The sequence below is a fragment of the Populus nigra genome, chromosome 1 (genome assembly GCF_951802175.1).
Source record: "Populus nigra chromosome 1, ddPopNigr1.1, whole genome shotgun sequence".
NCBI lineage: Eukaryota > Viridiplantae > Streptophyta > Magnoliopsida > Malpighiales > Salicaceae > Populus > Populus nigra.
The window spans coordinates 8,424,247-8,496,335 of NC_084852.1; the positions used below are offsets into that span (position 1 = coordinate 8,424,247).

Consider the following 72,089-nt stretch of genomic DNA (forward strand, 5'->3'; position numbering starts at 1 on the left):
ATGGGGTATAAATACCCCTCTTCCTTGCTCATCAAAACCGGCAGCAACTATCAAGAGAAAGGGAGTGAGTTTTTGATTTTTTTTCTTGCCTTGAGAGAGAAACACCAAAAATCTCAAGAACCCATCCAAGATTAAGGGTTCATAGGTAAAATGAACACTTGTAGGTAAGAGATTAACAAGAAATTTTAAAGGTAGAAAGGGAAAGGAAGGCTGGTTGTCATTAAGAAAGGGGGAGTTAAAATTTTTTAACTGGTTAAGGATTGAGACCTTGATTCTTACCAGGTAAGGAGTTCTAAACATAATTATATAAGTCATTTCAAATTCGATTACGAATTCATGCCTTAGTGTTGAAATTTAATTAGGGTTGTTAGACTTGAATTGAGAGAAATGTGTTAATTGTTAAAAGTAAGTAAATTCATGTATTGTATGTGATTGGGAGCAAGAAATCATGATGATTCATCAAAGAAAATGTATGGGTAATTGAGTTAGGGGTGGCCGACCATATGAAGAGCAAAGAGGAAAAGAGGGAAAATTTAAATAAATAGAGTAAACACTCTTATATGGTATGTAATATGACTAGGGGGAGAGATAAAAGAGGGAAAGCTGAATTATGGATGTTGTGTAGAAATGGAAAATTTGACGAATCTGGACAGATTCGTCTCCTAACTTTTGAAGAAAATTCGAGTAAGAGGAGAAGGAATTAGGATCAGGTTCCTCATAGCAATTGTAGTTTTGGATGTTGATTAACTAAGTAAATTGGTCTTACTTAATTTGGAGTTATAGAACTCCACTTAAAGGTCACCAACCGAGACTAGGTCATGACAGACCATATAGGGCAGTAGGTCTGATTCGTTGACGAGTAAATTCGAGTGTTTTGGAGGTAGAATTGGGCTCTCCTCCCTTCAAGGGACTTGTATCCCCATGTCTTAGCTTTCTAACGAGACCAACCTTGTTTGAAATGGAGTCATATAACTCCTGATATAATAAAAAATATGAGGAGAGGTTGGAAAGCGACCTCTGCTGACATATTTGGAAAGTCACTAAAATGACTATCTAGACGCGTTTAGGGTGAAAATTGGGTCCTTTCACTTTCAGGAACATGTGATAGTACATTTTAATTTTCAAAAGAAATGAGCCATATTCAAAATGGAAATTTGTAATGATAACTATGGTCGGACGAAGAATGAAGATATTAATGAATGAAGTGAGAAAAGTATAAAATATAAAAAAGGAATAATTGATGTGAAATGTGAATTAGCGAATGTTGGATATTATATGAAAGGATGAAAGTTTGTGTAATGATGTTGATATTTTGGATAGTATTCTGAATGTATATGTATTCAAGGTGAATGGTTCTTGTGTGAATTGCCAAATGATGAAGTTATCGTTGACAAATGAAATATGAGAAATGTAATATGTGGCGTGGACTAGCATACATTTAGTGTATGTTAGGATCCTGGAGAAGGGGATCACCATATTATGACTAACATGCATTTAGTGTATGTTAGGATCCCGGGTAAGAGGATCACCTTACATCAACTAACATATATTTAGTGTATGTTAGGGTCCTAGGTAAGGAGATTGCTATGCGTTGATTCCTATGGGGTGATGATGATACCGATGAAATTGGTATCGGTAATGTGTTAGGCGGAAATAATCGTGGTTGATCTTATTAAATCTTGAATGGAGGTTGATAATGGAAGAGGAAATAATTCTTAGTAGTTGAATGAGAAAGAGTTCCAATGGAAACTAGAAAAAAGAAATGAATAGAATATGAATGCATGTTTGCCCTTTTAAATTGTTGGATATTTGTGCTGCTATATTTATTGTGATATTTATATTTTAATAATATGTATTTTGTTTTAGGACCATCGCATGCACATCATGAGTAGATCCTAATTTATGTTCACGTTTTGTAATCTAGATTCTAGTGAGAATATCCTTGTATTTTGTAATATTACAACTTTTATATAATTTAATTTATATAATTGATGTTTAAACTTGAATAGATAATCTTAACTCTGAAATTCATATGTTTGTGTCCATGTATACATGTTTATCTCATTTATTCCTCCATAATGATATTTGTTGATCAATGTATGTTATAAATATTATGGTTGTAATGACGATGATGTTTGTGGGATTGAGACCCAAGACAATTGGGTCATGATTGAGTTATGAGATGTGAAATATTAGAAGTGTAAACAAGTTATATATCAATAACTTGGGACTTCTCGGTATAGGGGAGACTCTGTTGAAATTTTAGTAGGAATTTTGGTAGATTTTCATATGAAGACCACACACACACACACACACACATAGACACTTTGTTTTCTATTTGCTATAAGATTGTTGTTTTATCTAGGATATGAGGATGTTACACTCACCTTGCCTCTTCCACTGAAACTATGGACCGTGATGTTTAACCACCTTATAAAGCCCAACACATTGCTAGAACGTGATGTCTTCCTTCACAAGCTGGCACGTAGGATGCACACACCAACCAATGTTTCCTTACCTATTCACTTCATCCCCTCATATTGTTTTTTTTTTTTAAATATTGATCCCTTAACAATTAATTGTTTTACATCAATATAATTTTATTTTATTTTGCAAAAACAAGCATTAACCGAGCACCAAATATTTCCCTCAATATTGTGAGATCCCCTTATCTAGGTAATCAAAACAAACTACTAAGTACAATCCCAAATAAAAACAATATAAAAGACCAAATTAAAAAAAAAAGGTTGAGTGAGAACATGGACTTTTTCCTTAACTGTGCAAATTAGTCCTTGATGTTAGCGAGAAAAAGGAAATGAATATTTGTTTATGCTTCAAATTCGGTCTCCAAAGCTCTAAATCTTTTGAAAAAAATGTAATTGAGTTTTATTTTGCCAAATTAAACATTAACTGAGCGACAAAACATTTCCTCGATACCATGAGATCCCCACACGTAGGCATAAAAATAAATCACCAAGACCACTCCTAAATCAATGCTATACCAAAGGATCAAATAAAAAATATTCAAGAAACAAAATAAAATAAAATAAACAATAAAACAATGTATGAATCTATAGTGTTATACCTCACAAGCCACACATTACTGATGGCTTTTAGTTTTTAATAACAACAACAATAACATCAACAATAATAAGAAATAGCCTTTTCTTATTATATTATATTACAACAAAATAAATTGAATATACTATTTTTTTTAATTATTTTTAAATTACCATACCATGCTCTCATGATAAGTACTTAAAAGTGCATTCTCATTGATGCTTTATATCATCATATTGCACTTAAAGTATCATTAAATTCCCTAACTTAAGCATGTTTTATAATAACAAGTATAATAATATAAGATAGCTTTAATTTATGGTAAATGTTCATTTTAAATGCAGACCTATCACATAAATCAAATGATTGATTGATGAGTTCAACTACTGAAATTGAGAAGACAAAGAAAGGGCTAAGCTTAGAAAAGAAATGCTGGTTCAGTCCAAACTGAAACACTGTTAAGTCATTGGGTCATATCTGGAGCTTTAGATCTTGGATTTCAGTTTGGTTTATATGGCTAGAAAGCTAAGATATAGGCCTAAAACATTCATAGGAGTTTAAGACTCAATTTTGTCATTTGGAAGTCCAAATCTTAGCATCAAAAGACAAGCCCGAATCTGTCCTGCAGCCCAGACATTGTTCAGTGTTCAGCCCATATCTGGAGTTCTAGAAGTCCAAATGCACCAATTCATTTTTTGTTGGAAAGCTGAGACAATTTTCTAGAACTTTCATGGGGACAAGCTGCTCAAATTCTGATGTTAGCAATAACGTTTTGTTTAGACAAGAAGATAAGGATTGTCATCAAGTCAAGATGTGGTCACCCGCTCAACAATTAGTCAACAAATCAATAGTTCTAAATTTTGGTCTATAAAAGGAGACATTTGTCATGTAGTTAGGCATCTTGGTTTTTAGATCAAGATCATGTTCTTGCTCTCTCTCTTTTTGTAATGCTTGAGTTTTGTTTTCATTAATCTCTTGTTTATGCTTTTCATTTCATTTCCTTTACTTAGTTAACTTATATCTTATTTACATTCTTATCTTGTTTATTTATGTTTCTCTCTTTCATTATGTTTAGCTAAGCTTATTATGTCAAGGTGAAAATGTTACAATAATGGTATAAGAATAAGTATAGTATAAACTCAACATGGACTTTAATGTTTTGATACTAATATGTTTTGTATTTGTTATCTTTTTCACTTTCAATACTTTGCTTGTTAAATGATTAATCTAGATTTATGTTGTATAACCCTTGGTATAACAAATACTTGACACTTTCATAGCCTAATCGTATGGTATAACCGACACCTGTGCTATGAAAGAAACTTGATTTATTATTAACATAAGTTATAATCATGAATACCCGACAACATTTACAAGCATTATCATTATTCAAATAAGATAACTAATGTAATCATGTTAACAATTTATAATCCAATTGGAATCTCCTTTGTGTGTGGTTTCTAGTTGAGTAATAAAAAGAGTTTATACTATATTTGTTTGAAATACCATTAGTGGATCCTCTAACCTTAACAATTATTTTATCATTGTTTAATCCTTATATCAATATCGCATCTCAAAGCTCTCTTCAACTCCTTTTCTATTATTATTTATTTCTTTATTTGTAGTTTATACATTTAACCTCCTTGTGGTTCGACCCTAGTTTTGCCGGGTTATTTATTACTTCGACACTCCTACACTTAGGAGAAGACATCAACTCTTTGGTCGTGGCATCTCACAAAGATACAATAATGTTGGAAAAGATTGGACATGCTATAAGATTCTAATTTAAACTATAGACAACAATAATAGAAGAACTATGAAAAAAAACACCTAACATCAACCAAAATAAATGAGCCACTGGTATTATACCTGAAAGCAAAAGAAAAAAAAAAGATCGTTGGAAACCCACCGCCACTACATTGTGGACATCGCCCATAAAAAAAAAACATGTTGAGACAATTCAAACTGGACTGCAAAATTTTGGATGAAAAATATAAGAAGAAGTCGCATGGGTCGTTAAGGTAACGTCCTGAAAAAAAAAATCGAACAAAACAAATGAAGTGAGAATCCGTCTATATTCAATAAATTAATTCTATTTAATTCAAAAATAAAATCTATTTAAAAAAAAATAAATTTAACAAAGAATAAAAAATAAATAGACCTGAGGAAACCTAATTAAATAAAAAATGTTAAAACCAAGGTCATATAAAGTATGAAAGAAAACAGAGCTCAATCTTTTATTAAACAAATATTGAAGAATGAAATCAGAAAAATATCAACTTAAGAAAATGATAAAAAAAACCAAAGCAGGCCTAGGCAAACCTCATGAAGCTGGGCTAATTTTGAAAGCTCATAACATGTGAAATCACCTCATGAAGCTGGGCTAATTTTGAAAGCTCATAACATGTGAAATCGTAGATATGAGCTTAATCAAGAAGCTCAAATCTAAACAAATTAAATGTTAAAGAATTAAATAGGGTAAAAAAAAACATACCATTTTTGAAAATTTTGCAAAGCAAAAAAAAAAAAACAATTAAACGAATGAAGAAGAAATATATTAGGAAAAAAAATTTATAGAGGGTGGAATCACAAAAAAATACAACTTTGAAAGTTGTCTTAGATTACAAAAAAATAACAATTAAAATAATGAGGACCAGATTTGACAAAACAAAAAAAAATCGAATAAGGATGAAATTGAAAAAAAATATAAATCAATGATTAAAAAAAACTATAACCAAAAGAACATGAACTAAATAAAAAACAAATAGAAGTTTAGGGGATGACTTGAAAAATCAAGTGGTAGGGCACAAACACCGAGTAAGAGAGAGTAAAGAAAGAAGAAGACAAGAAATGGCTGCTAGGAACAAACTAGAGTTCTTATCGCCGCACACGTCACATATCCATGGAGAAGATGCCGAGATGTAGCTAAAACAACCCTAGAATGACCTTTTTGGCCGTTGGAATCAACCATACGTGCTGTTTGAGACGATGCTGGAGAACATGTCGATGGTTTTTTTTTAATTTTTTTTAAGACCAGAATGCCCCTTACCCACCCCAAAAACAACAAAATAACTAGTTAAAAAATAACTAAAATACCTTTCGACCTTAAGCTTAAGAAAATAAGCTCAAATAGTAAGTTGGTCTTTTAATTATACTTACAAAAATAAAAAGACAAAAAAAACCCTTATTGTTAGTTAAATTCTTTTATAACTCCAAGGGTAATATGATAATTTAATTGTACATAATAAAAAAAGACAGAAACACCCCTTCATAGCAAACAAATAAATTCTCTTTCTCAAAGGCATCAATGCAATTTACCTGTACAAAAAGAAAGAAATTTTTTTTTCTTGTCCTTAACCAATTTCAAGATACCAAAATGGTCCCATTACAAAGACGATTCTTTCCTAGTCATTAGCCTACACTTCTTTTTTTTTTTTTTTGTAAAGGTAAGATGATAAATTCATTGTTCCTATCCACAATACACTATGTCGAGGTAAAAAATGAATTCACCACCCCTTTTATATTTTTTTTTATTGTGCTCACTCCACACAATTATATAATGAGATTTTATTATAACCCTACGAAAAAATTACAATTTATTAGAATAGTGATTTGATGGCAATGTCCCTAACCCTAAAAAACTAATGGCAAGATGATCTTTTCACCATATATAATTGTCTTTAACAATTTAAGCATGGTTAGGTTAGTAATTTCATTTTTTATGCACAACAAAATTAATGATTTTTATCTTTTCACATTTATTGAACAATAAATTATTGAAATTACCTTTGGAAACTTAAAAAAAGAAACTAGCATAGAGTATTTTTGCTTTGTATTTTTGGAAATAATTAATTTGATAGAGGGGCAAGTATGTCTTTTAATATATATAATATTATTTAAATAATTAATTGGGAGGCATGTGGGAGCTCCAGAGAAATTATAGCAACATGTGCAATAGATTGGCATGGCATGGGTTCTAAGGCTGCAATAGAATCCCTTTGATGACCCTTACCTCCTCAAACAATGCATGTGCTTCATCGCCTCAAATTTGTCGTCAACAACTATTTTTTTTTCTCTTTTATTCTAAAAAACTGAGCTGACCCTTAAAAAATTCAACATAACCCTTCAATTGGTTTTTTCTTCAAGTTAGGCCTTATTCTTTAGATTAATATTTATTTTATTTGTAATAATTTATAAATTTAATTTTTTTTTCAATTTTATGCCCCATGGATTTTTTCATATGTGAGACTTGATCCTTATTTTTTAAAATTTCTATTTGTTTTAATTAAGATGGTTCTCTGAATTTATTTTTTTTACAATTTCATCCTCATTAACCTTTTCTTTTCCCTTTCAAATTTGATCCTTTTTTTTGCTATATTTTACCTTGGATTTTTTTATATATAGTGATTTTCTTTTACAATTTTATCTTTCAACATGAAAACATAGGCGACGCTAAAGGAGGAAGAGGAGGAGGAGGTTGGTCGTTGTTAGAATTATGGGGCCAATAAGGAGGAGCACATGGACCACCCATGTGTGATCTCAGCTCTATTACTACTCGACGAAGTTATTCGTAATCCATAGGAATTCATTTATATATATATATATATATATATATTTATTTATTAAGATGGGTTGTTTGATCCTGTATTCGTTGATCTAACATCGCCATGAACTAGGGAGTTTAAGAGCTTGGAACCGATTGTGAGCATCCAACGATCGAAACACTATTAGTCATTTGCAAGTTCTCGATCGTAGTGTTAGAGAGTTCGTACACCTGATTTCTATAAGGCCCACCAGATGATCCTGCCTCCAACTACAAATCTAGATCGAGATTCGGATGGGTCGAAGGATCGTTCCCGTATCTCTCCTTCAAGCACCTGTTATATGTATCCTGGAAAAAAGAATCAAATTCATCAAATTGAAGGAAATTATAACTTAATAAAAAAATAGTTGAAAAACAACATACCACAAAGTGCTGAGCTCGGTTATCCATGAATTGCTGCATCTTTTTTTGACGGTCATCGCTCTACATATGCGTTTCAACAAATAGCTTTATCGGGCTTGACTAACGTACAAGAATCGTAGTCTGCAAGATAAAAATGTTGTTAGTTAAATATATTTATAAAAAATAAAAAAAATACATGTAATAAAAAAAATCTTATCATCCGTTTCGCATGCGAAACGAATGGAACAGAGCCACCGATATGTGTGGTAACAAAATCATGAACACGCCAATGATGGTTTTTCATACATGAGTGTGATCGTTGAGTGAAACACTCATACATCATGTGCTAAATGTAGTCCACCCATACAACCTTCAAAATATATAGCGTTCTGAAATCCTTTTAAACCGTCACGTCATTCTAGGCTGGAAACTCGCTTTCTCTCGTATATTTTTTTGCTTTCTTTTGTGCTTCATACCAAAAATGACGCAACCTATATGTTACCAATAAATTATCTATTAGTAAATTAAAAATAAAATTTAAAGTTTTAGAATAAAAAAATTATCTCGATTTTGATCTTACCTAGTTGCAGTATGATTCTCCCAAACCCTCTTCACAACATTATCATCAACTCTCTCCAATTCAAATTTTCCTTTGCAGTAAAAATTTATAAAAGGAAAATTTCAATAATTTCAATAAACTAACCATATTAACATAGTAAAAAAATATTTAAGTTAATACTAATCTTAAACTTTGAAAATCATACATCGACCAGCGGTTTCCATTTAGGATATTCAGAAACATGGTTTCATTGAAACAATTGAATTTCCATCAACGATTTAAAGGTCAATGTTATTGTTTTTGTAACCTTAATGTTTGTAAACCTAAAATTATATTCGTTAAAAAAATTATATTTTTAAAAATTAATAAACATGTCATTGTTAAAGCAAATCATACTTACATTGAATTGTCGTCCTTCCATTAGGTCTCATACTTACGGGTAAATAGATCTTGCTATGATGGGACCCCCCTTCGACATTGCGACATCGCACTCGATGACCCTCCATCATGAGTCAATGCCCGTGGCTCAAGTGCCTGTTCTTGGTCGACACCTAATGTTCTTGGTAGTCTCTCCTATAAAATTTTATGTTGACGCCTAGGGAAAAGTCTATTGCACGTCGCTAGGACAAGATCACTGTTTGTTCTTCTAGCAATGATGCTGAAGACCATGAGTCATTAGGTGCCAACCAAGAATAGACACTTGAGACACAAACATCAACTTACGATGTGAGCTCGTCAAGTGCGATGCCGCAACGTTGAGGGGAGTCCCTTCACAACAGGATCTATTTACCCTCAAGTAGGAGACCTAGTGGAAGGATGTTCTTTCAATGTAAGTTTGTTTTGCTTTCAGAACAACATGTTTAATAATTTTTGAAAAAATAATTTCTTTTAACAAATGCAATTTCATGTTTACAAACATTCAGGTTGTGAGAACAATAACATTGATCTTTAAATCACCAATGAAAATTCCATTGTTTCAATGAACTAGGTTTCCAAACATCCTAAATGGAAGCCGTGGGTTGATGCATGGTTTTCAAGGTTCAAGGTTAATATTAATTTAAATATTTTTTTATGTAAATTTGGAATGTTTATTGAAATTACTAAATTTTTACTTTAGGAGAAAATTTGAATGAGAGAGAGATGATAATAATGTTATAATGGGGGGTTTTGGAGAATCACACTGCAATTAGGAAAGATCGAATTCAAGATATTTTTTTATTCCAAATATTGAAATTTTATTTTTTATTTACTAATAGATAATTAATTTGTATCATATTGATTGTATGATGTTTTGCACGAGTTGTAAAAGAAAGCTGAAAAATATGCTAAAGAAAGAGAGATTTCTAGCTGGAATGACATGGTAGTTTGAAAGGAATTAAGATTGCCTTATATCTCAGAGGTTGTATTGGCAGAATACATTTAGCATGTGATGTTCATGCATTTCACGCGACGGTCAAAGTTCGGTGTGAAAAATCAAAACCAGTGTGTTCACGGTTCCTTTACCATACACATCGGCAGCTTTGTTCCATTCATTTTGCTTGCAAAATGGATGGTAAGATTTTTTTTAATTACATCCAATTTTTTTATATAAATATATTTAATTGATAACATTTTTTTCTCACTGGCTATGATTTTTGAACGTGAGCGAAGCCAGATAGAGCTTTTTGTTGAAACTCATGCGCGAAATGATGATTATCAGAAAGGGTTGCAACATTTTATAGATAGTCAAGCTCAGCACTTTGTGGTATGTTGATTTTCAATAATTTTTTCTTAAGTTATTATTTCCTTGAATTTGATGAATTTATTTTTTCTTTCTAATATACATATAATAACCGGTTGAAGGAGAGATATGAGGATGATCTTTTGATCCATTCGGATTTTGATATGGATTTGTGGTTGGAGGCAGATTGCTTGGTGGATCGAATAAAAATCGGGTGTATGAACTCTTTAACACTACGACCGAGAACTTATGAACGACTCATAGTACTTCGACCATTGGATGCTCACAATCGATTCTGAGCACTCAAACTTTGGAGTTCATGGCGATGTTAGACCAACGAGTATAGGCTTAGACGACTCATCTTAATGATAAATATGAATGACTCACTGCTGATGATAAAGAACTTTGTCGGTTGGTAAAGGAAATGAGATCACATAAGGGTGGTCCATATGCACCCTCTAATTGGCCTCATGGTCTCGACGACGACCAGCCTCCTCCAGCACCACTTTTATTTTAGATTTTTTGTATTTGAACGTACAAATATTTAAATTTGTAATAAATATTTTGTTTTTATATTAATTTATTGTATTTTAATTATTTTATACTTTTTTTTAATGTATTTTTTTTAAATATATTTTAAAAATATTACTGATGGGGTTACCGACGGAACAACTCCGCTGTTATATTCTAGAGAATTGAAAAACATTACTGCAAATGCCACTGCTATTATTAACTCACCAATGAAATTACAGATGATATTTTATCGATGATGTGTTATATTTACCGATAGATATACTGACAGACAAATAAAAACACCGATGACATTATATATGGTTTTTCTATCAGTGATATGATAAAGTTACCGATGGAGATACCGATAGAATAAAACGAGTAATTTATTTTTTAGCCCACTTTGTCCGTCTATAAATCTATCAGTATATTTATTACCGATAGACTCATCAACAGTCCATAAATTACCGATGAAAGTTTTTTCAACGGACTATTTTTGTCTGTGAGTCCATTGATAACATATGTACCGATGGACTGCTCGTGTAAACACTGATAGAAATTTCTATAGGTAAAACTATTAAATCTAGTAATCATGTGTAATAAATAATGAATTAGTAAGTAGATTAGTACCTTAAGACTCATAAAAAATTAGTGCACCTTACTAGTGTTTCTTCGTCCTTATCCCCTCTCTTTTAATAATTTTGTATGATACCTTGTCTTTTATATCAGGAATCTAAATATCTTATACCTCTTCAAAAAACTGCATTTAATTTAAAATTTGGTGATCATAAGTAATATTATATAAAAAATTAAAGACTCTAATTAGTATCACTCAACTCTATTTGTTTTGAGTTATTCTATTATGAAAAAGATTTATATATTTTCGCCTAGGAAACTTTTCTCCTAATAATGAACTTTCGAAAAAGAATGTTACTTGAGATAACTACTATTCAAGCTTGTTATATTTTGAATGCATATAAATTTATAGTGTTTTCACTCAACTCTATTGTTATGTTTCGTGAATAATTTTATATATTCTCTTATGATAAAAGAGCTTATATTATTTCAATTTTTTAAAAAGAATTATAGTTGTATATAGAAGTATGAAATACTTAAAAATATTCGACCCATCCGTACTTAAGAAAAAGGGAAAAAATTAATTCCTAAAATATAGGTAATATTTTTAGAATGAATCCCTAAAATATATGAAATATATGGTTATCCTGCTTTTTTAATTTTTTTTATGTTTTTACACCACTTAAAATTGGATAGGACACCTTTGTGCCTGGTTATGTATATGGGTTTTTATAATGATATGACAGGCTCAGGGGAAGTAATTAACAAGCTCCTACACTATATGGTATTATAGTGTATAAGTGGTTTGTGCTACACTACAAACTTATTATTTTTTTATCATAAAAAAATATCAACATAATCCATAATTTTTTAAAAAAAGAAAAAAAATCAAGATTATGATTATAAACTCGAGATCTAAAAATATTAAAAAGCAATAAAAAAAAGTCGAGCCAAATCCGGTGAACTTGCTGACTCCATGACTCGAGATATGATATCGCGATAACTTAATAAAGAAAGGTAAATAAAAAAAGAATACCGATTAAAAAATAAAATTCCTTTAAGTATTGCCTCAAATTAAATGTCAGACATGCAATCAATAAATTTAATTTAATAAAAAACTAAACTAGGGTTAACCATTTTTTTAATCGGAGAAAAGATATCAAGACGATGAAAACCTTATAAACTTGGGTTAAACTCTCAAACCTGCTATCCATTAAATTCTTAACCTGAGCTCAACTTAGGAGCTCAACACCTAAAAAATTAAATGTTGGAGGATGAAATCAATTAATTTAATTCAATTTGAAAACAAATTTCCTTTAGAAAATCTAAATTTAACAATAAAAATTAAAACTAAAAGCAAGACGACCTGTTTTGTTTTAAAATTGACTAAAAAAAATCTTATAAAAAGCGAATAAAAGAACAATAGAATAGTAAAGGATGTAAAAAAAAAAAGCTTTTAAAAAAGCAAAAAAAAAAAAACAATTGCAAAAACCATCTAAACAAAAAGTAGAAATAAAAAAAAAGGAACTAAATCTGATATGTGAAAATATCTATTAGGGGTGAAAATATCTAATAAATTATTCTTAATCAAAAAATTGCAATAAAGAGAAAATGAGAAATTGAAAAAAAAACCTCTTAATTCCATAAATTATACAAAATTTTAAAAATTATGATGAAGAGAATAAAGATGAAATCTTAAATATAACAAACCTTAGGAGTTGATTTGATTTTTTTAAGCGTAACACGAAAATCAAGTAAGAGAGAAAAAAAATGAAAAACAAAAGGCTACACGCATCACTCCGGCCACCATCGAGCTAGACATACCACTTATTCGTGGATGAGATGCTAAGATGTTTGACCATCCTACACCCGTGATAACCCGAAGGTGAAAAAACATAACAATGCTTAAGGGTCAATAATTTAATGGCAAATGATGAAACTGAATAAAAAATCAATTTTTTTAAAAAAAATCAAGTCAATCCATATTAATTCAACTAACTTGCAACTCGAGATATGAGATGAGGATAACCACAAAAAGAAAAGCTGAAAAAATTACAAAGATCATGACCTAATAAATCAATATCAAATGAAAAAAAATTCTAAAAAGGATTTTTAAAAAAATATCGAACTCAAACAAAGTAAATCATTGAAACTGGTTAACCGGTTCATGAGAATGAGACAACTTTGTAAAAGGCAGAAATAATTACAAAGGAAAATTTTCAATTATAAAAAATAAAAAATAAACAATGAGGACTAAATCTTTCACTAAAAATAATTAAAAAAACTCTAATCAAGGATTAGTTTGAAAACTAAATAAATGAAGAAAATGATAGAAAAAGAGTAATCAAAAGAATGATGACCAGATTTGATAAAAAAATAAATAAATTAAACATAGAGATGGATGAAATTGAAAAAAATAAAATTCAAGAAGCATTAAAATTGAAGTAAATATAAATAAAAAAAATAAGAATCAAACCCAAAAAAAATACAAAATAGAGGACACTACTAAATTTTTAAAGGTCTGGCACGGATATCAAGGCCAGGAGAGAGAAATGAAGGGCAAGAGAAAAAACTCATCGTTGCTGAGTCACCGCTGCCTTGACAAGCACGCCACCCCAACAAATGTGTCACATCCTTACGCATCAAATGAGACAATGATCATATTTTTTTCGCCATTGTAATTATCCTCATGCGTCTCAAAAATAATGCGAAGGACTCCGACATATAAGTGGCATGCGTCAATATATTTTACTGATTTATTAATATTTAATAAGACAAATTATGAAAAAGGGCCTAAGGGCATACCATTATCACAAAACAACCATGGCACAAAAATAAAAATGCCCTCCAAAGTCATTCTTTAAATCTAAAAAGTCAAAGGTTAACTATGTAATTTTACTGGACAAAAAGAATACAAAGACAGATAAACCCCTCTCTGCAAAGTCATTTTTCTAAGTAGCAAGGCTATAAATGTTATTTTATTGTGTAAATAAAAAGAAAAGGATGAAGAAAAACCCTTAACGAAAGATCAGTTTTTCATATTCCAATGGCAAAAAAAATATTTTTACTTTGCATTTTCAAAGTTGAATGATAAAATTTTCCTTGATCAATCCACAAATGACATTTGAATCCTTTTAAAAAAATAATTTTACCCTTAATGTGAAGGTAATTGTTAAGAGCAATGAACAACAAAATAGTTATTACATTGTTTAAATTCATAGTGATTCTCCTCCTATGCAACAGGAAAAAGGTTACTCCCTTTAGTTTTTTTATTTTATATAATTGTAACTTTATTTAAAAAAAACTTAGAAACAAGCCAATAAAGAGCCTAAAATTAAAATTCAAAAATAATGAAATTACATCAAAATTCATCAAATTATTATGGAATCCTAGGTTAAGTTTTATAGGTTATTTTGGTTATTGTCTTTCTTTATTTTTTCTCTCTTGAAAAAATAGTTATAATATTAAAAAGGACAATATTTATTAAAAAAAATGTTTTATAAATTTTTCATGTATGTATGTGCTTTTAATTTATATTCATGCCACATATAATAATCTTAAAAACTATTAAAATAAGAAAGGTTAACATAATATACTTTTAAGTGAGAATTTGTAGTGATTGCTATTTTTAAGAGTTGTGTATATTTATCCTAAGTGCTATTAATTATTAATTATTTTGAAAGGTAATTCAATTATCCCTAATTTTTATTTAAAAATATTTTATATGAAACATGTTTATTCATTTTGAAAATTAATTAAATTATAATTATCAAAATTTATATAAAATTCTTTAAAAGCCAAACATGTTTATTTAATAAATATTTAAATCTATTTATTTATAAATAATTCTAAGCAGCCCTTTAGAAATTAAAAAAGGCATATATTATAAATTAGTTAAATAATACAAGTGTATATCACCTTTCAAGAAACTAGTTTATATACAATAAAAAAAATATTTCTTCAAATATATTTTGAACCTCTTATCCCCATTAGATAAATTGATGTTAAAACTTGGACTTGCACAAATGCCTGGGAATTTGATAAATTGTTATCTCTAGTCAATGTCAATCACCCTGTCAATTTAAAAAAGAAAAGCCAGAATACTTTATTCAAACATCAATCTTTATTTGTTAATTATGTGTGAGAGTAATATTTGCCTTTTTATCATTTCTAGCAATAAAATAAAATAAAGTTAACTAGTAAAAGAAAATAATGTTCAAAGAAAACAAAAACAGAACTAGGTTAAAAAAGAAAAAAGAAGAAGAAAACCTTGTCATTGTCGAAGTTGAAATACAACTTTTGATGCATTTGTCGCTTGTAAGGGAACAAAAAAAATCCTAACCTTTATTACATTTGCCGCAGAATGAATGTCGTCCATTACTTTTTGGTGGAAGAATGACATTTTGTCCAATAGTTAACTGACATTTTGTCCTTGTTTAGGGACGATCTTGTCTTATAATGGAATGCTCATACTCTTTAGTATTAATTCTCTTAGGGTTTGGATTCAAATTTAAATACTTTCTTTTCTTCAGATTTTATGAAAAAGTAATATATATATTTGTTAATTATCTATTAGGTGGTCACTAGTAATAGCTTAAGTTCAAAAAATTTATTTTTATTATGGTTTTAGTTTTGAGTTCTATAACTGCTAATATGATAATCATTAGAAACTTATATGATCGTTCACCCGGACAATATATATATATATATATATATATATATATATATATAGTAATTTTAAATCAATAGTATCTGAATAAATAATCTATCTTAAATGACAAAGAGTTAAATAGAAAATTTAAATCTAACTCAAATAAAAACAAAGTAAAGAAAATAAAAAAGGGATAAATTAGAAAGGTGTATTTCAAAAACATGGGCAATTTAGCTTGGTTCACGGATCGAATCATAAAAAGAGTCTATAAATTAAAAAACATAAAATTTAAGGTAGCAAACTTAGGAAAAAATAACACAATTCAAAATTTATTTGGAAAAATAACAAAGTTTCATTATCACTAACTATAATCTAAAAGATGTGACCAAAACACTGCACGCACAATAATATTCATCCTCTCATATTTTACAGTGGATATATTATTCAAAATTTTAATTTTTTTTAATTTAGTCCTCAAATATTTTTATACAATTGCATCTTTTTTTAGCCAAATTTAAGGACAATTAAATCAATTTTTTTTAACTATGGACAAAATTGAAAAATAAGGAATCAAAGTAGAAAATACACCATAAATGGGTAATGGCTTCAAAGTTAATAATAAATGTTTTCTTCAGTTCTCGAACTTTGCAATATATATATATTCAGTCCCTCAATATTTTTTCAATTCAATTTTGGTATAAAAAGTTTATTTTTGTTATTTTTAGTCTCTGATTTGAAAAAAGAGAGGAGTCATCGGAAACCAACAATAGAGTGAAAAAATCAGCATTTCAACAAATTTTAGCCACCAAAACAGTCAAAATAAATAAAAGATTTTTTATTTCGAGTTGATTTTGGATTTTTTGGTATTTGTTTTTTTTTTGTTTCTAGGCCATTTATGAGTTTGTAAAGATGTTTAAACTTTTTTTTAGATATTTTAAGTCAAAATAGGTTGACAATAGAGTTTTGGGTAAAAAAACATATACATGTCATTTATCTCATTAGACAACGTGTTGTGTGAGATAGTTTTTTAAACAAAATATTATGGTGAACAACATGTCAACATGTCGTCTATCCTAAATATATTTTAAAGAAATAGGGCCCGCATGTAGGTTACTCTTACAAGCCCGCACATGAGCCCTTTAAGGGGCTAGACCTAGTGACACCTAACCTCTTTTTTTTTTAATATTTCTCTTTTATAAAAATTATATTTTTATGTGTGTTTTTTAAATAATTTTTTAATTAATACCTCTTCTCTCTGATTTTATTTTATTAAATAAAAAGTTAAGTTTAATAAACATAGTCACTAGTTATTATTAGTGAATTAATATCTTGATATATATATTGGTTTTTTAACTTTTCTATATATGTATTTAATTATTATTAATAATTTTTTTTATTTATCAATACAAGTAATTTTTGAATTATTTAATTAGACATATTCATAAGATTTTTTATTTATATTTAATATTTTTTATATAAAAAACATGTTGGAAAAACTTGTATATTTAATTTTTTTATTAAAAAAAATTCAATTGCGCTAAAAAACACAAACACGGATAGAATAACTAGTTATTATTAGAATGTAAAGCTTTCCATCAACTCTCTGAAGCTTATAGGCTGCAATAAGACATTAAAAATCATAATTTGGCATAATAATAACAGTACTTGTTTGTCATTTCGAATTGTAATTGTAACTATATCAATCAATCTAGTCCATGAATTTCAGCTAAAACTTCCCACATCAATGTCTCTACAGTATTTTTCTTCCAAATGGCCCCAACAAGACAATAACTGCTGCAAACTCAAACAAAAACAGATATGCTACTTTTTGTTGGAAATGAAACATTATGATACAAGTATTGTTGAAATCCCATATTGTTACAGAACTCCCCTTCCATCTGTCCATAAAAATTCTTCAGAGGTTGTATCATTTGAATGATAAAGAAAGATACAAATTTTCTGCATCAAAAGAAGATTATGGACGCAGGTAAAGTAAGATGAACAGAACTCTACTACATTTGTGGCCCGTGCTCTCCCTGGCCAGATTTTTTTAACATAAAACAAGAATTCTAAGGAAAAAAGAATTGAGATCTGAGTAATTATTTGAATTGATAATTTAAATAAAATGAAACAAAAACAACAACAAAAAATAAATTACAACAAAAATAACAGCAAAAAAATAAAAAAACCTTGACCTGAGTCCATTTGAAGTATAAAAAATGTTAAAGGATGAAATTAAAAAAAAACATTTAAATTGGATTAACTCATAAACTTTGCGACCATGGACATAAGATTGAGATAAACTCATAAAAAAAAAGCAAGAAAAAAGTTTGAAATCTAATTCATAATAAATCAAATGAGAACATGATAACTCCGTAAAAAAAATAAAATAAAAAGGAAAACATTGAAGCTCAATCTCTAGCAAATGAAATGTTGCAGGAAAAAAATATATAGTTAAAAAAAGTCCAAAAAAACTTGATTCTAGCCCACCCTAGTCAAGATGCAAAATCTTTGACTTCGTCATGATATCAGGGTAACCGCATTCAAAAGCAAACTGAATAAAATCATAAAACTCAATTATTAAACAACTCAATGTTGAAGAATAAAAATAAAAAAATAACTAAAAAACACAACAGAAAAAATATGAGTAAACTTAGGTTAACCCACTAATTCTGCGACCATAAGTACGAGATTAGGATGCCCAATAGAAAGGAAATACGAAGACCAATTTATGATAAATAAAATATTAAACATTAAAATTAAAATAAATCAATTTTAAAGAAGGACCAGAAAAATATTTATGCACTTTTAAAGAAGCAAGAAAATTTTAAAATTTAGGTAATTGAAAGAAATTGCTCGAGCTATTAGAATGGCGACCCAAAAATCAAACCAAAAAAGTATCATAAAGAGAGTATCTAATTTTTATATTTAATAAATTGATTTAATCTTATTTGAAAACAAAAATCCTTTGAAAAAAAGCTAAATTTAATAAAGACTGGAAAAAAAAAACTCAAGGTAACCCGTGGTTTTTTCAAAATGACTGAAAAATCCCATGGGAAGCAAAGAAAAACAAAAAAAAAAATATTTGAGGATGAAACCAAAAAATATAAGCTTAAAAATAAAGAAAAACAAGTAAATCCAAGTAAATCTTCTAAATCCGAGTTCATCTATCAAACCTGCAATTCATTAAATTCCAAACTTAGACTCAACCAAGAAGCTCAATAATCAACCAATTTAATGTTGAATGATGAAATAGATTAGTTTAATTTAATTAAAAAAATTCCTTTTGAAAAATATATATCTAACAAAGAAAAACAAACCTTGAGGTAATACCCAACCAATTTAATGTTGAAGGATAAAATAAATTAATTAAGTTAAATTAAAAAAAATTCTTTTAAAAAATCTAGATCTAAAAAAATGGAAGAAAAAAAAACCAAGCCAACTAGTGTTATACTCAAAACAATTGAAAAATCCCATAGAGAGTGAGAAAAAAATGTTGGAAAGCGTAATAAAAAAAATAAGATATAAAAAGGAAAACAATTAGCAAAATTTGAGTGAACCTCCTAAACTTGAATTAATTTATCAAACCTGTGATTTATTATATTTGAACATACAAATGTTTAAATCTGTAATAAATATTTATTTTTTATATTATTTTATTTTTAATTATTTTTCTACTTCTTTTCAATATATATATATATATATATATATATATATATATATATATATATATATTATTGATGAGGTTACCAATGGACCACATCCATCGTTATATTTCAGAGAGTTGGAAAAAAATTACTGCAAATATCACTGTTACTGTTAACTCTCCAAAAAAATTACAAATGGTATTCCATAGATGATATGTTATATTCACCGATAGAAAAATAAAAACACAAATGAAATTGCATACAAGATTTTGTTGGTTATATGGAAAACTTCCTGAGGGAAATACTGATGGAATGAAGTAGGAAAAGTTTTTTGGCGTGCTTTGTCTGTTTGTAAATCAATCGGTAAATTGATTATCGACGGACTCACCGACATATCAGAAATTACCAACGAGAGTTTTTTTGACAGACTGTTTCAATTTATAAGCCTGTCGGTAAAATACTTATCGATGGACTATGAGTTTAATTAATTACGGATGAAAATTTTTATAAGTAAAACTGTTAAAATCTGGTAGTATTTTCACCGGTGGAAGAAATATTTGTTGAACCATACAAAACACTATGTCTGTGTGTTATTGTTTCTTGTGATCATCATGGTCATTCTCGTTATCGAATTATGCTATACTAATGAAAACTTCGCTGCGATTTGAAAGTTTTGTTTTCTTTGATTCCACGATCTAAGGGTATTCGAAAGTTCCGAGAAAGAAATATCTACTTGGCTTGATATATATTGTGCTATGGTTTCCTGAACGAAATTCTTTAGGAATATGAATTACAAGCGAAATTTCTGGCAGAAGAGTGTCCTCCAATCTCTTGAACGAAATGGCAAAAGGCACAAAATGTCCATAAGTTGCAGCCATCACACACACATCTTCCAGCAACTTGCTGATCAGTGTCCACCAGCAGTAGTGCAAGGCAAATGTTTATTTGATCGATGTGAATGAGCATGTTGCATCTACGTATTCATTTGAATTATGACGCATAGAAGCAAACCTCCAAGATTCAGTGTTCCACACCAGCTCTTTCACTGTTTGATTGCTAAAATTCTCGAAACCCATAAGTTGTTTAGCCACCATGAAGGGAAACATGCTTTCCAATTTCCTTATTGGGAATCGGCATCTCATAACGTCAACTATGAATGTCCCTTCCCATAATGGAAACCTGATCACTAATATTTTGGCAAGATATTTTCATTTGGAGCAGCTCATTTGGCCAACCAAACAATAAAGCACGCAGATCGTGAAGGGTTTATTGTTATCATGTTGCTAGTTTGCTACCAATAGATGGCCAATTACGTGTGGTTAGAAAAGTTTTAGATTTTATTTTGAGAGGAGTTAATTCCAAAGGCATTTTGTCGACGCAAGTTGACCTCAACCTGAACACTATTAACACACAGACAACACCATGCAAGTAGCAGAAAGAGACATAAGGGCTTTAAGTTTGACAAGCTAGTCCTTATTGGCTTAGCGTTATTTGATTTCATTCTCACAAAGCACAAAGCAAATTGCTTCTCATTAGAAACAAAACATGGCCATGACTGAACCTCCACTATATGGATGAAATTCGAATTACTCTGGATTAGCCCCAAGCATAGAACCAAAATAAAAAAGACACTTATTGTACATGCTGATCATCAATGGAAAAGCACTGTCCAAACTCAAAATGACCAGAGAAGCCCATCCTTCAATGCACACACCACTCCTTTTCTTTGTGTAGTGGGCAAGAACATGATGAGAAACCTTTCTTTCTGCGACTGAAACGTTGTGTCGATTGGACCCTTCAAGCACCAATTTAAGCACTTACCAGCTTGTTGGAGAGTTTTTGCAATAGGACTACAGTTTCTTGGACAACCCACATTCTACGATGCAAATATACTCCTTGCATAAAGCTCTTAATATTATTAATCTTGTTCTAAAAAATGGATCACTTAGCTTCCAGTTCCTTGCATAGAATTAATCCCATTAAAGTATGTTCAATGCTGTTGATTTTATATATTTAACTGAAATTCTATTCGTATCACCGAAACATTAATTTTAGCGCAATATTCTTCGTGTTTTAGATCATTGTGCTGCCATTGCAGTTGGCATTTGTTTTACATTTTCCAACAACATTGCTTACACACCAATTTGCATAAAGGAAAGTGCTGAAAGTAGACTAATTTTTAGAAATTAGTTGAATAGTTGACCGGTTGGGAATTGGTTGACTACATGAGACATAACAATTGAGTGGAATAAGTTGAAGCGGTCGACCGGTTCAATTGACATAATACAATTCCTGTTCAGATTAGAATTTTCTTGTATTAGTTTAATTCCTTGATTATTTAGGACTTTATGCTTATAAAAAGGCTTGTAAAACATTATTAAAATGTACAAAAAGAGAGAGAATAACTAAGAGAGCTTAGAAAAAAACGCTTAATAAAAGTATATCTTCCTCTCAATCTTCTTCTTATTCTTGAGTTTTTTACTTTGCATTACTGTTTTTGATCCTCTACCAGACCCAACCTTCTTCTAACAAGTGGTATAAAAGCTTAGGTTTGATTATTTAACATAGTCAATCCAAACTTCCCACTTTAATGTCCTAGGTTGACAAAAGACAACTATGAAACTTGGTGTATTCGAGTAAAAGCTTGGCTAGGTTCCCAAGATGTATGGGAGATGGTTGAAAAAGGCTTTGAGGAGCCTATAGATGGACCAACATTGACTTTAACCCAAAGGGAGACCATGTAAAAGACACAACAGAAGGATAAACAAACACTAACAATCATCCATCAATGTCTGGATGATGCCACTTTTGAGATAGTGACTAATGCAACAACTGCCAAACAAACATGAGAAGTTTTGCAAGAATCAAACCAGGGAGCTAACAATGTGAGAAATGTACATCTACAAAAGCTATGTGGTGACTTTGAAAAGTTAAATATACTTAAATCAGAGAAAATTTCAGAATACTTTGCAAGAGTATTGACTATATACAATCAAATAAAGAGATATGAAGAAGAGATATAAGAGACACGTGTGGTAGAGAAGATCTTACACTAGCTACAAAAGAAGTTTCATTATATGGAGACCACCATAGAAGAGTCGTAAAATATAGATGTTCTTTCAATCCAAGGTCTCATGGGAAAATTATAAGCCTATGAGAAAAGGTCAATCAGATTCAAGAGGATATGGATGCACAAATATTTTTTTCAAAGCAAAATGATTCTGGATATTTCTAAGGGGGGTAAAGGACATGGACAAAGAAAAGAAAGATGAGGAAAAGACAAATTTAGAAGAAGAGGTCGCGATAGCCTCAACAGGTTAACTGGTCGACCACATAAAGCAAATCGGTCAACCGATTACACTGATAGTAACACTCTAAAATTTAGGTTTGACAAATCAAAAGTTAAATGCTATAATTGTCAAAAGATAGATCATTATGCTAGGGATTGTTGGAGTCCAACCAAGAGGGTTGAGGAGAATGCAAATCTAGTGATAAAATAAGAGAAAGAAGCCACCTAATTACTATTACATGATGAAAGAATACAAGATAAAGAGAACATGTGGTTTCTAGATAATGGTGCCAATAATCACATGTTTGAAGATAGAGACAAGTTTATAGAGTTTGATGAATTAATTAAAGGTAATGTCACCTTCATGGATCATTCAAAATTTTCCATCAACAGAAAAGGTACGATTCTTATAAAATTAAAAAATAAAAGTCATTAATTTATTGGTGATGTCTATTATATCCTTATTATAAAAAATATTATATTGAGTTTGAGACAATTGTTAGAGAATGAGTATGAGATTAAAATGAAAGATCATACTTTGACATTACTTGGCATTAAAAGAGCTATGATTGAAAAGGTAGCTATGAAAAAGAATAGAATGTTCTTGCTAAACATAAAGATGAATGTTCCTAAATACCTAAATACATGTGTGAAGGATGAGACTTGGCTTTGGCAGATAAGACTCGGGCATGTAAACTTTGACAGCTTGAAGATGATGGCACAAAAGGAGATGATGAAGGGTCTACCATCCATTATATATCCAAATTAGTTGTGTGAAGGATGTTTAATGGGTAAGCAATTTTGTAAAAGTTTTCTGAAGAAGTCTACATCAAGAGCAAGTCAATCCTTATAAGAAATACATGATGATGTTTGTGGTCCTATCAAACCATGTTTGTTTGGTAAAAATCTATATTTTCTATTTTTTTTTATCTATATCAAACTTAGGTATACTTCTTAAAAAAATGTCTAATGTATTTAGTTGTTTTAAAAAGTTTAAGGCATTAGTTGAAAAAAAGAGAGTTGTTATTCTATAAAATTATGACAAATATATAGGATGAATTTTTTTTAATGATTTTAATGAGTTTTATGAAAATTATTGTATGAAGAGACTCCTAATAGAGCCTAGATCCCCACAATAAGATGGCGTGGTAGGGAGAAATAATAGAAGCATCCTCAATATGGCAAGAAACATGCTCAAAACCAAGAAGATGCCTAAAAGGTTTTGGGTTGAAGCTGTAATTATGATATCTACTTGTCAAATAGATATCCTACTAAAGGCTTGAATGACATGACTCCACAAGAAGCATGAAATGAAACAAAGTCATGTGTTTCTTACTTGAAAGTTTTTGGGAGCATTGGCTATATGCATGTAGATGATCAAGTAGGATCAAACTAGATGATAAGAGTAAAAAAATTATCTTTGTGGGCTATGAATAAAAGTCTAAAAAATACAAGGTTTAAAAACCTAATAAAGAAAAGATGGTGATTAGTAGAGATGTTGAGTTCAATGAAGAAGGAGCATAAGATTTAAAGGTAAATGGTGGTGAGAAATATAACTTCCTACTGATTCTTGATGAATAATATAAAATATATGAAGATCATCAATAACCTATAGTTACACCTCCATAAGCACCAATAAGCTCAACTTCTCATTCTTCTTCTTTAGTGGAATCTCGAGTAGTGACACTCCACCAAGAAAGATGAGGAGCCTTGAAGACTTATATGTGACAACTAATCCTATTGATAATGATGTAACACTATATTATCACCTTGGCACATGTGATCCTATAGTATTTGAAGAAGCAATAAAGGATGAAAAATGGATAATTACAATGGATGAGAAGATTGCATCAATTGAGAAAAATGACACATGAAAATTAATTCCTAGATCAAGTGTAAAAAAGTCAAAAAGTGTCAAGTGGATCTACAAAGAAAAGAAGAATGCCAAAGAAAAAGGTGGAGAGGTACAAATCGAGGTTAGTGGTAAAAGGCTATAGTCAAAAGTATGATATTGACTATGATGAAGTATTTGCTTCAGTTGCTAGATTGGAGACCATTCGATTAATCATTGTCACCGCTGCCCAATATAGATGAAAAATCTATTAAAAAGATGTCAAATCAGTCTTTCTTAATGGTTTTCTTAAAGAAGAGATTTAATGAGCAACCTATTGGATATGAAGTGAAGGGACATGTAGAGAATGTAATAAAATTGAACAAAGTCTTGTATGGATTGAAGCAAGCTCCAAGGGATTGATATAGTTGCATTGATGGCTATTTATTAAAGAATAAATTTGTTAAATGCCCCTATGAATATGCTATCTATGTGAAAATCAAAGAGAGTTGTGATACTCTTATTATAAGTTTGTATGGGGATGACTTGATCTTTACAAGAAATAATCTAAAGATATATGGAGACTTTAAGCAAGCAATGATCAAGGAGTTTGAGATAACGAACATTAGTCTTATAACATACTACCTAGGGGTTGAGATAAAACAAGGAGGGGATGAAATCTTTGTAAGGCAGGAGAAGTTTGCAAAGGAGATTCTAAAGAAGTTCAAGATAAATGATTATGCAAAAGTGAATACTCAAGTTGAGTGTGAGGTGAAGATGTTAAAGAATGATGAAGGGGAAAATATAAACTCTACAACATTTAAAAGTCTAGTTGGGAGTTTGAGATATTTGACATGCTCTAGAGCCAGATATTTTTTTGGGAGTAAGACTTGTGAGTAAGTTTATAAAGATACCAATTATGACACACTTCAAAGCTTTGAAGCAAATTTTTTAGTATGTCAAAGGTACTGTTGATTTTATCTTATTTTATAGATATTCTAATAGCTTTAATTTGTGGGTTACAGTGATAGTGATTGGACTAGAGATATGGATGATAGAAAGAACTCTATAAGTTTTGTTTTCTATATGGGAGACACAATATTGACATGAAGTTCAAAGAAGCAATCTATAGTCTTTTTGTCAACATGTGAAACTATACATGTAGCTTCTACATCATGTGTTTGTCATTCCATATGGCTAAAGAGATTATTGAATGAATTGCAATTGCCAAAATAGAGGCCTACTAAAATTTATGTAGACAATTCATCAATCATTGCAATAACAAAGAATCCAGTATTTCATGATATAAGTACGCATATTAACACAAGATTTCATTACATGCGAGATTACATTGCAAACAAGGAAGTTGAAGTCAAGTATGTGAAGACATAAGACCAAGTCATAGATATCTTCACAAAGCTACTTAAATATGAATTATTTTTTTTTATCAAGATGAGAACTATATTGAGAGTTATGAAGAAATCAAATTTAAGGGGATGTTGAAATTTTATTGATTTCTAGAAATTAGTTGAACCAGTTGATGAATTGAGAATAGATTGACCGGATAAGACAGAACAACCGGGTGGAATAAGTTGAAGCGGTTGAATAGTTGAGAAATGGTAGATCGATTTAGTTGATATAATACAATTCTTGTTTAGATTATAATTTTTTTATATTAGTTTAATTTCTTGATTATTTATGACTTTATGCCTATAATAAATTTGTAATTTAACATTATTGAAAAAAAAACTAAGAGAGTTTTGAGAGAATCAGTTAATAAAAAAGCTTTGCATTACTATTCTTTTCTTTATTCTTAAGTTTTTGACTGTACATTATTGTTTATGATCTTTTACCACATCCATCCATCTTCCTCCGACATAAACTTACTAAGGAAGCTCTGCAAAGTTGACTTGAGATAACTTTATCCATCCTCTGCAAGTTGAGACTGGACTATTATCGAGTCATATCGCCATTGCAAGCCCACTTCAAAATCTCACTCATTGATACTTACGTGGAAAGGGTAGGATTTGTTGAGTATTCCCATTTGCTGGGTACCATGATGTTCCCTCCTGTGACGGGGAGATGGATGAACCTAACGATTACGACTCAACCAATAAGAGGCTGCCGCTATCAACTTTTCTAATGGTAACATAATTGAAACTAGAGAGGGGTAATCAAGAAAAACACATCACTATTTCACAAAGCTGATGGCCTTTAGGATCAATCCACTAGGTCACTTACAATTTTTTTAGCGAGTTTACATGTTTCGTCATGAACCCATTTCGTTTCTTTAAACCTTCATTTTTTTTTTTTGAAATTGACCAACTGTCATCTATCCACCTAACTTAGGCCGATTTTCTTATTAAAACTCATTTGATATTTGAATACTTTTTGCGATCTGTCTTGCCTTGGACTGTCATTGGTTCATTTTAGGGGTGGGAGGCTAACTTGTAAGGGTAGCTCATATTTGGTGAAGGAGTGGAAATATGAATAGAAATCCTCGTTTTCATTGTGCCAATGCTGATCACTCTGTAACATCTTGAGAAAGGAAGAAGACTGATTACTATATAAAAAGAAATTGGATAAATCAACTGCAGAATTTACAAGTGAGAAGAGAATGAAACAGAGAGAACAGAGATCTACATTAACAGGGGGGAGGAGATTCGATACATATGCTGTTGTAAATACACAATACCTCCTTTTTTTTCTTTTCATGTACATAATAGAGTGAAAGAATAAGAAGACGACCAGCTGAGCTCCAAATCTACCTACACCCAAAAGCTACAAGCTGGTCCCTCAAAACCTCTCACTCTAAAATAACCAAAGAAAAAAAGCTGAAACATAACCCAGGAACAGGGTTGTTGATGATACTGTATAGAGAAGCAGATTCCGGGGACGTATCTGCAAGCATCCCTCTGGAAAAATCTCCTCTCTCTAATCTGCCAACAAAAAAACTAGATACAGGACACCAGGCTATACCATCCCAGCTAGGCCTGCTTCTCCAAATCCTTGGCACCAATAAATGTGCCATGAAAACCATATGGAACTCTAGATGGAATCTTCACTGTGGCTTCTAACTTTAAATTCATTGCATTCACAATTTGTAGCTCCGATTTCCACTCCTTCTCATCATGCACGAAAGCTAAAATGTACCCGTCATCTTCCCTCTCCGAATTGGGGTCTCGTGGAAGAAACAAGGGCTCTCCGCCAAATTTCTGGTCTCCGTAAGTGTGCTTGTGTACCTCCCCAGTTGAGAGGTCTACCTTAGCAAAACCTGAAACCTTAGGCCATGGCTCAGCAAGTGCTAAGTATGCGAACCGGGTCTTTCGACCGAGCAAGTTCCGGTTCACCATTCCAGCTTCTAAATTGACCTGATCAGCTTCAGACATGATTGGACGGCGAGTTGACTTGCCAGTCTTCAAATTGAGCCTAATTTCTGATAACACACTTTTCAAACTCTCATCACATTCATTGAAAATGGAGTCTGGTGGGGTCATACATGATCCAATCACAACAACCTCATCAGTCTCGGGCTCCTCCCAAGCGTTCCAAAGATGGAAACAGAAGCAGTCAGGTGTTTCAATCCACCTCATATTGGAAGCACCAGTGGCATTCTTGTCCAAAATCCCAAACCTTGCCATCTTATTCTTGTCATAAATCACCGGAGACCCTCCCCGAATCATTTCAGGCAATTTGAACACAACTTGCTGATCAGGAACCACAACAAACCTCTCTGTGATTGCAAAATCATGCATCATAGTAGGTTGATCAAGTGAGATTTCAACATCAGGTGACTTTTTTCCATCCGGGGAGAATCTGAAGTACTTGAGGTAAGGCTTTTGAACAACATCATAACTAAGTGCAAACAATTCACCTGAAACTGGATCAACTTTTGGATGAGCAATCATTGTTGTCTTAAGCTGACCATCAAAATCATAACGACCAACTGTCTTAAGGTCACCAGAGGGCAGTACACGAACATGGTATGGCAAATCATCTTCAGACATTGCAAGTAAGTGACCATCAAAGTAAACAAGACCAGCGTTTGCAACACCAGTTCCATGGCTAGGATCAACAATACCAAAAGCTCCACGGGCATAAAAAAGCAAGAGTCTAGCTATGCCTGAATGACCATGTAGCTCACCTATTGCTTTTGGGAATAAAGGACGTCCCAAGTCACGTTCTTGAACTAGCCTATTGGTCTCAGTAAATCTGCTAGAATAGCTGACTGAGCCCTTGTTGAATTGAACAGCATGAACCATGCCATCACCATCGAAAAAATGGTGACCAGCTACTGGCTCGTGGAGTGGATTGGCTCCGTTTCTTAGATAAACACCTTGAATGCTATCTGGGATTTCCCCGGTGACCGGTAAATTGTGAACGACGGGCTGTTCCGGTACCGGAGCGAAGTTGCCAGAGATTTGGACTCTGGGGTCAGCTGTTTTGGGCAAAGGGTGCTGACGTTCATGTGAAACCAAGGCAGTTTCAACAGCATCTAAAGCCATAGCTGCTGTTCTTTGTAAGAAATTCCATTGTTTTTGCGGCTGTTGCTTTTGGGGCACAACCACAACAGGAGAGGGCGTGTTTTGTTTTGGGTGTCTGGTGGTGGGATTGGGGATAGTTGTAGATGGTGTGCACGCAGTGGATTGCTTTGGGAAATGGAGAATGGAGGGAGTTTGGAGTGAGCACTTGATGTTGACATTGGGCTTTCTACCAGGCCTGTTTAAAGAAGACGAAAATGATGAGGAGCCCAAGGTTGTAGGCACTGCTGTTGCTGTTGAAGCCATGTTTCTCTATTTTGGCAAAGTTGCTTGAGCTATAGCTGTGATTGGTGTAAGGAAGAGGGTATTCTTTCTTTTGGTGCGCTGCCTTGTTGGGATGCGAGAGCGGTCTTGTTTGCTTTTGGTTCAAAGAAACAAGGAGTTGTGTGAGAGAGAGCAGGGAGGGAGGGAGGGAGGGAGTGAGCTGATCTGAGGAGAGATGGCAGAGAGGGAAGCGGTATATATAGAGAGAAAGGAGAGGGAAGGAGGTCCACCGGGAACTTGTTTTAGATCAACACGTGTCTTGTAAAACAGTAGAAAGAGAGCTCAAAGGGAGGGAGGGAGGGAGGGATTGACGAAGTGATAAAGTGTGGGGGTTGCGGGGCATAGCTGCTTAAGACTTTGACACGACCACCCTCTTTTTCACTATCTTTCTCTATTATAAAATTCCTTTTTTATGTACGTGTATTTGCATAATGACACTAATAGTACTACTATATATCATTTTTTTTTAATTTCATATTAGCTACCAACAAGTACCAGAAGAGAGAGCGGAAAAGGGCTTCTTGCTCCTCGAGAAAACAACTACACATGACAAAAAAAACCCAGTATGGCCAATCCAATAGAAGGATGATAATATAATAAAAAGAGGAGAAATTCCTTTTCCTTGTTAGAAGACCATTATGGAAGAATAGTGTACTGTTAATGGAGGGGAGGGTTGATGGTAATGGGGCGTTAGGATTGATTGGGGCCTTGGTGGGGAGGTACGTTAATGGCTTATTGGTCCCTTTGAACACGTCTAACCCCGCGTTCTTGCCTCTTCCAAGAGTAACCTGCCTCTACACGTGGCTCGCTCTTTCTTTCTTGTGCTGCCGCTAACTTCACAACGAAAATCTTAGGTCACCTTTCACATACCCCACACGCCTTGCCTCCCAATCCCAATTCCAGTTTTTATCTATCTATTAATGATCTAATCTTTATTTCCCACTTTATTATTAATTCCTACTGAGTGAATGTTCCTCTCATCCCACATTTTTCTGCTTTGTGCTCACGGCAAATGCAAAGAAAATCGATCCATTGCTGCCACTGTTGTTGTTTCCTGCTCCACTTATTGTCATCATCTCTTGTTTCGCGTAAAACTACTTGACAGTACCACACAGAATTTTCTACCTCATACGTTTGGATTTGGTTCAATTTCTCCCTAAGCATGTAAAGATCTTTTCTTTCTTCTGCTTTTCAACAATAATTCATTGTCATCTTTACTCACATCAAGATGGCCATGCATGAAATTGCATTCCTAAGAGTTTCAAGTAAGAATATTGGAGAATATTTATTATATCAATAACTCTGTTGATATTAGACTTCATCTAAGGGAATGGAGAGTGCAGTGGGAAACTCCTGTGCCATGCACTGTGTGGTGATTAAAGGCACCGATTCCCAAAGGAAAATTGAGCTTCAGCTGATTTGGGAAGCAAAACTAAGACATATTACAATGGTGGCCATCATCAGAAGGTAGCGCATAGGATCTCTGTGTTTTTTTTTTTAAAGGGTGTTTCTGAATTCTTGGTAATAGATTCAGAGATCCAACAAATACTGTCCCCGTTATAGATTCTCGAAAGAGCATTTGAAATATATATGTAAGAAATCTCTAGCACTTAATTATGTAGAGTGTAGAGTCTTAATTAAATCATTAGAGAAAGAATCCCAATTATCCTTCATGATATCAAACACAAAATGATTGTTTGAGATTATTAATGTTTTTAAATTTATCATTGATAATTAATTTGCAAGCCACATTTTTTTTAATTAAGCACGAGTAAAAGGATACATCTTTTTTTCTTTTGTGTAAAATCCAAAAGTATTCTGCATATATATTCATGCGTTGCAAATGGTGGGAACCCCACATCCCAAAATTTCATAAAGATCCTCATAAAATTCAAAAGTTAATATTCTTTGTTTTTATCCTCACAAATATTAGTTTAATATTCCAAGAAAATGGAGGTGGCCAGGCGACCGGCCATAAATTTCAAATAATTACAGCAAGGCAGTGATTTTCTAGGGAAGTGAGGATTCCTTAACTTTGTAGAAAAACTGGCTACGTCCATGGTCTAGAACCTGCCAGTGGACCAAAACCAATCTAAAACATTGGATATTAATTAACTAGGTATAGGTAGAAGTTTGGTTCGTTAAGAAACAAAAATTGCAGCAAGAGCTGGGTATTATTAAATCTCTCCTGCCCCATGTGAGATATCTATCCTGAAAATACTGTAATGATTAGATGCCCTATTTAATGGCTCTGCCTCTCTATTCTATGTTAGCATATCTCCTCCAGAAAGATTTTTTCTCCTCTTCCTCACAGCAAAATAATGTTCAAAATGTTCTTCCGATTATATATATAATTACTAAATATTAATTCTTGTGTTATGATGTTGTAGGTACAGATTCCATTTTCATCAACTAATTACACAGAGCTCGCCATTGTTTATTATTATCTTGGTCTAACCGCCGTATCCTCCATTCATGCTCTTTCATATGAAGAATAGCATTATATTATTAGTGGGATTAGTCTCGTTAATGTCATGGATGACCCCAGACCACTAAAAGAGCATAATATTTTATTCATTACTATAATATTACGAGACATTAATGGATGAATTGATGATCGATAGAGATGATCCTCTTTGGTATATGCCAGATCTTTAATATATAGACACAAGCTTCCTTACGTGTATGGGCTGCTGACTAGGACGACAAACTTGCGAGTGATCAGATCCCTAATTTTTAATACATGGTAAGGGATTAAAAAAAGGGGGGGGGGGGAGAATTTCTACTATAATATCGTTACTAGCTTGCAATTAAGCCTAATAATACAAAGACTGGGTTTAACTACCTGCAATAGTGCACCTTCTTTCTGCAACTTTTGATTATTTCGTCGGATTTATAATTGCTTTACTTGTTATTCTATCAACTTTGTGATCAAGGTTTGTGTGCTTAATTAGTAAGTATTCCTTATTACTTAATTAGGTTACAAAAAGTAAAACAATGGCGTCGGCAGGTTTTTATCAATAAAGCCAATGATGGGTTTTACCCCACTGATACCCTTGACCTTGCAAAGAGAAATTAACTACATGTTTCAGGTCAGTGATGGATGCAGAAAAACACATGTGCTGTTTCTCTTTTTGGTTTTGTGCTTCGTACGAGTGTTACATTTTCACAACCTTTTGATCTCATGATTCCACAATTGCTAGGCCTAGCTAGCTAGCTGAGCAGGACGTAGTACAATATACTGGGACATGTCGAAGCTGTTGCTACATATAGCTAGGCTAGCCCATTAGCCGACCACTTCTTTGTGATAAAAATTATTCTGCTTTTCAACTCTGTGCGTACATAATTTCTATGATCTAGAGACAGGTACAAGTGGGTGCATGTCGATCGTGGCTGGTCACTTCACCCAATCAGAGAAACTTCATAGATATTTCGAGGTGCGATCCATGGAGAGATCGTATGATCTCACCACATGGACCAGATTTTTTGCTCTGATGTCATTCAATTTTCTTGTGCTTAATTAACTGCATTTACACTCCATTTCTCATTTATTTTTTTTATTATTATATGAATATTTAGAATAATTTATATGTATCTTAATTAATTTTATGAATTTTAAAATTAAAAATTATATAAATTTTTAATGACTCTAAATTTTATAAAACTTAAACTGGTAACTTCTAAAAAATAAATTTAGAATCTAACTAGTTGAGTTATACCTTTTTATTTCTCATAAATTATACTTAGAGTAATTGAAGCATGAAGTTATATGTGATATTAATCTGTGCAGATACATATAAACTGCATTTGCACGATCAAATAGAGGTTGGTTTAGGCATAATTGGATAATTAAATTAATATGAGCTAATAAATTATTGATGCCCGCGATCCATAAGAAGTGGGCAATTCACGTGATTTTACTTTAAAATCAACATCATTAATACGCAGCCGACATGCATGGAGTAAATCACATTATTATCAGGAATTTACCAGGCTTGAAATGTTTGATTGATTATAAGTAAATTCCTATAATTTTCCAGAATTAAGTCCTCACATATCTCATGTCCCTTGGGGATTTCAATTTATATATATACATAGATTTCTATATATATATATACGTATACATATATATATGTATGTACACATACATACATACATACATATTGAGACAAGGCCCTCATGATATATGTAGTTAAGGAACTAGACAGGTATCATGGATTGAATTGATGATTATATAGTCACGTGTGCCCATTCAAACCTTCCCTAAATCAAGAAAAGAAGGAACATTAAACAACATAAATATTTGAAATACATTGATATATTTCCTCATTTCAATGCACTAGATGCATGTAGATTAAACCTAGGCCTCTATATGAGAAGTGTACATCTTTGATGGTTGAAATTAATCAAGAATGTTGAAGGACCCATATTTAAGTTGTATAATGATTATATATATGCTACTGTGACCATGTTAAGTGTTTATTTGGTATTGTGTGGTAGTGGTTGTTTTTATATAAAAGTGTTTTTTGCTTGAAAATACATTAAAATAATATTTTTTAAATTTTTTTAACACTAACATATTAAAACAATCTAAAAACATCAGAAAAAAATTTATAACAATAAAAAAATTAAATTTTTTTAAAAACATTTTTCATTGACAAAAATAAACAGAATTTAAATTCATAAGGTCGCAGCACACATGCATGTAACACGTGCCGGGACCACATCATTTGGGCACTCTATATGTGTAAGGTAGTGATTGATCACATGGTGCCACATGCTCAAGTTTTGTTTTTTTTTTGCCAGACAATATTGATCTTGATCCATTATTGTTTTTTTTTTAAAAAAAAAACAAAGAATTAATGGAAGAAATTATTGATTAAGATTGGTGGTATTCGATCGTTTCTCTTCCCTTTAATTAACTTGTTAGCATTGGTCAGTGGAAAAGGGAAAATGAAGTTCTTGTTTATGAATGCTAATAATTTATTTCTCCCTGTATTTTATAACTAACGAAGACTTGGAAGGTAAGATTAGGCTAATCTTAATTAGGGTAAATTAAACAGCAATGCGTAGTAGTTGGGTTACGAATCTTGAAATATTCTTCAAACTCCAATATTATATATATATATATATATATATATATATATATATATATATATATATATATATATATATATATATTTCCCTTTTCTTTAGCTTTTGTATCGTTTCGTTTGAACATGATCTTTGACGATGATATTGATTGCAAATGGTCGACTCTAGCTATAATCGACCATCGTCATGTGCCCAAAAGAAACAAAATTTATGAGGAGACACAAGAACATATACAAATAGCCGCCAAAATCTTAAAAGGCAACTTCTATTTTGCTGGATGTGTGTCATTAATTCTCGATTAGTTAATTGAGGTTCTTTATGCAAGTTGCCATTTCTATATCTATAACAATAGCTAGATGCCTCCTGTGTATTTTCAGATGGGTAGCATGGAAGGTTAGTGTCTCTGGTGGTCATGGACATGTTATCCCAAAAACAATTGAAGCTGCCATTTCGTTGACCTCGTTGGACCAACCGACATTACCTGAAAAAACTGATTAACTGCCTAGACCAACGAACCTGGCAGGACCCCTTTTTTTGTGTAATTAGTGGCACTAATCTATCAACTAATGCTGTTTGTTTTGGCTACATGGAACGTTAATCTCTCAATTAATTGCCGTTTCTTTTGCCTAAATGGAAGGCTGCAAGGTTCAAGAAAACAACGGGCCGGTGCATGCATGCCTTCCTGCTAGTTCTACTGTATATGTGTGCATTGCATGATTCTCCCATGTACATAACATATAGAGAGAAGACTCAATGACCTGTGAAGATAAAAACATTAATGATGAAAGTAGCAGAACATTAAACCTTATTCTTCACAATGTGTCAACTACTGCTCATAGAACTGGAAGACAATGAGGCAGGATAAGATTCTCGTGTGAGAGAGAGAGATCAGGTGTCGAGAAATGGTCTCTCTCAATGGCCCATTTGAAAGGATTGTGCTTGGGATCAGGCACATGGAGGCACAATAAAAAGGAGAGCAGATGTGAGGTGATTGGATACCTGAAACCAAGAGTGGGAGTCTCTTTCTCTGTATACAGAAAAGATTATTATTATTTGTTGACACTACTTGAAAATGAGAATTAGACAAGGACTCACTGATGGCTTGTCGCCAAATACAAGCATTAATTTGTCCCAAGTTTCGGTCAGTAGCAAATTAAAATACAAAACGATATGTACCAATCATTATAATAGCTAGCTTGGCTCCCAAATATTGCACTGCTTTGCATCTCTTTTATTGAATAACCTTGCAATCCGGCTCCATTGCATGATTCTTATTCTTCTTAACGTTTCCATATACACCAGAAAAAGAAAAGAAAAGGATCCAAAGGAAGAAGAGATTCATCACTTGATTACGTCTATGAAGTTAATTAATCTGGATCCATGGATTCCAATTGGGTGGTTTACGAGCCATCAACAGCCTTTATGTGTTTGCCACATGCAGGTATGTATAATTCAGAAAGAAGAAAGGTTCATGATGAAAACATAACATGATTGCATTATACAAAACACATAATGCCAATGTGTTTATGCAGAAGGTTGGTCAATCTAGAACCTTACCAAGTCAGCCCTACCAGGTGTCGAAATCGGCCACAATCCTACTTGGAATTTTACTTAGGTGGCAGGCTGTCACAGGTCATGACAATAGCCACTTGGACCTTTCACTGAATTTGTCCACCCGTCCCACTTACCTAGCTAGCTAGGTGATACCTAACTTTTAAGTACTTTGCTTTCTTCTTCTGGATATGATAATCTTTTAAAATCTAATATATTTAGAAATAAAATTTTTAGATATTTGGACAATAAATAATTATATATTCATGTCAATATTTCATTCTTCATACTTAAAAAGTGGATGATAGGTAGTAAAAAAATACCAACAAAACAATCTATTTTAATGGGGCTTAAGATCACTCAAATGATAAAATTATTAACTTTTAATAAAAAGATTATAATAAATAAAAGAATGATCATTATATTCTAAGAACAAAAATATTTGTTCTTGTTTTAGTATGATAAATACTTTGAAATTTAAAAGTATTAGCATCTAGAGAATATAAATTGTGAACCCTTTACCTAAGTGGTTCATGAGGTATTTATAACTTCTAGACCTTATTGTTTTACTAAAGTGAAGAGGCTAGAGAGTCATTATCTCTTAATAGTATTAATGATGAATAAATATCTCTTACACAATATTAATAAGGAACAAATATCCCCTATACAATATTAATAAGATGGAAATATGGTAGGTCCTTGGGAAAAAAATTATATACCTACTGGTGCACTACTAGATTTAACAGTTTTATCGTTGGAAATTTTTGCCGATATTTACATTCACAGTCCATCGGTAAGTATTTTACCAAAGAGTTCACGGACAGAAACAGTCCGTTAGAAAAACTTTCATCAGTAATTTCTGATCTATCAATAATAAATTTATCGATGGATTTATAGACGGATAAAGTGCATTAAATTTTTTTTTACCTGTTTCATTATGTCAGTATTTCCCTCGAGAAGTTTGCCATATAACTGACGGAATACCGTATACAATTCTATCGATGTTTTTATTTGTTCATTAATATATTCATCGGTAAATATAACATATCACCGATGGAATACCATCTGTAATTCCATCGAAGAGTTAATAGTAATATTGACATTTGCAGTAATTCTTTTCTAACTTTCTGAAACATATCAACAGATGTGGTCCGTCGTATCATTGTTGATAATATTTTAAAATAATTAAAAAAAGATATATTGAATAGAAGCAGAAAAATAATTAAAATCAAATATATAAAAATAAAATATTTATATGTTCAAATACAATAAATTTAAAACAGAGATGGCGCTGGAGGAGGAAAAGGAGGAGGTTAGTCGTTGCAGAGACCGTGGGGCAATAAGAAAGAGCCCATGGATCACTCATGTTTGATCTCATCTCCATTACCACTTGGCAGAGTTCTTTATAATCTGAAGTGAGTCGTTTATATTTTTTTATTGAGATAGGTCGTCTGATCTTGTACTTGTTAGTCTAACATCACCTTGAACTCAAGAGTTTGAGTTTCAGAACTAATTGCAAGCATCCAACGGTCGAAACACTATGGGTCATCTGCAAGTTCTTGGTTGTGGTGTTGAAGAGTTCGTACACCCGATTTCTATCAAGCCCACTAGATGATCTTGCCTCTAACCACAAATTCGGATCGAGATATGGATAGGTCAAAGGATTGTCCATGTATCTCTCCTTCAAGCGACTGTTATATGTATCTTGGAAAAAAAATTCATCAAATTGAAGGAAATTATAACTTAATAAAAAAATAGTTGAAAATCAACATACCATGAAATGTTGAGCTCAGCTATCCACGAAGTGGTGCACCTTTTTTTGGTGGTCATCACATCAAACATGCATTTTCACAAAAAGATCCATCGGGCTTGGCTTGCATCCAAGAGCCCTAGCCTAAAAGACAAAAATGTTGTCAGTTAATATATTTTAAAAAAATAACAAATAAAAAAATGGAAATAATAAAAAAATCTTATCATCTGCTTTGCATGCGAAACAAACAAAACGGACCAGCTTGTGTGCATGATAACAAAATTGTGAACATGTTGGCACTGGTTCATTGTATGGACTGTGACTGTCGAGTGAAATGTGCGGACGTCATGTGTTAAATATAGTCCGCTCATACAGCCTCCAAGATATATGGCGGTCTAAAATACTTCCAAACCACCACATCATTCCAAGTTGGAAGTTCGCCTTTTCTCACATATTTTTTTGCCTTCTTTTGTTCCTTCTACTAAAAATTACGCAACTTATATGTAATCAATAAATTATTTGTTTGAATATTGACAAGTTCTCACACGAAGGCACTTCCCCTCCATCATCATACTTTGGAACATGGTTTATTCTTGTTCTCAATTATGGCTCAAAATAATACAAGATAAATGTTGAGATCTCTTTAATAATATAGGCTTCGCATATCAAAACCTTAACATGCGCCTTGTTTTTTACTTTTATCTTAAAGTTAAACAAGTACCTACATGGAATAGAATGAATGTTTTGAATAATGTAAAGAAAAACAAAAAAAAATGTAAGTATGATGTATGTGTAATCTCTAACCTCTCAAATGGATATATTCATCAATATTGGACTAATAAGCCTTCAACTTTTGCCTCAAATAATAAATGTATGGGTAGATACTTCATTGAGTCGAAAAATGATGGAGAGAATATCTTCTCAAGTTTGCATATTGTCTGGACGATATTCATTTCAAGCCTCTCTATGTATTGTGTCTGCAACTTGTTGGAGTATATATCTCTAAACAAATTACTGATCTCTGTGAGTGCATCTCATATCCCATTTGATAATAAATCCTAGTGAGCTAATGGAATGAGTGTTTGCATAAACATGTGGCAGTCATGGCTTTTCATTCCATACAATCTACAATCCTCTAAATTCACCAACCTTTATATACTTGAGGCATGTCTATCAAGAAAACGTAGACTTTTAAGCCATTGGTAGACAAGTAATTGTACATTTTTCTCTAAACTAAAACTGGTTTTGGGCTTTATGACTCGTGACCTAACATAAACCAACTTCATATTTTTACAATGACAAAACAAAGCTATATTCATTCTAGCCTTAATGTTATTCTTTGTCTTTCCCTTCACGTCCATAACCGTGTTGAAAATATTCTCAAACATGTTATTTTCTATGTACATAACATCAAGGTTATGACATATGATCTTGGTCTTCCAATAAAAAAGTACCCATAAAATACTTTGCTTAACCCAATTATGGGTCAATTCAAAACCATGAAACTTCTGCTTGCCGGATTGAAAACTAAACATGATGTCACTATACTCTGACACCACGCCATACAATTCATCACCCAAAAGAAGTGGTTGTGCAGCATCCCTTTCAACAAAATCCTTCTTGTTTCTTTTCGTACTTATGATTTGTTGGCAAGAATCGTCGGTGGCAGTAAGAAAAAAAGATGTTTTATCGACGTTTGTTAACGTGAATACCTTGTTATTTTCCATATATATAGTATGGACATGCTAGTTTTTCATGCGTGCTCCAACCATAAACCATTTGATAAGTAGAAAAATCATTGATAGTCCACATCAAACCTGTCATCATCAGAAAATTATGTTTCCTCGATACAATAAGTCAAAACTTCGGATGACCACAACAGATTCAACTCATCAATCAACAGTAGAAGCTAAACATCTATATTTCAATCTGAACTATTAGGATCAATGGTGTCGGATCTGATAGCTCACTAAATTCATACCCACTTGGGCTTGCCACGATGCTTAGCCTAAGGGCAGTGGGTACGATAGCCTACCAAAATCTTGTCCGCTTGGGCTTGGCTCACAGCAGAGCCCAAGGGCATTGGATCTAGCAACTCGCTTGATCTTTACCCACTTGAGCTTAGCTCGTAGCCATGTCTAAGGGTGTTGGGCCTTAAAATAAGTCAGACCCATAAGACCTAGCGTTCTGCCAAACCTAGAGATATTGGGTACAGATGCAAGTCCTGCCCAATTATCATAATCTAACATGATACAAATTGTTTTATGTATTTTAAATGTGTTTCGACGTTATTTCACTACAAGATTTCACAGTTTTACTGACAGAAATATTCCATCGGTGTGTGATTAGTTGTTCGTCGGTGATTTATTTACCGACGGATTACGTCTGTCGGCTTTCCTTTCATCGGTGATTCCCCATTCCATCGTTATATCAGTCGGAAAAACAAAAAAACCATTTGCCGATGGTTTTACAAATGGAATTTGCGAGCCAAAAAAAAGTTTCCCGCTTGAAATATACCGACGGATTTTATTCCATCGGTGATATCATGATTGACCGACGGATAAATACCGTCAGTACATTTGTCGGTGAGTTTTTGAGATACTGACTGAATATATCCGTCTGTAAATTCATCGGTAAGTGTGGCAGCTACTGTCAAATGTCGACGGATTATGTCCGTTTGTAAAGCTATCAGTGAGTGTTTGAAATACCGACCGAATGTATCCGTCTGTAAATGCGTCGATGAATGGTATTGTCAAATACCGACAGTTCATTCCGTCGGTAAAACCCTTTGTAATAGTTTTTTCTAAATTTGTTTTTAAAAAATTATTTAAAATATATAATATAAAATTATATAAATTAATGGTAATAAAAACCAATTATGCAAATAAAATTTATATTAAACATCAAAAACAAAAAATCAAAGTTAAATAATATTCATTACAAACTGAATGTGTTTAAAAAAAATATTAAATGAAAATTTAAAGGTAAATAATATTTATTACAAATTAATATAAAGGTGGAGCTGGAGGAGGAGAAGGAGATCCTGGAGGATGAGGCTGGTGGTTATACGACCAAAATGGATTAGGCGCACATGTTCCACTCTGTGTTGCCATGTTCATAACCATTTCGTGAAGCTGTTCATAAGCCATTTCTTGTTGTGCAGACTCCGCTCTTTGTTCTGCATGAGACGCTTTGAGTTGCGCGTACTCCGCTAATAGGTGGTTGTATTTTTCGGTGAGCTGAGTCGTGTATTGCTGCAAGGCCACAAACTCCTTAGATTGGGAGCTCGATATTGATTGGGAGCTCCCAATGGTTGAAACACTACGGGTCGACCGCAAATTGTCGGCCGTAGTGTTAGAGAGATCGTAAACCTGATTTTTATCGGGTTCACCTGACGATCCAACCTCCATCCACAAATCCGGATAGAATTCTGGATGGGTCAAAATATCGTCCCCGTATCTCTCCCTCAACCGATTATTATAAGTCTCCTGAAAATAAAAAAAGTAATCATCATATTCAATTCAATAAACATAACAACTTATAAAATAAAATGGTTGAACAAACATACCACGAAATGTTGAGCACGATTATCAATGAACTGTTGCGCCCCCTTTTGGTAGTCTTGACTCTGCACATGTGTCTCCACAAACAGCTCCATCGGGCTCGGCTCACGTCCAAGAGACGCAGCCTATAATGAAAAAAGATATATTAACAACAACTTAATTTAACTATATATTTAATTTAAATTAATCTTACCATCCGTTTCGCATGTGCAGCAAACAAAACGGAGCCACCAGTGTGCGTTGTCACCCGCCATAAATTGGCTAATTCTGATTGCCAGCACCGGACTATGAGCATCGTGTGAACCGCTCAAACATCACGTGCTCAAGATAGTGCGGTCATATATCTTCCAGGATGTATATCGGTTTGAAATCCCTCCAAATCGCAACATCGTTCCAACCTTGGAAATCCCTATCCCTCGCGGTTTTTTTTGCTTTTTTTATGCTTCATACCAAAAATCACGCAACCTACTTCATGCAAAAATTACATTTCGAAATATAAATTTTTATCTAAAAAAATCTTGTATTGTTTTCAATCTTACCTAGTTGCCGTGTGATTTTCCCACACCCTTCTCACAACAGTGTTATACTCACTGTCCCAGCAGAATTTGTGCTATGTATAAATAAACAAGTTTAAATAAAAATAATAATTTATTTAAAATTATATTAATAATTTATTAGAAATAAGCTGAAAACTATAAATTAACACCAACATGAAATTTGTCAAACCATGCATTCTTTTGAGGCATCTATTTAGGATACTCGGATATCTGACTTCATTGAAACAATGAAATCTCCTTCGACAGTTTAAACGCCGATGATATTACTCAGGCGGCCTCAATGTTTGTGAACCTGAAAATAAATAAAATAAATTAAATAGTGATTACTTCATAAATTATGTTGTAATTTAAAAAAAAAACCGTAACAAACTTACATTGGTCATCACATCAAACATGCGTTTTCACAAAAAGGTCCATCGGGTTTGGCTTGCATCCAAGAGTCGTAGCCTGAAAGATAAAAATGTTGTTAGTTAATATGTTTTAAAAAAATAACAAATAAAAATATGGAAATAATAAAAAAAAAAACAAACAAAATGGAGCTGCTTGTGTGCATGATAATAAAATTATGAACATGTTGGCACTGGTTCACTGTATGGACTGTGACTGTCGAGTGAAACGTGCGGACGTCATATGTTAAATGTAGTCCGCTCATACAACCTCGAAGATATATAGTGGTCTAAAATACTTCCAAACCACCACATCATTCCAAGTTGGAATTGTTTGCCTTTTCTCACATATTTTTTTGCCTTCTTTTGCTCCTTGTACCAAAAATTACGCAACTTATATGTTATCAATAAATTATTTTTTTGAATATTGACAAGTTCTCACACGAAGGCACTTCCCCTCCATCGTCATACTTTGGAACATGGTTTATTCTTGTTCTCAATTATGGCTCGAAATAATACGAGATAAATGTTGAGATCTCTTTAATAATATAAGCCTCGCATATCAAAACCTTAACATGCGCCTTGCTTTTTACTTTTATCTTAAAGTTAAACAAGTACCTACATGGAATAAAACGAATGTTTTGAATAATATAAAGAAAAAAAATGTAATTATGATGTATGTGTAATCTCTAACCTCTCAAATGGATACATTCATCAATATTGGACTAATAAGCCTTCAACTTTTGCCTCAATTAATAAATGTATAGATAGATACTCCATCGAGTCCAAAAATAACGGAGAGAATATCTTCTCAAGTTTGCATATTGTTTGGACGATATTCATTTCAAACCTCTCTATGTGTTGTGTCCGCAACTTGTTGGAGCATATATCTCTAAACAAATGATTGATCTCCATGAGTGCATCTCATATCCCATTTGATAATAAATCCTAGTGAGCTAATAGAATGAGTGTTTGCATAAACACGTGGCAGTCATGGCTCTTCATTCCATACAATCTACAATCCTCTAAATTCACCAACTTTTATATACTTGAGGCATATCTATCAAGAAAACGTAGACTTTTAGGTCATTGGTAGACAAGTAATTGTGCATTTTTCTCTAAGCTAAAGCTGACTTTGGGCTTTGTGACCCATGACCTAACATAAACCAACTCCATATTTTTACAATGACAAAACAAAGCTATATTCATTCTAGCCTTGATGTTATCCTTTGCCTTTCCCTTCACGTCCATAACCGTGTTCAAAATGTTCTCAAACATGTTATTTTCTATGTGTATAACATCAAGGTTATGACAGATGAACTTGGTCTTCCAATAAAGAAGCACCCATAAAATACTTTGATTAACCCAATTATGAGTCAATTCAAAACCATGAAAACTAAACACGATGTCACTATACTTCGACACCACGTCATACAATTCATCACCCAAAAGAAGTGGTTGTGCAACATCCCTTTCAACGAAGTCCTTCTTATTTCTTTTTGTACTTGTGATTTGTTGGCAAGAATCGTCGGTGGCAGTAAAAAAAAGACGTTTTACCATCATTTGTTAACGTGAATACCTTGTTATTTTCCATATATATAGTATGGACATGCTAGTTTTTCATATGTGCTCCAACCATAAACCATTTGATAAGTAGGAAAATCATTGATAGTCCACATCAAACCTGTCTTCATCAGAAAATTTTATTTCCTCGATACATCATAAGTCAAAGTTTCAGATGACCACAACAGATTCAACTCATCAATCAACGGTAGAAGATAAACATCTATATTCCGATCTAGACTATTAGGATCAATGATGTCGAGTCTGATAGCTCGCTAGATTCATACCCACTCGGGCTTGGCACGATGCTCAGCCTAAAGGCAGTAGGTACGACAACCCATCAAAACCTTGTTCGCTCGGGCTTGGCTCACAGTGGAGCTCAAGGGCATTGGATCTAACAACTCGTTTGATCTATACCTGCTTAGGCTTAGCTCATAGCCATATCTAAAGGTGTTGGGCCTTAAAACGAGTCAGACTCATGTTATATAGACCAAACATTCTGCTAAGCCTAGAGAAATTGAGTACAGATGCATGTCCCACCCAATTATCATGATCTAACATGATAATTATTTTATGTATTTTAAATGTGTTTCGGCGTTATTTATTGATTTGTTGGTATGTTTTTGTTTTTAGTTTAGTATTTGAATTATTATTTTTTTTAGAGAGAGAGAGAGAAAAGTAAAAAGGCATATGATAAAATCGGACCTATCCAAGGGGCCAAAACGGGCTTCCAGAAGTGGGTCCTTTGCGTGTCCCCCCTCACCATTCGTTGACCCATAGGCTGTCCGGATTAGGAAGCCGTCCTGCCAATAGCCATAGAGGGAATTTAATTAGCTTTGGACAATGTTTTCCAAAGTATCAAATCTGCTCAGATGGTAAGGGCTCTTTCGTTACCCTTGCGTGTAGCGCCTACTGCCTATTGCCCATTGCTATCCCTTGCCTTTATAGAAAACATCACTCCCCCCACTTCTACTTTTCCAAACCAACTTTTGAATTTGAGTTTTTACTTTCAGCCTCTGCATGTTTTCTCCCTCTTTTCTCATATATATAGTCAAGCCAATTCTTCACTCGTTGTAATTTAGTTTTATTTCCAATCAATTTCTTTTTTTATTTCTTTTTTTTAAAAAAAAAAAGAAAAACCCTTATTTTTAGTTTTTGCAGATGGAGTTATGCCTCCAAATACAATCTTGAAACTGTAGATAGACGCCGAGGAGGCAAGGGGCCTGTAATCTGATCGGTCGAAAGGACTCTACACAGCACCAATGAAGATGCAGTTGCTTTCATTGACTTGATACTGCAATGGTCGGGACAAATCATGGCATGTGTTGCAACTCAACTGAGAGAGTTAAAGCTAGTTTGGTTGGAGAATCTACTTTTTCACTGCACAACAACACCCTAAGACGTGGCAAGTGCCTTTACACAGTGATCTGTAATGGAAGGAGGCTCCACTCGTTTAAAGCGTCGAAAACATTGGGACTTCAATTCTCTGAATCAGACTTAAAAAAATATATATTTAACAGAATATATATGGTGTGGAAAAAATACTGTAGTATTATACCAAGAGAAATTATTCTGGAGTGTAACTGTGATTTAATGATTTTGTCCTTTATCAAATCAGCTAAAAAGGCTATGCTCAACCATAAAAAAAAATTATTCTCTGAATCAGAAAGTATTGGGACTTCCTTTTTTCTTTCTTTTTTTATTTTTGTGAAATTTCAATTTTTTAAAATTTTATGCTTTAATCAAAATTTTAATTTTGTTAATATTTTTAGATTTTATCCTCATTCTCTTTATAGTTTATTCTTTAATTCTTTTTATGAAATTAATTTTTCTTTTCAATTTAACCCTTCAATCCAAAATTATTTATTCTCTAACTTGTTTTGTTTTCAAAAAGAATCCTCATTCTTTTAATTATTATTTTTTTAATTTTTTTTGTAATTATTTTATAATTTCAACCTTTTCAATTTGATTTATTGAAATTTGAACTTCAAGATTTTCACAGGTTTAGTGTTTATAGTCAAATGGCCTTGGTCAAGGGTTCATATTGTTTTTTTTTACTTATTTTTCTTTTTGATCTCGTTGATTGATGATGATTTTTTTTTTTAAAAAAGAAGCTTTATGATTTTTTTTTTATTTTTTTATAGGGTTACCTCAATCTCATGACTTTTGAACGTGGGTTTGGTGAGTTAACTCGAGTGGGGTCGCACCTTTTTTTTTTGCCTTTCAATTATTGTTTTTATATGATTGCTTTTTTTTTTATCCTTTAATATTTGATTTTTTGAGAATTGAATTTTATGGTTTTTTTATATTTGGAGCTTCCGATCACGGGTTGACATCAATTTTTTTTACTTCTTTTTCTATTTCATAATTTGACATTCATTTATATATATATATATAGACCTTGTGGCTTTCTTTGTCTTCCTTTTTATATAGTTATCCCGGTCTCATAACCTGACTCATAAAATTGACGGGTTAACCCAAGTGAGCTTAAGCCTTTTTTTTCTTACAATTATTTTTTTTTATCCTTTTGTATGTTTGTTTTTTAAACATTTGATTGGTTAAAAACATGAGTTGCCATTGTTTTTTTTTTTTAATCATTTGACATTGATTTTTCTCTTCCTTTAAAATGCACTTGCATTGACTAAACATAATTTTTTTTCATAAATGTATTTTTATTCAACCTGCGATGGAGCGCAAGTTATATAGCTAGTGTTGATATATTACATATGATCCTAATTAAACAACAAGTAAATATATTGAGAATGAAATTAACATTATCATTGTTAACAATAATACTAAAATATGATTGGGATTTATGGGGTGATCCCTATTCATCATCTCATGAATCACCAACAACATCATTGTTGATTATGCAAATGTACTTCCTTATTCCTTTTTTATTTGTTTTAGTTTGATCCATCTAACTTCAATTTCTTACAAGTATTTTTTATTGTTGGCCATCATTGTTTTGGAAAAAAAAAGAACATGTTAATTTTATATGAAAGAATTTTTAGTGATTGTATTAATAAAATTAAAAGTATAAATCTACAATTTAGTATTTCAATTTTATTTTCTTACATTTGATTCCATCTACTTTTTTATTTCTTCTTTAGGTCCCAAGTTTCATTTTTTTAATGTGTTAGTTCCTGGATCTTGAAAGAGAGAAAGAGTGAAGGTCGCTAAAACAATTTGAGAAGAGATAAAACAGTAGGGTGACTGGATTTCAGCCACTAATAAGTTGGATTTTAATATTTATGATTCGTCTTTGATAGATGAACTTAATGGAGGTGATTTTCATCTTCAATAATACCAAGAAAAGTATATGAGAGCTAAAGATTTTTTTTTTGTATTTGATTTAATTTTGATTTTTTAGGTCAATTTGAATGTATTTTGTTGTTAGATATAAGGTATTTCTAGGTGAAAAAATGGTTGAAATCTGGGATTTTAGCATTTAAAAACTTAAAACTTGATTTTTATATTATTAGTGCCACTATCTATGACAAAAAAAATAACAAAAATAGACAACACATCATCTGCCCAAGCTATTAATGTGTCATCCATCCTTTTTTAAAAGAGTCATGCATGTCTAGGTTCTTATGTTGACCAGACATGCATATTCAATCAATGAGCACTTGGTCTTTCAATTTTTTTTATCTCATTAATTTTTTTTGATCTTTTCTAATTTTCTAATTATATTCTTCTTATATAATTTTATTTAAATAATTATATAATTATTCTATTATTTTTAAATAACATAAACATCTTTTATGTTTATATAAACAATATCTTTTTGAATAATTATACATGCATAATTTTTCCAAATACAGATGAAATTTTTTTTTATTTTATATAATTTTTCTCATGTTAATTTTTTTTATATTTTTTGTAATATATTGAGCTTAAAATTATCAATTCATTATTTTATTATTTTTTAATAAGATTTGCTTTTAATATTATTATAAGTTTTTGTTTATAAACAAATTCTGATAATACAAAATATTTTTGAAAACAAAACTCATTAATAAGGAAAAAATTATTTGATTAAAAAGATATCTTTTCATACTTGTTTCAAATAGTTAAAAGTATTTTGATATTGAATTTAATTAATTACTTATAATTTATGTTGTGACGTGGTGACGCTGAATGATAGAGTTGTATAAAAATCTTGATAAAGGAAATGATTATGTAAGGAAAAAATACATTACCTCAATACATTTTATCTAAGATAAGCTATATTATTAATTAATTATTTTTATAGATCATGTTTACGTCCATTGATCTTATTTAAGGTTCATGACAGATAAAATAAAATAAAAATATAGTCAAATCTCTATGACTATATATATTAAATAAAAAATAATTTAAATACCCTTTTACAATCTATTTGAGAAAGGAATTGTATCCATGATTGAAATTAAATAAATAAAAGTAATTATATTTCAAACCAACCACTCTTTTTTATCCATAAAAAAATCCAGAACGCATGTGCTGTTTCTATAGCCAACACTCTAGAATATATATATATTAACCATTTTTCTCATCAAGATAACTATAAAAAAAACTTACTTATTTAATTTAATTCAAGTCAATATGAACTTGACAATCCTAAACGTGGTTCAATCCTAATAATTTATAAATTCCATTTATTCCAATAAAATATATGATTTTATATTCGTGTTCGATTTGCATGACACTTCACATACGGGGAAATAAAATAAAATAAAATTTGGAAATTAAAAACTAGCAAGTTGACTCTTTTGATATGACCATGCAGGTAAATGAGCACAAGTGTGTGTACCTATAACTCTATCTGGAAGGTTGGAGCACACAACTGCATCAAACATCAGTTCAGTGATAAGTGATGTATCCTTCATCTATCAAGTTTCAAATTCAAATCTCATCTAGATAGGCATATTTATAGCCGTACATGTGATAATAGCTCATTAATTCTGAATGTACCTCGGAACTATTTAGCTCTATTATAAAGGCTGTAGAAACCCTTTTAAAAATGATGTTTTCGAGAGTGAATTAACAGTTATTTTTTAAAATATTTTATATTTTAAAATATATTAAAATATTATATTTTTTATTTTTAAAAATTATTTTTAACATTAATTCCAAATATCAATTCCAAACGTTTGAGATGCATACACCTGCTTAGAGAAAAACAGCCCTTTCTTGGCATAGCACGTAGGATACAAGGATCATGACAAACCCATATTATATTGGATCATGAACACACCACCGGTATCTACCATTTTGAAAAATACCTTTTTATTAGTTTTCATTACACAGTACTTGTCGGATTATACCAGTGCAGTGAGATCATATTCATATTCACGTTCAACGTCGTTGAAAGGCAGTCGCAGAAAACGACCTTGATTATTTTAATTAATAGCTCGTGAAACCACTAATTATTTTAATTAATAGCTCGTGAAACCACTAATCACTCCGTAGTATTCTCCATGATCATCCAAGTTATCTTACCTGAGCAAGCAACGAAAATTATTGAATTTAAATCTTCCTTACCTAACATCATCTACAATTCATCACGTAAGATGATGATACACATAAACTAAGAAACACCCTTTTGAGTTCCACGGCCATAGGCTTCTCAACATCTCAGCCCTTATCTTTGTAATCTTAATTTAAGTCTTTTAACCTTACTTTTTCGATAAACTAATTAGTAATTAATACATAATGCTGATGAATAATTAAACGATACTTTGCAGGACGGTGCAAGGAATTGTTTAGATTAATCTACAATATTCATCAAGGTGACAGAGAAGCTGTTCGAATTTAAAACTTCAAACTGCCAAGCTTGATCAGTTATGGAGACCCCAGTTTTTTTTTTTTTTTTAATGATTAAGATAATTTCATACTATTGCCGAGCAGCTTGTCTGGTACTGTGGCTGCTCGCCAATCGTGCGTGTCTACAACAAGAGCATCTTTATTAGTTCCTAATCTCTTCCCTCCTGATTTTGACATCTTGGTGCATAAACCAGTCTTAGTGCGATTTAGGCAATAGTATTTGATTTAATTTTCTTGAGATGATATGGAAAGGCAAGGTAGTTGATGATGAGACCGGGCCTCTTATGATTATGCGTGGCTCATAATCATGATACATGGGCATGCATATTGATGGGAGGAGGACCCGGCCGAGTCATATCCTGAGTATATTTTTATTCCTTTCGAATTGTTTGTCTTTTAATGGTGGAAGGGATTAGTGGCCCTTTATTCGAGGGTTGCCATCGTCTTCGGAAGAACGACTAAAAATATCTACAATTTTTTTATTGTCAAATTTGAGAGAAGTAATGGAGTAAATTTATCTTATAATTTGAAATTTTGTTCACTGCTCCGATCATTTTTTTCAATATATTTTGCCCAACGACCAACATGTGTTTATTTTTAAAGAAAAAATCAAGTAAGGAGCAGCTAAATAGCCTCAGAGAGAGAAAAAGAAATTATAGCTTATGCATTGTTGTTTTTGGGAAGGGGTCAATTGTATCTAGGAGGAGTAAATAACTTTGTCTCAAAACTAACCCTTAAATTTACCTTGTTTCAACTCAAACAAGGCAACATGATGTCAAGACCATCATAAAAGAAAATTATATTCTAGTTCTCATCTCGTTTCTATTTTTAATTTTATGCCTAACCAATATTTTGTGAAATCAAAAAAAATTAATTATTATTTTTTTAAAATTGTTATACATGTATTTTCAAACACAAACTTATCACACACCTTATATATATAATTTATCCTTAGGCATTAGATAGGTTAGGAATTAATTATTTTTTTTTACTTTCTTATTAGTCTTCTATTAGATAATCTTGATCTCATAACCTGAGTCATGAATTTGAAAGGATATGCTGAGTTAACATTGATCTTTTTTTAGGTTTTTTTAAACTTTTTTTTTTGTTTTCTCATTCAATATTGAGTTTATTGAGAATTTACTTTGTAGATTTTTTTTTCTTTTCTTTAAGGTTATCTTAATCTCATAACTTGGATCATGTGTTTAACTAGTTGACTTAACTTTTTTTTTTTTGTTAATATTTATATATTGTATATTTTTTGGTTTCATCCATAGATATTAGGTTGATTTGAGAATTGATTTTTATAATTTTTTTATAATTTTTCTTTTATTGGGTTATTTCATTCACATGATTCGAGTCGTTTGTGTTTGGTGGGCTTACATGGGTTTACTAGTATTTTTTAGGTTCTATTTGTTAATTTGTTTTTTTGATTTTGTTTTTCTACATTGGATTTATTAGGAATTGAGTTTTGTATTATTTGTTTACTTTCTTTTCATGGGGTTATTCCATTCTCATGACTCGGGTTGCGAGGTAGCATGCTAACTCGAGTTTTTTTTTTTTTATTCTTGAGTCTTCATTATTATAAAATCATTATGTTATTTTAATTGATTATTTGATAAGTTGCTAAGTTACCTTTAAGAACCTAAATGTAAAGAGTATAATGAGATTATTAGAGTGAAAAGCCTGATTGAATTGCATGAAACAAGAGTGGAGTGACATTAAATCGAGTGTAAACATGTGAGGGGGGGTGTGGGGAATTTTTTCTTTACTACTAACATTTATCACAGGTATAAACAATGTCATTAAAAAGTGTGATAAAATCAAAGGTGAAGGATCTTATTGAAAGACAAGATAGGTTGAAGGTAATTGTGGAGATTTTGATAGGAAATATAAATAAATTGAATGTTGAGATGGTTAGTAGACATGATGTTCTTAGTCGTAAGGGAAATAATGTTAAAAGGTTTATTAGATGAGAAATTTCTCCTCCAGATAAAATTATTGAAACTCCAATAATGATGAGAAGGATGATGTAGTTAATAATGTAAGGAAGTCTCGTACACACTAAAATCCCTTATATGAGACCCGACTAAGAAGCCCATGTCGACTCTTACAATGCTATTTTTGTTTGGACCAAAAAACTCATTTCAATCATTTTTTTTGCTAAAAATACTCAAGAAACACCATGAGCACCTAAATAAACCTATTTTCAACCTTAAAATGCCTATAAGTCAGTAAAGAAAATCTAAAATCAAACCAAAATAAAAAAAAATTTCTAAGCTCCAATCTACTTTATTTAACAAGATAAAAGTTTTTTTTAAAAAAAAACACTTCATCAGTTCTGATCTCATAAAAAGAAACCCAATGACGCCAAAATTGGTTCTTTTGTTGAAAAAATACAGTCAATCAATCATTTTCAATCTTTCTTATCTCGAAACTTAGTGATTGAAATGGAAAAAAAATGAAGCTTTAGACCTAAAAGTAAAACCCTAAAGCTAAAGGGACTAAAATGAATAAACATAAAAGTTTTGGATGAAAGTGAAATTCTTTGTATGAATTTGAAAAAAACCATGGTAGCTTTTTTTTTTGGTCCTTCTTCTTTAAATTTTTCTTAGTACTACAAATTTAAATCGTATTAATTTGATGAAATTGATCTCTAAATCAATTTTAAAAAAATTGAACAAACACATTGAATTATGAAGAAAATGCAAGGGAAAAAAATCAACACATTCAATAGAAAAAATATCACACAAAGATGAAATCGAAAAGGTAAATTTGAGTGTCCAAAATTAAAAAAAAAAATGGTATTATTCAATGAACCAGCATTAAGAGTGAAATGAGATAATGCACAGAAAAATGCTGAACTCGTTTCTTTTAGTGTCAATGTTGTCATGAGGTAGTCCTTAATTGCTTATTCACTTAGGATTCCTCATGTCTCGCGCTGAAAAGGCTTTTGATATGGGTCAAGTGCAATGAATCACAAATCTAGAGAGTTGGTGTTTTTCTTCTGCCAAGTTCGGATTTCCAAATTGAAATAATCGTGTGAGTGAAATCTAGAAAGAGAAATAGAGACGGCAAAATAATGAAAGGAGTGGATATATATTTGAAGGGGCCGGAGGGGAAATAATATATAGTGAAAGAAACACAACAATTCAAGTTTTTGAAAACAAAATATATTTATTAAATGAATTTTTACTTTCTTAATGTATTTATTTTTGTTTTTAGAAAAAACATGTATTTTTTTATTAGCAATATGACTTTTGAATAAAAAACTAAAGGCCATTAATATAAATATTCACAAAAACCTCAATAATTTGAATTAAAAAAAAGGAAAAAACTGTTTCTCTTCAATCATATATCCCTTTTTTTATTCATTTATTTTCTTTTTTTTTGACAAAAATATTTTGTTTCTAAGGATTGTTGCTCTTTAAACATAAACTTATCATATTCTGAAAAACATGGTTCAATAAAAATAGAAAAATCATGACTTTGATAATTTGTATGTGATAAAAAAACATTAATCTAAGAAATCTTTCTTAAGAAAATATATAATAAAAAATAACAAAATAAATACTCATGACCATATTTTTTATAAGTCTTGCATATTAGCTTTATGTATTTCACAAAGTAATTGTTAATATCACTCCAAAAAATACAATCTTATTTGAAAACTATGGAAAAAATGAATAATATTTTAATTATTTTATTCATATATAGTGAATTTGATTCAAAATAAAAAAAATATAAAAAAATTCAAGAGTAATATGAAAAGAGGTCAGGCGTTAGGTCTTAGGAGAATCGGAACAAGAAAAACAAAGAGTCAATACATGCTTAGGCCTCCAATGCGGGCTTGTGTACGTCACTTTTTTTTTAAAAAAAAAAGAAAATTGGGCAAATGACTTGTTTTGTGCCCAATATTTTTGTTTTTTTAAAAATAAATAGTAAATGCTTTGACACTGGTTCAAAGTCCAACAACTTTTGATGCCTGAAAAGTTAGATTTTCGGTTCTTAGACAAACAACAAAACACCTGTTTTTTAAATTGTTTTAATTTAAAAACATCTAAAAAATATCATAGAAACCCAAGTACGTAATCTTAAAACGTCATAAAATCAATAAAAAAAATTAGACTGGTTAAGTATTTTTTTTTCCTGAGCTTGGATTTACTTTTTCCAATAAGATGAAAGTTTCAAACCTCCGTATTGAACACTACTCTTTAAAATGAACTCAATGACATCAAAATCGATCTTTTCATTGCTATAATGTGAACAATTAAACATTTTCTTTGCTATATATTTTTTCGATGATTTTCTCTCTCTTTCCTCAACACATAATGACCAAACTGTAAACAAAATAAAATTTAGAAGCTAGACATAAAGTCATCAAATAATATGGACCAAATATATAAAATTGAACCTGCAAGGATCAAACTGTATATAGTTACCATTGTCATAATTCTATCGGTGCATTCATTGATAATATTTAATTTATGACTTGACACTTGACTTTTCTCTTCCCTTCCTCAATTTCTACTTCTTCTTTGTGCATTTTGTTCTGCAACAAACAACCACTCCTCCACCTAATCTCAACATATTTCAACCTTCCATAACAAATCTGGTCATCACAACACTCAATTCGTCAGCATCCATGTTTTAATTTAAATTTTATTGAGGATTCTCCACCTTAAATAAGAAGATCTACCTTTTATATATATATATATTTGAACACAATTTTAAAATGTTTTTTTATTATCTTTGTAGTATATGTATTTTATTTGGACATTTACTTGTGAGCTTGTCATGTATTAAAGTTACAGAAATGACATGATAAATACCTTTAATCAAGATCTCTTTAAATTCTAATACTTGTGAGCTTGCGGTGTATTAAAGTTACAAAAATAATATAATAAATGCCTTTAATCAAGATTTCTTTAAATTCATGCATGTAGACCAAATTAGTATGAAAACACAACTCTTTCAACTTGATTCATTTAAACATGGTTGATGTAATGATTAGTGATCATGGAATTAAGAATTTTCTCAACACTAAAGTCATAGAGGATTGGTAATTAATTTGAAGTCGTATGATCATGACTCCAACTCCTCTCCTTCCATGAATAGGACGGAAACAGAAAGTGTCTGAAAAAAATCGCTCTCCATTTTCCTTACACAATGCACGCCCCTTGCCCCTAAATGTCAAATTAGACAAAGGCACTTTTAAGATTTCCACATTAACGAAATGTCTTTGTAAAGCAGCTCCCTCATAATTTTAACCCCATGCAAAATTGGTCCCCACAATATCCCCATTATATCTCATGAAAGATTGCAAGAAAATCATTGAAATCATAGAGAATCTGTTGGATAATTATTTGTCTCAATTACTTTTACCACCAATTAAAAAAAAAAAAAAAACTGTGCAGAGCACCAATCATGAACATTTCAAGATATTTGTAAATCAATATTTTTGGCCAATCCATATCCTAGTCCAATCAAAACGTTTTAAGAGATACTTTCTCTACATGCTCATGGCCTATTGGCAAGCAGAGCAGAGCAGAGCAAAGCAAAGCGAGCACATCATGGCTGTCAATATCTTTCACCAGTTTCCCTTGATTGGAGGACGAACACCTTGCCATTCCAACTAACGTTAGCAGTTCAACGGCTCGAAACTGCCGCGAAGGATACATAGCCGTTCATTTTACGCCACGTCAATCTTAGATTCTCCGACAACATGGAAAAACGTGTCCTTATTTTTCTTTAACCATTTGCTTTAGGACGCGTGTCCAACGATATGTTTTACTCAAACAGAGTAGCAGGAGAAAGCTTAAACCGACTCTCTGTAATGATTGGTATTTATTGAAGAGAAAAAGTATCTGCTGCCTTTGTAAACCGACCACGCTCAGATTGTTTTTCTTGTTAACGTTTGAAATTATGCCAAAACACACATCTGTATAGTGAAAGATGTTGATGGGTTTGCTTTTTTTTTTTTCTTGGATTTTCTTCTTCTTCTCCTCTTATGGCCTCTACCTACCTTGGTTTGGTCAATTACTAGCCTTTATTATGACTGGTGTGATATTCTTTCGTGGAAGCAATTTTGGTCTTTGAAGTTTCCGAGAAATGCACTCTGGAGGGAGGAAAAAAGGAAGATAAAATCAACCCAGATACCAGTTTTTTTTTTTTTTTTTCTAATCTGGTCTGCTACTCAATCAATCGATTTCCAACTGTTCGCGAGGTCTCAAAGGGGATGCTAATTTAACAAAAATATTCTTTAACTCAAGGTTCCATTTAAAAATCGATCCTCAAATAATACAAAATAACAGCTTGTTTTGAAAAAAAATAATTCGAGTTAAATAATTATGTCCCAGTGCCACTAGAAACCTGAATGGAAGTTATGAATTGTGGAATCTTATTTTGTTTTTGAAGAGAATATCTCCTTGGTGTGTGATCAGGACTAACAACATGGATTTGCTCAAGATCTTGGTACACGCAAACTTTGGTTTGGATTGTTTGTGTGTGTTTGGGAATATGAATTATCCTTTCAACTTTGATTACTTTTGGCAGAGACCAATTAGGTAAATGGATTTGTTTAGGAGACCAGTGAATAAAATGTCAAATTAGAATCGTTCACTCAAACTCCATCCATGCTGCATGGAAGTTCTTGGACGATATTGAATTGGCATCCACTTAAATTTCTGCTCGATCCAATTGTCTAAGTCTTAAAAATGGAAAGGATCAAAGACAGAGAAATAACAATGGATTTGTTTGGGAGAATTCAACGTGTTGACATCTTACCCTCCAAGCCGTGTTAGTTTTGGCAGAACTCCACTATCTGGGACGGTCAATGAATCTTTAATTTTCTATCCGTCTCTTGCTTGAGTTTCAAGCAATATTGCTGCCAAATTCTCTCCAACCTAAAGCACTCAGGAGAATTACGTACGTTTCTAATTTTATTTTATTTCTCTTCTAGACTTTGGTGTTTTTTTAATTGTTTTGACATTGATTTCCTATATCTTACGTCCACGTGAGTTAAATCTTTTGGTGATCTTTCTATATTTTATCACGGAAAAGTAGTGTTCGAAGCGCATTAGTGAAGAACCCTACTGTTGTCTTTGAAGGTATTTCACTTGAGAAGACTCAGGTTAGATCTTGATAGCGTGTGAAGATCTAAAAACGTGAGGAATTGCCCTAGTTCAAGATGCATTAGTCTTCTCATGCATATAAAATAAAGATTATCACACTTTAAAAATGAAGATCCTTCATAGATATTTGTTTCAAAAGAAATGTGTTTTTTTTTTTTTTGCACATAATTTTAAAAACACAGCTGTTGTATTCAAAATCTAAAAGCCTGAATGCCTTGAGATTTCTAAATAACTTAGCCATTAAGCCCATAGGGTTCTCTTTCATTGAGTGAACTACTGCGATCGCAGCTATATTGAAGAGTCCAAATCTAAGCCTTGATATGGCCCAATTAATTAGTTTCTAGCCAGATGTAATCCAGCTCATGAACACTATAATTTATTTGAACCTCAATCATCGTCTGCTTCTAATCCAGCTCTCTTTTTTTCTGCAACTTTTTTTATTTAATTTTTTTATCCATAAATTCTTTTTCTTTACTGAGTCTCGTTGAAAAAACCTTTCAAGCGTTGTAAATCAGAAAAGATAGTGCAATCTCTAATGCCATTTGATTTTGGTGAGCTTCCGGACCCATTTAATCATTAAAAAGAAACATACTAATCAATTATCAGATTCCATTTCATAATAATAATAATAATAATAATAATAATTAATTATATCATTGAGATGTATTTTGCTTAATTTTGTATGACTGGAGGGGGGCGTAGTCCTAAAATAAAGACATCATTCATTACTGATATACGGGGATGTATTGTAGACATGAAATGTTTCTATTGTGAACGAATATTATAGCACCTGGGGAGCATTGTTTTTTGTGTTTTTTATGCCAAAAGTTAATGTATCTTGCTGCCAGAAATATTGGTTTTTCTGTTTTTTATTCTAAAAACTGTTGAGTTTTGCTTGACAGCTAAACTCAAATCGCTTCAACACGAATATAAATGCTTTTTTAAAAGTGGCATAGGTCCCCAAAACTTCAAATTTTCCAAAACAAAATAACTACATGCCTCATATAAATGAGAGACGGTGATTAATGAGGAACAATGAGGGAAGATTATTGGGTCTGGTTGCCCAGCTAGAACCAATATTTTTTGGCTCGATAATTTTTTTTAAAAGATATTTTTAATTTTATTTTTTTCCTTTTAATGTTTTTTTTTCTTATTTAATTTTTTTTCATATGGTAAATAGAAAATAAATTGATGGGATTTTTTTATATTGTATAAAAGTTGGGCGATGATAAAAAAATGTCATTTGAGGTTAGGTTGAATTTCCATATCAAAGCATGTTTGTTTTTGCATTTCAAAAATACTTTTAAAAAAGTTTAAATTTTTTTCTTTAATTCAAATTATTTTTTTTATATTTTTGTATTATTTTGATGTGATGATATAAAAATCAATTTTAAAAATAAAAAAAAATTATTATCTCAATATATTTTTTTTAAAAAAATATTTTTAAAAATAACAGTTACGTAATAACATAATAACTAGCATATTGGCTCGCGCTCTGTAGCGGATCAATAATAATTTTTTTTTCAAATGTAAAATTTCTTGATTTGTGTTAAAAGCACGAAAAGTATTTGCATCATCACCATCTTCAAATAAATTATTTTCTACAGTAGCACCATGAATAACGTGTAACAGAGTAGCGCCCAATACACAGGCAACTAATTTCTTTCCCTTTATTTTTTTTTTCTTTTAAGAAATTTCCAATTTTATTTTTTTCCTCTTTAATCTTTTTTCTTTTCTCTTATTTAATTTTTTTTCATACTGTAAAGAGGAAATAAATTGATGAGACTTTTTTTATATTGTCCAAAAGTTGGGTGATGATAATTTTTTTTCATTTGAGGTTGGGTTGAATTTGCTTATCAAAACATGTTTGTTTTTGTGTTTCAAAAATGCTTTCAAAAAAATTTAATTTTTTTAATTTTTTTATTTAATTCAAATTAATATTTATTCATGTGATGATATAAAAAAGAAATTTTAAAAAATAAAAAATATATTATCTCAATATATTTATTTAAAAATATATTTTAAAAAATAATTATTATGTAATAATATAATAACTAGAATATTAGCACGCGCTCAACAATGGGTCAATAACAATTTTTTAAAAAAATATATAAAAATGTTTGAGTTGGATTAAAAGTATGAAATGTATTTGCATCATCATCATCTTACAATAAAATATTTTCTATAGTAGTACCATGAATAGCGCATAGCAGAGCAGCGCCCAATACACCAGCAACTAATTTCATTCCCTTTAAGTTTTTTTTCTTTTAAGGTATTTTCAATTTTTTTTCCTCTTTAAATCTTTTTTCTTTTCTCTTATTTTTTTCATATTGTAAAGAGAAAATAAATCGATGGAACTTTTTTTATATTGTACAAAAATTGGGTGATGATAATTTTTTTCATTTGAGGTTGGATTGAATTTTCTTATGAAAGCATGTTTGTTTTTGCATTTTAAAAATGTTTTTTTTTTAAATTGAAAATTAATTTTTTTCCTTTACTTCAAATTAAATTTTTTTTTTATGTTTTTGTATTATTTTGATGTGATGATATAAAAAATAGATTTTAAAAAATAAAAAAAAATATTATCTTCATATATATTTTAAAAAATAATTGTTACGTAATAATATAATAACTAGTATATTCGTCCACGCTCCGCAGCGGATCAATAACAATTTTGGGTCATGTTGCAGAGCCAGACTCAATATTCTTGGGTCTGATGGTCTAGCCACACCCAATAGTATTGAATCTGGCCGCGGAGCCACACCCAATACTATTGGTCTGGCTAGGCTGCAGACCAAGGCTATGAGTCTGGCTCGACGACCAAACCCAAGGATATTGGGTATGGTTGGCCGCCAGACCCAAAGGCTATTGGGTCTAGTTCAGCCGCTGTACCCGAGGCTATTAGGTCTGGTTTAGTCGTCAGACCTAAGGATATTAAGTTTGGCTCCACTGCAGACTCATTGCTATTGTGTTGGTTCCGCTATAAGAAGCAAAACTCAATGCTAATGGTTCAAGTTGTGGTGGACATAAAAGGAGTGGATAAAGCGGTGGTTAAGTTTGTGTTTGATTTTGGTGAAGGAGAGTGAGCGGTGGGCTATGAAAGTTTCGACTATGTAGTAATAATGTTAAAGTTTTAATTTTTAGGCTTTCTCCTAAAGTAAAGGAATTTCTTTTCCTTTAATTTTCTTCCTTTTAAGATATTTTCTATTTTTTTCTCTTCAAATAAATTTTCTATTCTCTTCTTTTTTTTGTACCGTAAAGAGAAAATAAATTGATGAGAATTTTTTTATATTGTACAAAAGTTTGGTGATGATAATTTATTTTTCATTTGAGGTTGTGCTGAATTTCCTTAAGAAAACATGTTTGTTTTGCGTTTCAAAAATTCTTTAAAAAATTTGAATTTTTTTTCTTTAATTCAAATTTATATTTTTTGATATTTTTGTATTATTTTAATGTGATGTCTTGGGTTTGGCTGCGGAGAGAGACCCAATTAGTTGCGAAGATAGACTCAATGCTATTGGATTTGGATTGGCAACAAGAGACAATGTTTTTTAGTCTATCTCCATAATAAAACCCAATGCTATTGGTTCAAGTTATGGTGGACATAAAAGGAGTGGATGAAGCAGTGGTTATAGCGTTTAAGTTATTTTTTCAATCTTACATCATACTATATGTCGCATGTATAAAGCGTTGTGATAATCATCTTACCAGGTAAAGATAGTCAGGAATAGTATGGGAGAAAAGAACAAGGAATTCTTGTTTGTTATCAGTAAAAAAAAAAAAAAAGTTGTCAACTAGTATTTTGGTAATTAGAAACCTTATGTAGTCTCAAAGTTCGGATAAGAAACTGATTGCATAAAGAGAAGATATTAGCACTCCTAATACGTCTTACCTAGAGTAAGCTTTATTGTTTATTTACTTGATATAAACTAAAGAAATGTTGTGTTTTATAACTATTTGTCTGTTTATGGTTGAAAAAAAATCATCCTCGGTAAGGAAATCCTTATCTTATCAGGTAAAAACCAAATTGGTCTAATGTCAATATAAAAAATAAAAATAAAATAAAATATCTTTTTATTTAATATCAGGAATATGTCTTCCGTATAACTTTATAATCTCATATATTAAACAAAAATTGTTTTGGTATTTTTGAAACGTATACCAAAATCCTTTGGAATTTTATAAACTTGTTGAAAAATCCATGCAAAAACAAAACCAATGTAAAAAAAAAAATTAAAACTAAAAAAATTCTTGAACAAAATGGATGAAACACAAAAAAAAATTAAAAACATGAAGAACACCTAACATGAACTCGAATGAATCTAGTAATGTGGACTCAAATTCAGACCAAATTTGATCAAAACAAAAGCACATGCACGTTGAAAATTATGGAAGGATCAATAATCTATCACCCATTCTCTTCAATTATCAAGGAATCATCATGATTTTGTCAAAATGGGTCTCGATTCAAGAACCAAAACCCTAGAATGAAAAACCATTTAAAACGTGTTATGGATAACAATAAACACTAGATTGTTTACTAATAATGCATAAGAGAAGTGTCTGTGCAAATAAATGAAACAAAAGAAGTTATAATCATATAGCTAAGACAATGTTCTATGAAGAACATGAAGAACTCTTTAAGCCAAACCCAGTAGATAGACAAAACAAGGGCATAGACATGTTGAGAATCATGCAATGATCAATAATCTAGCATTCATTTACTTTTATTATTAATGAATCAACATTATTTGGCCAAAATAGGTTTAAGTACCAAAACAAAACCTTAGTATTAAAAAAAGTTATTAATGCAAATAAACTATAGATTATTGACTAATCAAGTCGAAAGAAGTGTCTAGTGCCAAGGAATAGACCAAAACCGATTCAAATTAAGGGTCTAAGTTAATGTTTTTCCCAAGAACATGAAGAATACCCAATAGAAAAATCCCAACAAAACAGCCACTTTCAAGCCCATAAATGAACAATTTTGGCTTCTAAAATATGTTTTTTTTTTATCATAATAAGTCATACAACATATACAAATATGTTTGAATCCAAAACACTAATAAAAACTTCAAAACATCAAAATCAAACTTGAGGTACCAAATCCAAAAAACCATTAACTTAAAACAGCCTATATGTTCATGCAATATAGATTCATAATTGACTTTTTAAACTCATTTTGTGCATGAACAGGCCTAAAAAACCTAGGGTAAACACCATTACATTAGCATGCATAACTTAAGTTAAACACAAACTACAACAATATTATATATCAAAACAAACTTAAAACAATAACTTTATATATCAAAAACATAAAAAAAACCTTAAAAATAACATCATTAAAAAAAAACACACAACAACAAAGAGGTAAATACAACATTGCTTGTTGAGCATTTAAACATATTTTCTATGCTTGTAAACATAAATATAAAGCAAAACAAGTAAAATAACAATAATAGCATATCATTAAGGGCCTACTTTTGGATCTGTAAGGTATACCTAGAACAATCTCTCTCTTTGATTTTTTTTGAAAATTTTTACCCCTTACAAGCTTACAAGGCTTAAAAAAACTTGGTTTTTTACACTTGAATCTCTAACTTTATATTTCTTACTGCAATTACTCTTTTTTTTCTTATCTTTTCTTTTTCTTTCCCTCTTTTTCTGTTTTTTTTTAAAACATGTTTGGGGGGGTGTTTATAGGTTTTTGAGGTCTTAAATCCATTTTCTAACCACTTAATTTTGAGAGGAGTGTTGTGAACCCTTGATAAAGACCCATTGAGGAGCCTTTGTGTGCGAACACTTGAAAACCAAATCAATTTTTGCAAGATAGTTGCACTATCGGGGCTGACTAAGTAACTTACTTTCGAGGCTTTGTCGAAATAATTATGATGTTATTGTCAATTGAGACCAACTGAAGTTTGTAGAGGGAATAAAAACCTTTAATTTAAATCCAACCTTACTCAATTTTGAGGTCTGTAGCTAAACATTCATGCATTTAAAGTTGCCAATTCGATCAGCTAACACTGTCAAAACTTTCTGGATGGCCCACTTTCAAGACCTCGTTGAAGCAGTTATGACATCATCATCACCTGAGACCACTTAAAGTTGGTAGAAGGGATGCACACTTTTCATTGAAATCTAATCTTGCTCAATTTGAAGGTCTGTAGCTCCATATTCATGTGTTTGAAGTTGCCAACCTAATCAACCCCAAGTCTGCATATTGAGTGATGGTTGATTAAGGACAAGATGTTAGGGACTTCCACGGCAAAATCAGGATGTAAACGTCTAATTTTATAGAAATAGAGTTGTAGAGGGGATGTTCATCTTTCATTTTTAAAAAACTTCATGCCATTTGAAGGGTTCCAGCCTTATAATTATGAACTGCCAATGAAGAAAATCAACAAAGGCTAAACGACAAGTTGTCTGGGTTAAAACCTTAGAAATTAGGGTTTTAATTTAGGATTTGGCAAAGTTTCAATTCAGTCCCTGTTCTTCCAATTGTGGCACACACACACCCTTAATTTCTAGCCCCTAAGTTGGCCAACTTTTTACTTTTGGTCTTTGGTTTTGAATTAATGTATTTTGACCCTTAATTGACCAATAAACTTCTAATTTCTTCAATTTAACCCCTGACATGATCAATTTCAACCTCTATATTCACGTGTCTTTTCTACTTTAGTTCTTGGTTTTAGATTTCTTCAATCAAGTTCGTAATTGCCCATCAAACTTCAATATTTATCCAATTTAGCCTTTGATCTGACTAAATTAACTCGTAAAAATTTCAATTCGACCTCTAGACTTTAATTTCTTCTAATTAAAGTCTAAATTGATTTTGAAAATTAATTTTTCTTGCAATTAAACCCTCAATAGATTCAAATAAACCTTAAAAAAAATTTAATGGAAGCCTTAAACATCCAATTAAAAATTTTTCTTCTCAAATTGAATATTCTTTGCTAATAGGGCCTTTATCAGTTGAAAAATACACTGTTAAATTTTTCAATCTGATATATTTGATTTGCCTCAACCAGTTTCCATCAATTTCTTGGGCATTTTGGTATACTTTTCTCGATGAAATATATATATATATATATATATATATATATATATATATATATATATATATATTCTTCCAATATTTTTTGATTTTTTGTATTTTCTCTTTTTTTTTGTTTATATGGGGCTCCAAATGGGTAACAATAGATGTCATCTCTTTATAATACTTACGGAGCAAAAACTTGTCAAGCGTTTTGTGTAGTAAGTTCGTAAAGATAAACAAATTGTTCTTCAAAACTAATCTTCTCAAAACTTTTAGTTCGGTTGATCTGAAACTCTGTCTTTGCAGCAATCCTCTTTAACTAGAACTATGATCAAATTGTTTACTGCTTGGTTAACCTGAAATCTCAATCTGACAATTCTCTTTAACCAGAACCTTGATCTCTAATACCTCCCGATTACGAGGTTTGAAAACTTGATGCAACTTGATTACAGGGTTGAATTTCTTGGTGTTTTCTGATTGCAGGGTGAATTTGAAATTCCAGATCTCAATGGTTCCCTTAGAACAAAACATTTCATGTTATAGCTCAGTTAATCTAAAATCCTAACCTAGCGATTTACTTTAACTATAATAAAAAGTTGTCTACAGCTCAATTAATCTAAAATTTCAATCTAGAGATTCCCTTTAACCAGAATCAAAATATATGTCTACAACTTGGTTAGCTTGAATTCCAATATGGTGATTTTCTTTAACCATAACCAAAATTTATGTACAACTTGATTAACCTGAAATTTTAATTTGATGATTCCCTTTAAGCATAACCAAAATTTTTCTATAGCTCGATTAATATGAAATTTCAATTCGGCAACTCCTTTTAACCATAACTAAAATCTCTGTCTACAGCTTCGTTAACCTAAAATTTCAATCTGGTGATTCCCTTTAACCAAAACCTGTCTACAGCTCGGTTAACTTGAAATTTAAATGTGATGATTTCCTTTAATCAAAACCAAAATCTGTCTACATCTTGGTTAACCTAAAATCCTAATTTGACAATTCCTTTTAACCAGAACCTTGGTTTTTGTTTTCAGTTCAGTTAATCTAAAATTCCAATCTGGTGATTCTCTTTAACTAGAACTAAAATTTGCCTTCTTTTTCAACTCAACTAACCTGAAACCCTGAATCTCAAATATCCCATTCAACGAGAGCTTTCCTAAAGACTCGTTTTTATCAGTCTTTTGACTTGTCTGAGTCCGATTTCAAGAATTTTCTTTTATAAAAATAAAAACTTGTGCAATGTTTTGGGTTTAAATGCATGCTTTCTTACCTGGTTTGGAAACATAGGTTACACCCTTTCTTTGGTTTCATATGAACTCCTTTTTCCAGTATGAGCTTGTTTATGTGTTCAAATTTGTATGCTTAAGTTAGGATCTATTTTTTATGTTGCCCCTCTTATCCACCATATTTTTAGGAAGAAGTCTCCAACTTTTGTTTCTTATGGAGTCCTTTTTCATTTTAAGGTTTTTTATTTTTATTTGTTTTTAGCACATACATATTTTTCAAGAAGAAAAACTTCAAAAGACTTGGTTTTATTTATGAAAACTAAAACTTTCAATGTATGCATCAAAACAGTTTCTTAAGTAATTCCCATTGAGGGTTTTATCAAATTTCAGAATGTGGTTCGTCTTTAAGTCAAGCTTTTACTAGAGGTGACCTTCTATTTTAATTTTTCAAGAAGGTTTCAAGTATTTACTTGAAGAAATCTGTATATAATAAATGTTTTTGCTTCATGTTAGAATTTACATTTTTTTTACACGAATAAAATTTGTTTGCCATTTATTGATCACTTCGCGTGAACTGTAAGATCATTTGTTTATGAATCCGGGGTGTGTGTGCTTGATTAGAAAGGACTTCTAAAGGCATATAATACAGAATATAGCTATGGGATATGAAAGAGATGGATGTTTTTTGGGCTCAAGAAGAGTTCAAAATTTTTAAAAGACTCAAGATCACTTTGCTTTTGCCTCTTTTCCTTCGTGAAGTCATCTTATGAACTTTGTTCAGGTAGACTCTCTTTCTTAATGAAGAGTCTTGCTTAGGGACCTTTGCTTTAGTCTTAGAGCGTCATTAAACCATCATTTTATTTTTCTCTTCCTATGACCTTTTCTCATTTCAAATACACATTGTTAGTATTGATAATCTTTTTTTTTTTTTTACAAAAACTTACAAGTGATTACCAACCATTTACTTATGCAATTCAACATGCTTTTTAGAGGCAGGTTTTATCTCAAGGTTAGCTTTGATTTGTCTAGTTTGGTCACCTTTTAATCTAGAATTGCTTAAATCTCATTTTGAATATATTATGATTCATTCCTTGCAATCATGCACAAAACCAGTTTTTTTCAAGGTTTTCGTTTCGGAAAAGGGTTTCAAATGCTGTGAGATCATGCAATTTATAAAGAAAGGTTCTTTACACTAAGAATTCATGGTCAAACTTCACTTTATTGACTTGGAAAGAAAACTGGATATATTAGGCATAATATCTTTTTCAGAATCAGAATTTACAGGTTTAACTAGATCTTCTTAATCTATTCTAGACAATCTTAAAGCTCCTTATAAGAAATTCTTTTTCACTACAGAAGGACCCTCGTAGTTTGGTGTCTATTTACCCTAGTCTTCTCCTGGTAAGGGCAATATTTTTTTCAGAACTAGATCTCTTTCCTAGAACACCCAAGGTCGAACTTTCTTGTCATATGCCTTAATCATTCTTTTCTGGTAAAGTTGGTGATGACAAATCACAGCTACTCTTTTCTCACTGATCAGGTTTAGTTGTTCATGTCTGACTTTAGACCATTCGGCCTTTTCTAGCTCAAGATCTATCAATACTCCTAATGAAGGGATCTGCACTTCTAAAGGCATCACGACCTCCATTCCATATGCTAAAGAATATGGGGTAGCTCCTGTTGAAGTTATGATTGCAATATGATATGCGTGTGAAGGGAAAATGACAACATCTTAAGCCAATCTTTGTAAGCAATCATCATTTTTTGAATAATCTTCATGACATTCTTATTAGCAGCTTTTACATTGTCGTTCATCTTCGACCTGTATGGTGAGGAATTAGAATGCTTGATTTTCTATTTAGTATAGTGCACCATTATTATCTTGCCATTGAAGTTTTGTGCATTATCAGTCATTATCTTTTCTAATGGATCATATCGACAGATCACGTCTTTTTTTTATAAATCTTTTCCCCACCTTTTGTGTTAGATGAATATATAATTTGAATTTTACGTGTTTTGTAAAGTAGTCAATAATCACGAGGATAAACTTATGTTTATTGGTGGCTTTTAAGTTAACAAACTCAATTACATCAATTCTTCACATCACAAATAGGCACGAAGATGTTAGATTAAATTGGGGAGCAAAAACACAAATATATTTATATTTTTGCAAATTAAAAATATAGAAACCAAGCAATGGAAAATATTACTTAAGTAAATATAAATTTATAAATAATAACAGTAAAAGTTGGCTACCTCCCCCACAATATTATCTCGGTCGAAGTCTGAAAAAAGACAGAAAAAAATAAAAAACTTTCTGAGACGATAATGATAATAATTAAAATCCAAATGGAAAATGGGTCTGAAAATCTACGAAGTCCATAAGGTGAAAAAAGCGTAGGCCTAGCACAAAAGCTTAATAGCACTTGACAGTGCAGGCTTTGGCACCAAAATCTTTTTAAGCAATAAGGTTTAGTTTGATATTTCTTATTGGTTGTTTTTTTTTTAATATATATATATATATATATATATATATATATATATATATATATATATATAATATTTTTTATTTTTTATTTTTTATTTTTTACTTTAAGACATCAAAATAATTTAGAAACATTAAAAAATATATTAATTTAAAATAAAAAAATATTTTTTTAAAAAACACTTTTAAAATAAAAAACAAGTTAGAAGTTTTATTTGTTTTTGCGGTCTTCTAAAAAATTGAATTATTTTTATTTTTATTTTAAATTATATTTTATTATATTTTAATTTATTAATATTAAAAATAAATTTTAAAAAATAAAAAAATATTATTTTACCATATTTATAAACAATTTTTTTTTACCACCACAGCATAAAACACTATCTGTAGAATATATCCAATCCTCAAAATGTTTGGCCAACATCAATTGCCTATCCCTCTCCTCTGCTTCACTATCTCACCCTTTTTTTTATATATAAAAAATAAATAAAAAATAAAAACTTCAGCTTAATAAATTTGTTGATAAACTTTCACATTTTCAGAATTGAATAGAAAAGGTGGCTTAAGTATACCTCACAGGAACTCTATCTCACTCTCTCACTAGCAGAAATTTCTGGAGCAGAGAACATGCATTGAGAATGTCATTCTTTCATTTGTAAGTTTGTGTCTTAGTGGTATACTTAAGGACTTGTTTTTGGAAATGGGTTTGCTTCAAATTCTGTTTTTGTTTCTCAATTTGGAGTCTTGCTTCCTGAAAATTATTGATAAAAGTGAATAGAATCTTCAATTCATTGTGGGTTTGGTTTCAATATGGGTTTTGACTGTACTTTGAATTGATGAGTGGAATTTATTTTATTTTATTCGATGAAAATGCATGCTTTTGTTAGCATTGATAGTGTGCTGCATTTCTGTAACTAGAAAAAACCGACACTGTCATTGTTTTTAGTGGCATTATCTGTCAATTTTGGATGCAAGCAAAGGTTTTGGTTTCACGGGGTTCCACCAGCATGATTCAACTTTTTGAACATGAAAGAAGTTTGAGTGTGCAATAAATGAGCTGGAACTTGGAATTCCCTCTAAATTTGCTCACATTAGTAGATTTTGATTGACTATTCTGAATTAGCTTTGTTATATTTGGTGATTTTAGTTGATTGCATTCGCTTGTGTAGAACTTGAGAAACAATTTAAAGTACTCAAGCTGGAAAAAATGTTCGTAGAGCTGATCATGATACGAGGCCACCTATTGGAACCCTCTTTAGCTACCCTTCTTTTGATATCCATGTATCTCCAGAACTTAAGATGCCACCTGTTATAAATACAAATTAAATGATTTTTCAAGTTTGTTCTATTCTCTTACAAAATTCTTTGAAGGATTTCACCAGATTGACATTTTGGTGAGGTTGTAGAAAATAAACGAACATGAACTTGTCTGCATACCTTGCAATCATAATAATTATTGATGTTTGCAACATGGATGAATGGTTTTGCTTGGGATCTGACAATAGTATCTGGATAGATAGTTCTATAAAATATGTGACACTTTTTCCTTTCAACCATCTCTCAGGAGATTGTCTGTTCCCCATTTAACATGCAGCCATGTTCCAAAAAATCTTTTATGGCCAACTCTGGGTTATGTGTTGGAATACACACATTTTCAACCAAATGTACAACAGTCAAACAATTGTACATCAATCGGGAAGAAAATATGTCCCGCATATGCTTCTATTAGTACCTTCCCAAGAATTGATGATTTTGTAGCCTTGCAAATCAGTGATGATGTCGGGGAGACTACAGGTTCTAGCAAGCATTACCAGTCAAAAATTCCTCTTGATCCAGCTGAGAAGCAGACTATGAGTGAGGAGGTTCAACCGGATGGATGCCAATACTCTGCAGAAATTATCAATGACCTTCCCAAAAAGAGAAGAAAAAGAAAGAAAAAACATGGGAACAAAGGGAGGATTCCATGGAACAAAGGCAGAAAACATACTGCAGGTAAGTGTATATCAAATAATTCCCTCCAAGGCTTAATGAAGTTGATTAATCCTGTAGTTTTAACTTCTTTTATTTTGTAGAGACCCGTGCACTGATAAAGCAAAGAACAATTGAAGCCTTGACAAACCCCCAGGTGAAGTCATGTAAGGATTAGTTAGTTTTTTTACAGCTTGTCTTCTGTGCAAGCGAATTCTTGGAATAGTTAGGGTTCATATTGCATGGTTTAACTATAGTACTAAACAGTTTTTTCCTCAAATTTAAGATCTTCACTGATGAGTATGTTCACTCATATATGCTGCATCTCTTGGAATAGCAAATAAAGCTCATACCACAAATCATTTTTTTTTTTCATTACCAAACAGATGAATGCTTTGAATTCATTTTTCTTGCTTGATTATTATTTATTTCGCAGAGTCTGAGACAGTAACAAGTACACCTCCCCTCTCTCTCCTTTTTGACAAGTAATTGTCCTATTTTGTATATTACTTTTGTTTTTCCTCTAAAACTTGATTTCATTTCCTCTCAATTTTCAGGTTAGGAAGAAGATGTCAGGGCATCCCCGTGCTCATAGGTAAAGTTTATGCTCTCCAATATCTTTATAAATATACTCAACAAATGTTGTGAAAGTTATATGTGAAAAAAACGGGACTGCCAAATACATGATGTTCTACATTAGCCACGTTTCCATCGATATCCACTTAAAATATTACGTGGATAATGACCTCAAATTGAAGCTTATAGTAATGAATTTGGATATGGTTTATGCTCAGTTAACTCAGTAGATGATTGTTTGAATGAGGAACTCTGACTCAATGAAACTTTTAAGGATTTCAGGGTTTTAATATTTGCTGAGAGTATTCTATAACCTCTATAGGCTCTGCAGCCACACAAGTTTTTCAGACTGAAAATCACAATTCAAACAAATTCCTTGCAGTGAAGCGATCAGGGCTAAGATAAGTTCTTCGCTCAGACAACTTTGGGGTAAACGTTTGAAATGGAAAAGGCTGAGAGAGAATTTTTTTCTGTCATGGACTAAAAGAATAGCAAGAGCAGCTAAGGAAGGAGGCATTGACCAACAAGAGCTAGACTGGGATGGGTACGATAAAATAAAAAAAGAAATAACTCTCAAGCAGCTTCAGGGTGCCATGGAAAAGGCAAAGGGAGAGGAGATTGCAAAGAGAAAAGTTGAGAGGGAAAAAAAGGAAAAAGAAGAAAAGATGGAAAGGGTTGCTCAGAAGAGAAAAGAGCGGGAAGAGAAAGCAATGGAAAGAGAAGAAACAAAGAGGAAGGCACACAGAAAATCAAAGAAAAAAACAGAAGAGTCATCTGTTGCCCGAAAGTTGACACTTAAGAAGAGATTAACAAAGGTAACCTTCTGGCTACAGTGCAACATGAAAAATCTCACTATCGATTTGAGGAAAAGAATATGAAATTTGATTTTTTGGGGTGCACATTGATGCAAAGAATTGAATTAGGAATAATTGAGTCTTACTGACTTCATAGATTAGGAATCATATATTTAGAACTTAGAATTGATTTTTAATCGATCATGTTGGAGCCACACTATGGAAGACGTTGACACAGCAGTCTATCATGTACACTGTTTAGTTACTCATAATCCTTTTTGTTAAAACCTAATATGTTGATGTTGGATATGCTCCTATGATCCATCTACTATCTTTGTTCTTGGTATCTTTTGCATTAAACAAGCAATTCCAAGATGAGACCACGCTTTGTGGGTCCTATACATCAAATGTTGTTCCACATTGATTTTTTTTTTGTTTTTTTATATGTTCGTCTTTACAAGGGCTATATGTTGTCTCTATAGATTCGAAAAAGGAAATCCACTGATGATCAGATGATTAGTCAAGGGGCATCATCGCCTTTCCTTAGCCGAGCTTGGGAGAAACTGAATGCAGAGATTAGTAAGAGAGAAAAGGTTCCAAGAGAAACTTCACTTGCGGATCAGATCCAAGCTGCCAAAAATAAAAAAACTGAATCCAATACTAGGAAAGCTTTGGCAACACCATCTTTTCCACTCGTTTGCTGAGATGAATACAGTGAGCAAAGAGTTGCATCCTGTGAAGCAACTGAAACTCAAGTTGCATTTTTTCCTATTATGACTTCCATCCACCTGCTGTTGTTGCCGACACTTGAGCGATCGTCCCCTGCACAGATGCTGTCTGGGAAGGGATGAAATCTGGGCCTTTTCTATAAAGGATAACTACTGGAATTGACACTAGCACTCCGATTTATTTCTACTGTAACATGTAAATGTATTTAATCTATTAATAAAAGTTTATTTATCTTTAATATTTATTAAATATTTAATTA

At 31.5% G+C, this 72,089-nt stretch overlaps 2 protein-coding genes across 4 annotated transcripts; one reads left to right on the top strand and one right to left on the bottom strand.

Moving 5' to 3' along the window:
* Positions 1–27,348: 27,348 nt before the first annotated feature.
* On the bottom strand, positions 27,349–29,760 carry LOC133690583 (9-cis-epoxycarotenoid dioxygenase NCED2, chloroplastic-like). Its single transcript, XM_062110844.1, has one exon. The coding sequence runs from the start codon at positions 29,573–29,575 to the stop codon at positions 27,776–27,778; it is 1,800 nt and encodes a 599-aa protein (XP_061966828.1). The 5' UTR covers positions 29,576–29,760; the 3' UTR covers positions 27,349–27,775.
* A 38,499-nt stretch (positions 29,761–68,259) lies between these two features.
* LOC133671949 (vicilin-like seed storage protein At2g18540) lies at positions 68,260–72,068 on the top strand. Of its 3 annotated transcripts, none has more exons than XM_062092595.1 (6): positions 68,260–68,418; positions 69,328–69,755; positions 69,836–69,888; positions 70,289–70,326; positions 70,690–71,122; positions 71,584–72,068. In XM_062092595.1, exons 1-6 carry the CDS (start codon positions 68,402–68,404, stop codon positions 71,803–71,805), a joined length of 1,191 nt encoding a protein of 396 aa, XP_061948579.1. In that variant the 5' UTR covers positions 68,260–68,401; the 3' UTR covers positions 71,806–72,068. The 3 variants fall into 3 exon arrangements, with proteins under 3 accessions (XP_061948579.1, XP_061948580.1, XP_061948581.1); XM_062092596.1 differs by having other exon boundaries at positions 68,266–68,418; positions 69,358–69,755; XM_062092597.1 differs by having other exon boundaries at positions 68,276–68,418; positions 69,535–69,755.
* The last annotated feature ends 21 nt before the right edge of the window (positions 72,069–72,089 follow it).

What these genes read in the sequence shown, in the direction of transcription:
- LOC133671949 (XM_062092595.1), top strand. An exon ending in AGGCAGAAAACATACTGCAG is followed by an intron (nt 69,756 to 69,835) that starts GTAAGTGTATAT and finishes TTTATTTTGTAG; the next exon opens with AGACCCGTGCACTGATAAAG. An exon ending in AAGCCTTGACAAACCCCCAG is followed by an intron (nt 69,889 to 70,288) that starts GTGAAGTCATGT and finishes CTCAATTTTCAG; the next exon opens with GTTAGGAAGAAGATGTCAGG.
- LOC133690583 (XM_062110844.1), bottom strand. Translation starts at nt 29,575, where the DNA reads ATGGCTTCAACAGCAACAGCAGTGCCTACAACCTTGGGCTCCTCATCA.